The sequence below is a fragment of the Helianthus annuus genome, chromosome 17 (genome assembly GCF_002127325.2).
Source record: "Helianthus annuus cultivar XRQ/B chromosome 17, HanXRQr2.0-SUNRISE, whole genome shotgun sequence".
Classification (NCBI taxonomy): Eukaryota; Viridiplantae; Streptophyta; class Magnoliopsida; order Asterales; family Asteraceae; genus Helianthus; species Helianthus annuus.
Genome location: NC_035449.2, coordinates 37,835,882 through 37,907,970, shown reverse-complemented (window position 1 = coordinate 37,907,970; position 72,089 = coordinate 37,835,882). Strand labels below are relative to the sequence as shown.

Here is a 72,089-nt window from a genome sequence, read left to right as displayed (position 1 = left end):
GTCACCCGAATTGGTTGAGGGGGTGGTTGAGGATATCAAGGGAATTGAAAGTGATGATGAACTTTCACCGGTTAAACCAAAAGAAACAATTGTTAAAAAACCGGGTTTGGGTGAAAGTGAAAAGAATGAAAAAGTTGAGGGTGAACCGAGTCAAGTTCCATTTCCATCGGCCCTACTTGACCCGGGAAAGAAAAATTTTATTGTGTCGAGAGGTCCTCAAAAAGAGGAGATGTGGGATATGTTCAAACAAGTAAAAATAAATCTCCCACTCCTCGATGCGATAAAACAAGTCCCCGCTTATGCAAAATTCTTAAAAGAATTATGTACACAAAACAGGCAAAACAAGAAGAAAGTGCCTAAGCGGGTGGATTTAACCGGGCAAGTGAGTGCGGTGTTGAATGGGGAGCTTCCTCCTAAGCTCCAAGATCCGGGCACGCCATTGATTAATGTACAAGTGGGTAATTTTCAAATGGCTAAGGAGTTGCTAGATCTCGGAGCCGGAGTTAGCATTTTACCGGGGGGCTTATATGACCAATATGACTTTGGTCCATTAGCAAGGGTGGAGACGACGGCTGTTTTGGCTGACTTGTCTCATAAGTTGCCCCGGGGTATGGTTCAAAATGTAATTGTAAAAATTGATGAGTTTTATTACCCGGTGGACTTCTTAGTTTTGGATTACTCATCGGCGGACCCTAAGCAACAACAAAATATAATTTTGGGTCGGCCATTTTTAAGCACCGCACATGCTATTATTGATTGTAGATTTGGTACAGTTGATATGGCGTTTGGAAATCGAAAAATGCGTTTGAATGTTTTTACTAACAATTCTAATGCTAACGGTGTTGATGAGTGTTTCATGGCAGACATAGTAGATGGATGCAACCCGCATGAGTATGAGGAGGATGGTTTGGATATTTGCCTGTGTGACTTTTCTGAACAGGTACATGCTTATGCACTACGGGTTGAAGAGGAAGCACAAGATGCTATGGCAATGAAAGAAGGTAGACCACCATGGACCCATCAATTCGAGGGTTTACCGGTGGAGATCGATTCGGGTACAAAACCATCATTGGAGGAAGCACCAAAGTTGGAGCTCAAGGACTTGCCTAACCATTTGAAGTATGTATTCCTAGGGGATAATGACACTTTACCGGTCATTATTGCCTCTAATTTGGAGTTGGTACAAGAGCAAGCATTGATGGAGGTTTTAAAAGCGAACAAGGGTGCTATTGGATGGACGATTGCCGACCTCAAAGGAATTAGTCCATCCATTGTCATGCATAAAATCATCACGACCGAAGATGCCAAACCGACACGAGAAGCTCAAAGGCGGTTGAACCCGAACCTAAGGGAGGTAGTTAAAAAGGAGGTAATTAAATGGTTGGATGCGGGAATCATCTATCCGATTTCGGATAGCGCTTGGGTGAGTCCCACCCAAGTTGTGCCTAAGAAGGCCGACATTCAAGTAGTCAAGGATGAAAGTGGTGAACAAATTGCCACCCGACCAGTTACCGGGTGGCGGGTGTGTATTGACTACCGAAAATTGAATGCCGCCACTTCTAAGGACCATTTCCCGCTACCTTTCATTGACCAAATTATTGAAAAATTGTCGGGTCAAAAATATTATTGCTTCTTAGATGGGTATTCGGGTTATAATCAAATCGCCATACACCCGGATGACCAACACAAGACCACCTTCACATGTCCATATGGCACCTTTGCGTTTAGGCGAATGCCATTTGGCTTGTGTAATGCTCCGGCAACGTTCCAACGATGTATGATGAGTATTTTCTCGGACATGGTTGGAGAGTCGCTCGAAGTATTCATGGATGATTTCTCCATTTTTGGCACTACTTTTGATAATTGTCTCAACGAATTGCAAAAGGTTTTGAAAAGGTGCGTTGAGAAAAATTTAGTGCTAAGTTGGGAGAAAAGTCATTTCATGGTGCAAGAGGGCATTGTGTTGGGGCATGTGATTTCGGAAAGGGGGATGGAGGTGGATAAGGCAAAGATACGGGTAATATCATCTTTGCCACCTCCTAAAAATGTTAAGGGTGTAAGGTCATTCTTGGGACACGCGGGTTTTTATAGACGTTTCATTAAGGGTTTTAGTGTTATCACCAAACCCTTATGCAATTTGTTATTAAAAGATGTTCCGTTTGATTTTACTAACGAGTGTATGCAAGCTTTCACTGTTTTGAAGGAACACTTGGTCAAGGCGCCTATCTTGCAACCACCCGATTGGTCAAAGCTGTTCGAGATAATGTGTGATGCGAGCGACACCACTATTGGTGCAGTTTTAGGTCAACGGGTTGACAAGAAACCGGTGGTTATTTACTATGGAAGCAAAACTTTATCCGAAGCGCAACTTAACTACACCACAACCGAGAAAGAATTACTAGCGGTGGTGTATGCTTTGGATAAGTTTCGCTCGTATATTTGGGGAAGCAAGGTAGTGGTTTATTCGGATCATAGTGCGGTCCGGTACTTGATGGGAAAAAAGATGCGAAGCCGCGTTTGATTCGGTGGGTCCTATTATTACAAGAGTTTGATCTAGAGATTCGAGACAAGAAGGGAAGCGAGAATGTAGTAGCGGATCATTTGTCTCGGATTCCGGTGGAAGGGACCGATGATGTGAGTGAAATCAATGAAAGTTTCCCCGATGAACAACTTTTAGCCGTTTCCACTTTCGTAGCACCGTGGTACGCTCATTATGTCAACTATTTAGCCACGGGTGCCATTCCAACTCATTGGACCAAAAAGCGTCGACAACAATTCATGGTCCAAGTAAAGCAATACATTTGGGATGAGCCGGATCTCTTCAAGATCGGACCGGATCAAGTTATACGGAGGTGTGTGCCCGAGACGGAAGTGTTGGAAATCTTAACGCATGCCCATTCGTCCGCTTGCGGGGGTCATTTTAGTGGGCATAAAACAGGCTATCGGGTACTTTCTTGTGGGTTTTATTGGCCCACTATTTTCAAGGATGCAATTGAGTTCGCCCGAAATTGTATAAATTGCCAAAAGATGGGTAGCATATCGAAGAGGGATGAGATGCCACTACAACCAATCTTGGTTGTAGAGATATTTGATGTATGGGGTATAGATTTTATGGGTCCGTTCCCGAATTCGAATGGTTTTCTTTACATTCTTGTGGCGGTGGATTATGTCTCGAAGTGGATTGAGGCTATTGCTACACGAACGAACGACCACTCGGTTGTTTGTAAATTTGTCCAATCCAACATCTTCTCTCGCTTTGGAATCCCGCGGGTTATTATAAGTGATGGTGGTTCACATTTCAAGAACTTCAACTTCGGAAAATTATTGAAGAGGTATAGCGTGAACCACCGAGTCGCCACACCTTACCATCCGCAAACGAGTGGACAAGTCGAAGTGTCCAACCGTCAAATCAAGGAGATCCTCATGAAGACGGTAAGAACGGATAGAAAGGATTGGTCGAGCAAGTTGGATGATGCTTTGTGGGCGTACCATACGGCCTACAAGACTCCTATTGGCACAACACCTTACCGGATGGTGTATGGTAAGGGTTGTCACTTGCCAATGGAGTTGGCGCATCGGGCGCATTGGGCGATCAAGACAGTCAACGCGGATTACGATGAGGCGGGTAAGTTGAGGAAGTTGCAATTGAGCGAGATAGAAGAGATTCGAGATGAGGCGTACGAATGTGCATCGGCTTATAAGGATAAACTAAAGAAAGTACATGATGCGAAATTGCGCAAGAAAACGTTCGAAGTGGGGCAGAAAGTTTGGTTGTACAACTCACGATTGAAGATGTTCGCGGGCAAGCTTAAAAGCAAATGGATGGGTCCGTATGTTATTCGAAGAGTTGGGCGATTTGGTGATGTAGACATTCAAGACGAGCAAACATTGAAACAACAAACGGTGAACGGTCACCGCTTGAAGCCGTACTTGGAGGGAAATGACATCAACAACTTGGAGCTTGACAAAGCGGGCTATATCTTACGCCCGGTCGATGAGGAACAACCATGAGAGGCCCAGGTTTGGTGGTAGTGTACATAGTAGTATTTTGTTTTGTTTTGTTTTGTATAATTGCACAATTGCCATAGTTCCTCGAAGTCCGTGTTCGAAACAAGTGTGGGGATGTTCGGGTCACGAATTGCTCTTACATTGTGTTGAGGACAACACGGGATTTTTGAGGGGGTAGGGTAATTTTTACAAGTTTTTGAAAAAATTAAAAAACATAAAAAAATCGAAAAAATTAAAAAATCTAAAAATTTTTCACATAAAACCTCAATTTTTGGCAAAGAAGAGATGCCCAGTGAGCACCGTAATTTACGGTACAGCCGTAATTTACGGTGGTTGTTCAAAAGTGTTGGGCTTTACGGTGATATTCTACTGAGTTACGGCAGAGAATTGAAGGTCAGTGTTTACCGTAAATTACGGTAATACCGTAAGTTACGGTGGAAATTGGAATTGTTTGGGGCTTTACGGCGTAAGTCTACTGTGTTACGGTGGAGAATTGATGTTCAGGTCTCACCGTAATTTATGGTGAGACCGTAAATTACGGTACGCAGAATTTTTGTGTCGGTCGTTTGGGGTTCCGCTTTTATATAAAAAAAATAATAATAATAAAATCTAATAAGAACAAAACATGGTCACGTGAATACTTCCCCATCCACCCATTTTCTTTCACTTTACATCATCTCTTTCTTTCTCTCAAGACCCACCACTCTTCTTCTTCTTCTTCTTCTCAAACCTTCCACCCTCCATAACTTTCCAAATTCCTGTCCAAATCAAGTGAAATCTTGGTCTAACTTGACTAATTTTTCACAACCTTGTCGATTGTGAGGAGAGATTTCAGAGAAAACACACTTTTGGGGTCCGAATTTGAAACCCTAATTTGAGATAATTTGGGGGTTTTGGAGTTTTTGGTTTCACAAGCACTCTTCCATCTTTAAACAAGGTATGAGAGCTTATTTTGTTATATTTTGGTGCTACATTGTGAAAAGTAAGGTGATTTAGGTTATGTGCTCTTGCCCACTTGCTTGTTGTTAAGATATGATTATGAAATTGATTATTGAACATGGTTTGTGGTTGTAGATGTAGGATTTGTGGTTAAAGTAGTGAACTTTTGGGATGTTCTACATTATAGAGACACCATGCCCAATTTTTGAAAAATTCTTGATACACTTTTGGTTCACTAACATCTACAACCATGATAACAAGCAAGTGTGGGGAGGATTTTGAAGAGAGGGTTTAATTTGGTGTTTGCTTTTGTTGCTTGTCTCATGTGTGTAGGTAATGGCTAAGACAAAGGAACAAGCGGGATCAAGTTCATCATCATCAAAAGGCAAGGGCAAACAAAAGGAGCAACCACCAAGAAAGAGGCAATATATGGGTAGGGTTAGTGAAAGCGAAAGTGAAGGCGAAGAAGAGAGGGCGTTAGACCCGAGTGAAAAGCCGGTATGGAACTCGGGGTCTTTGGATGGTCAACCCGAGATTTGGCAGCCAACACTTTACAATGATTGCATGAATAAGTTGAAAAACAAGGCAGTCGCGTTTATTTGTGAGAAAGAAGTTGATGAGCCCCAATTTGGCCAGTTCGGGGTGTTTGCTAAGTTTCGCGCTTTAGGTTGGGAAGGGGCGCTTAAATGCTTCGACAAAGACAAGAGTAACATGTTTATGACAGAGATTCAAGAGTGGATGGCAACCTTACAATGTCACAATTTTAACAAGCCGTCACAGATGAAGTTGATTGGGAAGGTACATGGGGTACCGGTGGAGATGTCATTCGACACGTTGAAGAGGCTGGGGAAGTATGACAGTCTCCCGGCTAAGGAGTACATGATTCCCACACTTGATGACTTATTGCTTAAACCAGAAAAGCATGTGAGATGGAACGACATGTTGGCAGCATTGTTTTTGCCCGGTAGATACAGTGGTATTCTATACCGGAAGAACTTGAAGATTGAAGCTAAATTGCTGCATACAATCTGCCTTCTCAATGTCATTCCAAGAAGGGGAGACAAAGAACAGGTGAGGTACCCAGAGATACTCGTTCTTTATTCGTTGATGCATGGGTCCCCACGCTTCCCGATACGTTACCATATCATGCACCACTTATGGATCTGCCGGAACAAATATGGAAGAGACATCGTCCCGTATTGCCGCATAATTACGGGTTTGATGAAACAACAGAAAGCGCTAACATCCGAAGACCGAGGTTTGACAAAAAGGCACCAGCCTTTTACATTGGATAGGTTGGGGAATGTTTGGACGTATACTCAGTCGGAACGTTATCATAAGTTGAAATCGGAAGGTCAACGGTGGAGGGCATTAAAATTGGGTGCAAGAGAGTTGTTACCGGGAGAGCCGGATGAGCCGGAAAGTGATGTAGAAATGGTTCCGAGCGGGGACGAGGATTATGCGGACGAGCCGCATGGTGGTGCAAATGTTGGTCTAGGGGGTTTTGGTGGAGGTCATGGTGGTATGTTCTACGACTATGCGCAGCAACCTTATGAGCCGGGGTGGGCTTATAGTGGTTCAATGCAAGAAGTGATCCAAAGTCAACGTCCGCCGGCATCTATTTTTGATACATGGTCGGGGTCGGAGAGGACGTTGTATGATCAGAACACGAGGAATAGTGCAAGCATAGAGCGGTCGTTAAAACATAGCTTCGATCGCAATGAGGCATGGAACCGTACCTTCGCATACTCTCGAGAGGTGGATACTAATAATAGATATCATGATGATCAAATGAGGCGGATGCATGCGAATTGGCATGCCGGAAGGCCGGTGGTTGAGGATCCACAACATGTGGACTATGCCTCATTGCCGCCTTATGATGGTAGCATTTCATATCCGACTCCACCACTCCACCATTCTCAATGGCTTGACCCAAGGCAACAGGAGGGAGCACAACAACAAGCGGGGAGTAGCAGCGGCGCATTCGGATTTGGAGAGTGGAATGATATGATGTCATCCATCTTTGGACCTCTGGGACCGCGCTACTATTAATCAGGTGGTATTCTCTCTTGTGTATAGTTTGTACATATTTGTTGATTTTATGTTGGTTATGGTTGGGAGGATGGGTGGTGTTTGATTATGTGGTTGATTGTTGGGTTGGTGTTTGTTGGTGGTGTCGTGTTTTAAAAAAAAAAAAGAAAAACATAAAAAAAAATATAAAAAGAAAAATACAAAAAGAAATTTGGGGTTTGAGAAAACAAGCTTTTGTTGATGGTGATTGAGTTTAGTGATCAAAGCCTCCCAAAACCATACATTGGGGTCAATGTATCCCAAGTGTGGGGATGGGGGGAATTTTTTGGAGTTTTTGAAAAATTTTGAGCCAAGCGAAATGATGTGAAAATCTTGACGCCCTAATTTAACCCCAAGTTGATGCACCGACAACCCTTGATACCTTTTTCATTCTTGGTAAGAGTTGTAGCCACGCTTGTACATAAATAATGATTGTCTTTGATGAGAGTGGCTACGGGTGGGGGTGCATTAGAACTTGTGCTTGAATGCGGTTTGAGTCCTTAGTTGAGCATGAATGTAGAAAGGATAAGGGCATTAGGTAGCCTCGTCGTTGGTGTGAGCGAGTGTGGGACTTGGGGGGTTGGACCTCATAAGTATATATATGAGCATGGTAGAGTGAGGGGCGGGGGTTTGGACATTTAGTTGCCCATTTTGTGCCTGTGAAGCTTATCATTTGTTTCCCCTAGCTACTTCCTTAAAATTTACCCAAATTTCACCCGGTCGGATAGTGTTAGTGATAGTTTTAGTAGTTTTGCTAGTTTGAAGTAGATATGGTTAATGCGTTATCGTATGGTTGTTTGATTGAAAAAAAAAATCAAATCAGAAAAAAAAAAGAGAAAAGCAATGAAAAGAAAAAAAAAGGGGGCTTAATTGTCTTGTATATAGTAGTGCGTTTGTTTGTTAGTTTGTTTTTGTTTGTAATAAAAAGACCGGGTCGAATTTTCGCTACTTCATATATATTCCATTTCCTACCTATACACCTAGCCGCGTTACAACCTTGAAGTCCCTTTGATTTGCATTCATGTTTGACCCATTTTAGGAGAATGATCGATTCAGGTACAAGCTTATGATTGTGCAATCACCCGTTTGCCTAGTGTGTGTCTAGCTTATCTGTGCTAGTTTCACTTGTAGCCGAGAGGAGAGAATTTGAGAGGGGTGCATTGCTTGGGTGTTAAAAAGGGGTTGGTAAAGAGATTGCATGCTTTACTTGGTTTAATTTGATCACTTGTTTTGAAATCATTTTGATGAGTTGCTTGGGACAAGCAACGGTTAAGTGTGGGGATGTGACGGGTGGTCCTTTGGACAACCCTTAAGCATGTTAAAAGACGAAATAGTCCTCCACTTAATCGTGTAATTATCTTGAATTAGATAACTACGGTGCTATTGTTTCAGGTGCGGTTTAGGAGCTAAAAGATGGATTAAACGCAGCTTGGGAGGCTTTGGTGATGAACGGGTCAAGAGTGGAACAAAAGACGAAAGCAAGAAGAACATTCAGATCATCACCGTAAATTACGGTCCCACCGTAATTTACGGTGGACCTGAAAAACAAATGGTTCCCACCGTAGCACAGTTTATTCCCACCGTAAAAGAACAATGTCCACCGTAAATTACGGTGGAGCCGTAATTTACGGTGGAAGCTGCGATCCAAAGTGTAACTGCCATCATTTAAATCAGTTTTTGAGTGTCTTTTGACTATCTTTCATTTTGGACGGTTGTGGATGAACATTGGGGCGAATTTTGGCTACTTGCTTGGTTTGTGAACATTTCTTATCATTCGGTTTGTATTTTCGATTCGTATGAACACTAGTTTGATTATGATGATGATTCACCGAGCCATGTCCGGCTAAACTCTTCGGTGGTCATCTTAGGTGAATGTTTCTTGAACTTTTGTGTGTTTAATTTCTGAATTTCTAGAATGATAACTTGCGTTGCTTGAATGTCATAGTGTATGTTTGATTGTTTGTAGTTTGTTAATCAATATTGCAATTTCTAGTCTTAATCGTACGTTCTTGGTGCCGTTGGCAATCGAGATATCACGGGAAGGGTTAGGGTTGGTTATTGATTAATTGGTCATCGGGACACAACCTCGCGTTTATATAATCCGAGTACTTTGTTCCCTTTTATCACTTCAATCATCTATGCACGAGTTATGTCTATGTAACTCTTTCTAGTTGAATTACACACAATTGTTTAAAGAAACTGAAACCTAAGGTGATCACTATTCTCTCCTAATTTTGTTTTACAACCAACTTTCATTTGAATTAGTTTTTAATTTAGTTTTCTAAAACAACAATCCAAACTCTTGAATTTTAATTTTCTGCAATTTAGTCTAATAATTAGTTTAAGTACAAAGCTATACATTCAACACATCTTCCACATACTCCCTGAGTTCGATACCCTACTACCACTATCTATAGTTGTTTGGGGATTAAATTTGATTGTGACCACGACATCACATCAAGGATCCTTGAACCTGGGATGATCCTGGAACAAAGGAGGATCCTTAAACCTGGGATGATCCTGGAACAAAGGAGGATCCTTGAACCTGGGATGATCCTGGAACAAAGGAGGATCCTTGAACCTGGGATGATCCTGGAACAAAGGAAGATCCTTGAACCTGGGATGATCCTGGAACAAAGGAAAATCCTTGAATCTGCTGCGCTCCTGAGTAGGCTCCTGAATTCATGAAGGATCCCATATGCTGAGGATAGGATCCTGCTGGCTGGAAATATGAACCTGATGCCTGAGTCACTATTGCTGAACCGTAGTGCACTTCTTTTGGTCCACCCACATATTGAACATCTGGAACCTCTGTTGGCTGAGAAGTAATCACCGGAGTGTCAAAATTCAAAGATCTGGGCACCAGTGGGGAATGATCCTCTGCCGCTTTCTTTTGTTTCTTGAGATCTCCGATTTCTTTGAGGATCCTATCATTGGTCTTATCCTGTTGCTGTATATGTTCCTTCATCTGCAAAATCAAAGTAAACATGTCACTAGTAGTGGGAGTGTAAGGAGCAGAAGAAGTTGGAGGTTTAGAGAAAATGGGAGTTGGTTTCTTCTCAGCATTTTTCTGAGATCCAGCAGGTGGTGGAGGCAAGGGTGGAATGCCCTGAGACGAATTGACCGCAGACATTGCAGTAGAGGTATTCTTCGATGATGAAGCCATGTACTTGTATGCAATGAACCGGAATGATCACCAACAGAAAACTTTCTTAGAAATGAAGCACCAATTGCCCCACGGTGGGCGCCAAACTGTTTTGGTCAAAAATCTAATAAGGATAATGCAACCAAACTCTTAGTTACGGGGTATGATGCTTGAAATGAAGAACAATAGTAAGGATCACTTCAATGCAAATTGCACAAACAACACAAGGATTTATACGAGGAAAAAGCCCTTGATCTTTAGAAGATCTCCGGCATAAAAAACCTCAGGTGATGGAAACTACCGATCACCAAGCTCAAATAAATCAATAAAAGTTTACAACTTCGGATAGTGACGAGCTAAGTACAAGGATCACTATGGTTATTCGTGTGAAAGTGTGAGAATTGTTAAGTTTTTAATGAAAGCTTTGAGACTGCAATTGCACGAGAGTGTGTGTGTAACTGAAAATGGCTAAGTGTTCTAAATTTAGCTCGTCACCCCTTTAAAAATGAAAGCTAACTAAGCTAACTAATTGTCCGACTTTTGTGCCATGCTCCCACGTTCTCCACAACGTCCATTTCTATTCAAATGTATGCGAAATACCCGTGGAATATTCCATAGTAACGTTCCCAAGACCAAGTCAAGCTCAATACTCCTGCAAAATAATAGTAAACACAAACAGCTAATCGTTAGTATGAGGATCCTTAGGGTGATCCATGATCCTGATCCTGAAGCTCTTCTGAGGATCACTATCTGTCACAGAAGTAAGGATCATTATTAGGATAGCAAATAAGGATCACTAATTGTTAGAAAATCCTCCCCTAACAACTTCGAGGCTGGTTTGATCGATGAAGTGTAGCAGTTCTTAGCCTCCTGCTGATCACTGTCAATCTTGACTATTCCCCAAGGACTAGGGAGCTTCACACATTGATGGTAGGTAGATGGGACTGCCTTCATATCGTGTATCCAGGGCCTGCCAAGGATAACATTACAACAAGATAAACAGTCAATAACACAAAATTTTTGATAAGAATGTAGGCCTTCTATGTATACTGAGAGTTTAATGTCCCCCAGGGTATTCTTAGTTTCGCCACTAAATCCCACGAGCACGGAGGATCTTGGTATGATATCTGATTCAGGGATACCCATTTTCTTTAGAACATCAAGTTGGATAAAGTTCACTGAGCTTCCGCCGTCAATAAGGATCCTGCGGACAAAATGGTTAGAAATGAAAAGAGTAATAACTAAACCATCGTGATGAGGATCCTGGATATCAACACGATCATCCTCATCAAAGGTTATGACTTTTCCTTCAGAGACACTTGATGTTCGAACAGGTCTTTCTCCACTATCCATTTTGGTTTCCTTTGCATGCCTTTTAGCTGCAGAGAAGGATGTTCCACAAATGTCTGATCCTCTAGAAATAAAGTTTATAACTTGTGCATCCGCTGGAGGGGCTGGAGCTTTCTCTGGGATCCTTTCAGGATCCTGATTCCTTGACTTCTTTCTCCCCAATAACTCTTTTAGATGCCCCTTGCTCAACAAATATCCAATTTCCTTTCTCAATGCAATGCACTCTACTGTGAGATGCCCAAAATCTTCATGGTATGCACACCACTTTGATTTATCTTTGGTTGCAGCTGGTCTGTCGTTTTTCCTGGGCCATCTAACCTTATCACCTAAATTCTGCATCGCAAGGATTAGTTCATTGTTATCAACAGAAAAACAATATTCAGAAATTGGAGGATAATCCTCATCATCCTCTTCTTGTTCAACAACATGCACATTCTGGTTATCAGATTTATTGAAGGATCTGAACTTGTTGTTCTTGAACGAGGATCCTTGCTTCTCTTGCTTTGAGGATCCTGCTAGCCTCTCCTGGATCCTCTTGTCATCCTCTAGCCGGATGAACCTAAGTGCCCGGGTTCTTACCTCATCTAGGTTCCGGCATGGTGTCATAACAAGATCATCATAGAATAATGAATCACTAAGCAATCCCATTTTAAAGGCTTCAACAGCCGTAGCTATATCCAGGTTAGGAATATCCAAGGATTCTTACTAAATTTAGTGATATAATCCCTTAATGATTCATTATGACCCTGGGTTATCCTATACAGATCACTAGTTAAACGCTCAAATTTTCTACTACAAGAAAACTGATTATTGAATAAGTTAACTAGATTAGCAAATGAGCTAATAGAGTAAGGGGGAAGACTTAGCAGCCATTTGAGAGCTGATCCAGTAAGAGTGGATCCGAATCCTTTGTACAGGCATGCTTCCTTTAACCTTTCTGGGATTGGATTGATCTCTATCCTCTCCCTGTACTGTGCTATGTGCTCTTCAGGATCCGTCGAACCATCATACAGCTTCATGGTTGGCACATGGAACCTCTTGGGTATCTCAGCATCACAAATTGGTGGTGCAAAACGAGATATCTTATGACTTCCATCTGCAATCTCTGGGATAGGTTTGACCACTCCTGGAACACTTGATATCATATCCTTTAACTTTTGCAATTCTCTGGCCATGGCATGGTTGACACCTGTATCCTGCATGAATCCATGGTTAGTTGTAAGAGAATTATTAAGAGTGTTACCTCCCGCCGGGTTCAAATTAGGAACACCAAATGTGAACCTATATTGTTGAGACTCTGGAATGACCGAAGGGCCAGTAGAAGCAATGGTCTGCATCGGAATAAAATCTCCCTGATGGACATCTGAACTTCCCGTTTGCAAACTCCTCAAGGATCCTGGCATCTGGAAGGATCCCTGAAACTGGGATGATCCTGGAACAAAGGAGGATCCTTGAACCTGGGATGATCCTGGAACAAAGGAGGATCCTTGAACCTGGGATGATCCTGGAACAAAGGAGGATCCTTGAACCTAGGATGATCCTGGAACAAAGGAGGATCCTTGAACCTGGGATGATCCTGGAACAAAGGAGGATCCTTGAATCTGCTGCGCTCCTGAGTATCCTCCCGAATTCATGAAGGATCCCATACGCTGAGGTTAGGATCCTACTCGCTGGAAATATGAGCCTGGTGCCTGAGTCACCATTGTTGATCCGTAGTGCACTCCTTTTGGTCCACCCACATATTGAACATCTGGAACCACCGATGGCTGAGAAGTAATCACCGGAGTATCAAAATTCAAAGATCTGGGCACCAGTGGAGAATGATCCTCTGCCGCTTTCTTTTGTTTCTTGAGATCTCCGATTTCTTTGAGAATTCTCTCATTGGTCTTATCCTGTTGCTGTATATGATCCTTCATCTGCAAAATCAAAGTAAACATAGTAGTGGGAGTGTAAGAAGCAGAAGAAGTTGGAGGTTTGGAGAAAATGGGAGTTGGTTTCTTCTCAGCATTTTTCTGAGATCCAGCAGGTGGTGGAGGCAAAGGTGGAATGCCCTGAGACAAATTGACCGCAGACATTGCTGTAGAGGTATTCTTCAATGATGAAGCCATGTACTTGTATGCAATGAACCGGAATGATCACCAACAGAAAAACTTCTTAGGAATGAAGCACCAATTGCCCCACGGTGGGCGCCAAACTGTTTTGGTCAAAAATCTAATGAGGATAATGCAACCAAACTCTTAGTTACAGGGAATGATGCTTGAAATGAAGAACAATAATAAGGATCACTTTGATGTAAATTGCACAAACAACACAAGGATTTATACGAGGAAAAAGCCCTTGATCAATGAATGATCTCCGGCATAAAAAACCTCGGGTGATGGAAACTACTGATCACCAAGCTCAAATAAATTAATAAATGTTTACAACTTCGGATAGTGACGAGCTAGGTACAAGGATCACTATGGTTAATTGTGTAAAAGTGTGTGAAAACTGTTAAGTGTTTGCTGAAAGCTTCGAGAGTGCAGTTGTACGAGAGTGTATGTAGCTGAAAATGGCTAAGTGTTCTAAAAATAGCTCGTCACCCCTTAAAAAATAGAAGCTAACTAAGCTAACAAACTATCCGACTTTTGTGCCATGCTCCCACGTTCTCCATAACGTCCATTTCCAGTCAAACGTGTGCGAAATACCCGTGGAATATTCCATAGTAACGTTGCCAAGACCAAGTCAAGCTTATTACTCCTGCAAAACAATACGAAACATAAACAAACAATCGTTAGTATGAGGATCCTTAGGGTGATCCATGATCCTGATCCTGAAGGTCTTCTGAGGATCACTATCTGTCACAGAAGTAAGGATCACTATTAGGATGACAAGTAAGGATCACTAATTGTTAGAAAATCCTCCCCTAACACCTATTACGAGCTTCATCCAGATTCCTGCAGGGATTCATAACAAGATTCTGGTAAAACTGGGAATCTTTCTGCAATCCCATCTTGAAAGCCTGCACGGCCGTTGCAACGTCAAGATGTGGGATATCCAAGTATTCCCGGCTAAACTTATTCACATAATCCCTCAAGGATTCTTGAGGTCCCTGAGTTATCCTGTAAAGATCACTGGTTAATTTCTCCAAACTCCGGCTGCAAGAAAATTGACTATTAAATAAGTTAACCAAATGAGCAAAAGAAGAAATTGAGTGAGGAGGAACGTTTAACAGCCATTTTAAAGCTGATCCTGTTAGAGTAGAGCCAAAACCCTTGCATAAGCATGCTTCCTTAAGTTCTGGAGGGATAGGGTTGATTTCCATCCGTTCCCTATACTGGGCAATATGCTCCCCAGGATCCGTGGTTCCATCATAAAGCTTCATGTTGGGAGTTTGAAATCTTTTCGGGATTTCAGCATCACAAATGGGATGCACAAACCGAGATATCCTGTGGCTATCCTGGGATACTTCAGGAATCGGCTGAACCACCCTAGGTACACTGGATATCATATCCTTCAGCTTCTGGAGCTCCCCAGATAATGCCGATGTCACACCTGTATCCTGCAAAGATCCAACATTGTTAGTGGCAAGAGTATTATTATTATTAGACACGTTACCGATCTGAGGATTTTGGCCATATCCTGAAGCATATCCTGAGCTCCTCATAGTTGACACTCTAACTGAAGAGGGCATCTCAAGAGTAGGATTCTGGGGATGGCTAGGCACAATATTTCCTCGGTTATCCTCAGTGTAAACTGCAGAACTGAAGTTCAAAGCCGTAGGCTGTAGAGGAGTGACGATATCTTCAGTGGATCTGCTTGAACCAGATTTCAAGAGTTGTATTTCCCTTAACAGCATCTGGTTTGTTTCCTGTTGCTGCCTCATTTGTTCCTGCACACTTCCGAATAAGGTTAGAATTTCATCATTAGAAGCTAAAACGGGAGCAGATCCCTGAACACTCCGAGTAGGGATAACATCCTGAGGTCGTGAAGGAGTGGGCATCCTTGGAGGAGGTGGTGGAAGCACCGAACCAGTAGTAGCAGAAGCCATAGCAGACACAGTGGAGGAGCTCATGCTTGATCTTGTGGCCATTGCAAATAATGTGGCAAAAAGTTTTGAAAACAGAAAACCAATAAATGATTTTACAAAGATTTTGAGTAAAGATAGCACCACTTGCCCCACGGTGGGCGCCAAATTGTTTTGGTAAAAAATTACCGAAGTAATTAAGTGATCAAATTAGTTAAGTGAGGTAGTGTGCTAGAAGTATGTATGAAAAATATGTTAGCCAAATTGTTTTCAAAAACAGTTTAAGGATACGGCTCGGGATGTAGAGCTGTATCTATGATCAAGCAATGAACAAAAAATGTAAATGGTGACACAGGATATATGAGGAAAGCCCTTGATCAATCTAGATCGCCGGCACAAAACCTCGGGAGCTGACAATCGCAGCTGCCTTGTTCTTCTATTGCTTCAAATATCAGGATACAGTGCAGGATGTGGTGCGGATCAACTAAGTGTTTACAATGTAATTTGATTACAAGTGTTTGTGTGTAGTGACTGCTGAAAGCTAGAGAGCAAAAGTGTTCGAGAGTGTGTGTGTAAGATTGCGTGCCTTAATCTGATCCGCCCCCATCTATTTATAGTAAAACAAACGCAACAAACTATCCTAAATAACCGGGATCCGGTGAATATTCTCCACTCGAACGTTGTAGACCTGGTCTTTCGGATTCAACGTCTTTCACATAACAGATACGCCCGAGTCTTGAGGAGAAGAAGTCCACCTGACCGTTGATGACTTGTAGCCTCTAACCTGCACGTGAATTATTAAGTTAACACCAGGATATCGCCCGGGATGTTACCAGTATCCCGAATCAGTATCCTGATCACAAACAAACAGTCAAAAGCAAGATATTAGTCAGGATATTCAGGCTCAGAAAATGGCCCACAACATTAATCGCCTAAACAAGGGCCTAAATTCGAAAAAAAGAAACATAATAATTAATAATTAATAAGGGACTGAATGAATGACTTCGACCAAAAAAAAAAAACATAACAACTGAAGTACTGAACAAGGGCCGATTGACGATTGATGATTTGATGTTTACCTGAATACGTGATCCGTGATCCGTGATCGTGAGGCTGAGTTCATCGAACAGACTCTATGCATGGTGGCTCGTAGTTGCGTGTAAGACTGAAATCGAAGAACAAAAGAATGCAGACTCTGGAGCTTCTGTGCGTGCAGACTCTGTGAGTTCTTTGTCGAACCAGGTCTGTCTCCTACTCTCCTGCTATACGACGTTTCAATATCCACAGGGCACTAGTTACCGCACAACATGGACTAATTGCTTTTTATTAGTTTTTAAAATCATTTGGGTATTGGGCTCCCTAACCTAATTCCAATAGGCTAACTATTCTAAACCATATTATTTTTTTTTTGTAAGTGGACCTACGTTATGTTAGTATTTGTTTGGCTATACCTTATTCATTTTTTTACATATATAATATCAATTTTTTTAAAAAAAAAATTACGTGCCCTATGAAATCATGGACCCTGGCCGGTGGTCTTCCCCGCCCACTTTTAGGGCCGGCCCTGCTTGGTTTTACCTTTGTAATTCTAAATATCTGTGATCATAAAAGACAAAAGAGGAAAATGAGAATCACAACTTTTAAATTTAGAAAAAATAGAAACAAAATAATGGTCGACTAAGATTTTATCATAAAAATGGTAAAATTTAAATAACGAAAACGTGCAAGATTGATGAAAATGAAATAAGGAATCTATTAAATGTAATATTGAAAAGGAATGGTAAATTTGAAACGAGTAAGGATCCGCATGTAAATTAAATTAGTATACAGTTTAGGCGAAAAACAAAAATTAAGGTTGCATAAAATTGTGACATGTGTCTACTAAGATTTTTTATTTGTTAGATATAGAGATATGGATAGAGATCAAGATTATAAAGACTTAAGAGCATTCACATTCTACTCTCTTTCTCTATCTACGTAATTTAACTAAAAACACATATCTCTTTAAAATTTGTTTATTTTATATAATATGACACATGTTATTCTCTATTTCTATCTTTCTCTTACACACTTATTTTATTAATTTTTTTATTTCTTATACAATCATAAAAAGATGTAGAAATTTGAATTTGAACCTCTAAACATATGGAGAATTGCTCTTGTATTCTCTAAATTGCTCTTTATTATAAAGAGTGAGATGTAGTGATATTTTTAATCGTTTCTATATTATTATATAAAATTTTGGTGTAAAATATGTATGGAGGGTGAGACGTGAATGCTATATTCCTTTATTGTAGGAATTATAGTTAAGCAAAAATTAATTTTAAAGAGATAGTTTTGAGAAAAACTATATGGAACGCATAGACTGGTATAAGTCGATAATGAATTCGAAACCAGACCGGGCCGGTATAAGTCCATAATATGCCACATACAGACGATATACATCATAATACGACATGTAACGACAAAATATGTAAAGTAATGATACGGTACGACACGTATTGATACAATACGACACATAAGAGTACAAGTGAATTCAAAACAAAATGGCATGTAATCATAGAATACGATAGCACACATAACCGAACGTCACCGATACGTTACGTATAGAACATATACTTCATAAAACAACATGTAATGAAAAAATATGTCAAAGTATGGCCCGTATACGCCTCAAAAAAGCAAAACCTAAAATTATGAAAATTTGATTTTACCCATATACGCATCGTATAGGTCAAAATTAGGTCATATAATACTCTAATACAACTCGTGTTGACCTATACGATGTGTATAGGGGTGTCGTTTCATAAAAAAGGCGTATCAACATAATATAATATGAGATCCTTTATACGCATTGTATAGGCCGAGTCGTAGAATTTTACTATATGACCTAGTTTTGACCTATACGATGCGTATGAGGGTAAAATCAAAATTTCATAAATTTTTAAAAGTATATAATAAATGATATATATATATATAGGGCAATGCTACACAAGAAACCCTTTATTTTTAGAAAACTTTGAAAACTCATTACTTGGCCAAGATTCATCCACGTGTGCATCAAGAAGCTATTAACTCTTATAGCATATAAGGGTATATGTGTAATTTTATCCTAAAAGATCTTTTCTACTTTGAATTGACCAATATCATTTATTGCCTTTCACATCACTTGTACAAGCCCCATTCCTTTTACCTTTTTATAAACTAATAAAGAAAATTTTCACTTGTTCTTCATCTTCTTAATATCTTCATGTACGAGGTCCACCATTAAAGAACTATGGAGTTTCACTCACACTACTTATTCCACGAGAATCAACACAAGATGTCAGATCGATCAATCCCTGATGAAGAACGTGGTTTTGTGATGAAGATGTTAATATATGAAGTCAGTTCCACGTGAAAACCCCTTCCAGATCTTGTTCCATTCCCGTTTAGATCTCGTTTGTCCACATGTTTCATAATGTTGTTACAGATCTGGATATTTAAGAGTTTTTTTCACTTTTTTAGTTTATATAAAATATGATTTGTATATGTTGTTTCAGATCTTGATATTTGTGAGTTTTTACACTCTTTTAGTTTTATGCAACATATGTTTTCATATATGTTTGATTCTGGGTATTTCGTATGGATTTTTTTGATTTTGTGGAGTTTATGTTAGTTGATAACTTGAGCATATAGGTATGAACTTTTGAAAGATGATTATAATTTACAGTTCTATTATTCACACTTAAATATTGAACCAATAAAATATTGAATTTAAAAATGATATAGGTATGGACTTTATAAGATGATATTCAACGTATGGCTCCATTTTTTATACTTAAAATATCAAAAATTATTCATAAAACCTGGTTGTTAACAGGTTTTTGTGTAATGGCTGTTTTAGAGATGAAACATGATTTTTTTTTTGTTAAAATGGTTCTTAAAAGGGGTAAATGTTTATGTAATATGCAAGTTTTTATTTTTGTGTTAAAAAGTTATGCCTGGTTTGCATATGAACTGATTTTTGGTTGTGTTGTGATGTTATTTGAGAAAAAGATTGCAGTTTAGCTAAAAAGTTGTGATGTTGTTTGAGAAAAAGATTTTCTGGCTATGAATGTGTTAATAGTTATGTCTGGTTAACGACTTAACGGTTATCTTATCTTTTTGTTATTAGGATGGTGATGGATACAAGGGAAACAAGATCCAATTCTCGGGACCGTTGGTTTTGTCAAACGTGGATCAGATGCTTAAGGATCATGACCATGTTTATGTTACAGCACAACACAACTAACACGTGTTATAGTTTGAACTTCAGGACATGCATGTGTTACATGTGACATGAAACCAATGTACAACGTAACACGTGTTAGTACTATGTATTTTTGTTTACTAGTAATATGTAATGTGAGACTCTTCTTGTTTTCTCTAGTACACGATGTTAAAACGGTCTAGACTTAACACATTTTCTGTTGGAGGCGCCCGTATTTGTACCTCTACTGTTACAGTTACTATTGAAGTTTATGCATCCATTCTGGAAGTCTTAACACATGTTATAATATAGGCTTAACACACGTTATATCAGGTTTACTCTATTGTTATTAAGTTACTATTGGAGTTTATTCATCCATTATGGAAGTCTTTACACACGTTATAATAGATGCTTAACACACGTTGTACATTTCAGTCGCTTAACACATGTTACAGTATGTATATACACATCATGGTGTTTTGGAAACCAATAGCTTATACATGACACCATGTTAGGTTAAACCAAGATTATAACAGAGGGTTAACACATTTTATCCCAGGTATACGGTGTTACGATATTAACTTGTATGTTCCATATTAACTTGTACACGTGTTTACTATTAGTATATGCACATCATAGTGTTTTGCAAACCACTTTCATATACATGAATACAAGTCGGGTTACAACAAGATTATAATGGTGGAGGCGCCCGTATTTGTACCTCTACTGTTACAGTTACTATTGAAGTTTATGCACCCATTCTGGAAGTCTTAACACATGTTATAATAGAGGCTTAACACACGTTATATCAGGTTTACTCTGTTGTTGTTAAGTTACTATTGGAGTTTATTCATCCATTATGGAAGTCTTAACACACGTTATAATAGATGCTTAACACACGTTATACATTTTCAGTCACTTTAACACATGTTACAGTATGTATATACACATCATGGTGCTTTGGAAACCACTAGCTTATATATGACACCATGTTACATGTTATCATATGTATACAAGTGGGGTTACAACAAGATTACGATATTAACTAAGCTCCTCATTCATCGCCCCCGTCGACTGTTTTCACCCTTGTCACATGTTAAGCAATTACATGTTCCGAACAGACAAATTGTAACACATGTTAGATCAATATATACACATCATGGTGTTTTGTAAACCACTAGCTTATACATGAATACATGTCAGGTTACAAAAAGATTATAACAGAGGCTTAACACATGTTATACATTCCAAAATGTGCAAAACAAATGACCTGTTTCATATTATATATTCTAAAATTGCCGGTACATGTGTTACCATAAATGGCTCGTTTCATATTACACGTTACATCATGGTGTTCTGTTACAGCATGAACCACCAACACATGTTATAAATGAACGAAGACTTCTTTCCCAAAGGATGTGACTTATTCAATGTCCCCGCATTAACTTCGCCTACATCCATCCAGCTTGTCAATTCAATATCTTTTATGGATCTGTTTCTGTAAATTAACACACGTTATATATCATTCTAACATGTGCTTAACACATGTTATGGGTCTGTCTCTGTAAATCAAGTAACCCAACAAAAAAAAAACAATTATTGTTAAGATCAAAAGCCCCAAACAAGCAACCAAACCAACAAAAAAAACTCGTTCAAAATCTCATCCTAAAGTTTTGGATTTATTTAAAATACATGAACATTAACCATTACTAGAACACGAATTAACTTTGCCTACATCCACCAAGCTTGTCAATTGAATATCTTTATGGGTTTGTTTCTGTAAATCAACACACGTTATATAACATTCTAACAGGGGGCTTAACACATGTTATGGGCCCGAGTCTGTGAATCAAGCAACCAAGCAAAAAAAAAAAAAAACACTTACTGTTCAGATCATAAACCCAAACAAGCAACCCAAACCAACAAAAGAACAACTACTGTTAAGATCAAAAGCCCCTAACAAGCAACCAAACTAACAAAAAAACTCGTTCAAAATCTCATCCTAAAGTTTTTGATTTATTTAAAATACATGAACATTAACCATGGATACCCCATTAACCATTACTAAACACTTTCAGCACACAAAAACATATTAACAACCATTTCAACAAAAATCAAGTGTGAAATGATATTTCAAGAACACTTACCGGATCTATAACCGTTCGATGAACACGAAGAAGATCTTCAAACCTTCTTCTCACACACTCGTGTGTGTGTCTTTGTGATAAAGATTGTTGTTTCTCTATCTAAAACATCACCTTTCTCTCTCTAAAAACACTCATCTTGTCATCGTTCTTCTCACACACACACTCGTGCGTGTGTCTTTGTGATTTTTCAAACCAGATGATGCTGGAATTATCTTCAAATGAAGATCACCATTGAAGGATCACCATTGAAGACCATGAAGCTTTTCTCTTTCACATGATGAAGAAATAGGAGAGAGACAATAGTGTTTTGAAAGATTTGACTAGAAGAAAGAGGAGAGAGATGATGATACTAGTACTACACAAGTGGGTTTTGTCATTTCCAATGCCAAAAAGTCTTCCAAAGTTCAATTTGCACTACCCAAAATGCCCTTCCAGTTGTACTTATGGGTATTATAAGATTTATTTTAAATATAATTCTTACCAAAACTATGAGAGCCATTGATCAAGTTAGATGAAAGGTAATCAATGGTTGACAATGAGTTTGCATAGCTTTCTTAAAAAGATAGAGTTTCCTATATAGCCAAGCCCTATATATATGATACTATAGTTTATATACGACCCGTATCGAGGCTGCCGATTTAAGGATCCAGTGCGTGCCAATAATACGACCTATTATAATATACCATACCTGGGTAACTTGGATTATGACATTATTTTTTTAATTTTTAACGGCTTTGATAAAATATTTTTTTGAACGACCAAGTAAATTACTGGATAAGCATCCTTGGATGTCCTCAATCGAGCAAATAAATCTGCTCCTCCATAACGGTCAGAATTGGATGCATACTCGAGCCACCAAGCCACCAGTTCCGGGGAAAATCCGCCCACCTGAAGGCCCAATGCGGTAAAACCCGGTTCGGCTCGGCTTGGAACTGACGACCTCCAGAGAGACCTAGTTCTAAACTTCATTGTGTGATACCCGGCTATTCTGAGTCAGTACCGTACTAGTGTGACACTTGTTATGAATAAATAAAGGCAATATTTATTAAATTTGGTGCTAATATATAGTATTTGATGTGTTGGTAAATTCAAACTTTGTTAAATATTATGTTGGCAATAATAAGTTAAAGGCATATCCCGTAACGAACAAAATGCAAAACAAACGTCGGTGACTGCCCGGTTAATGTTAATATCCTAAAAATATTCCATTATGATTAAAATTCTATTTTTAATCATATTCGGGAAGAAAAATTAATTAAAACGTTTAAAAACGCTATTTTGCGAGTTTAAGCGCATACTGCGCAATACCGTGCATATACTGAAAAATACAGACAACGCAACCAATCTAGACAAATAAAATACAATTCAGCAATATTTTGGCGAGTTAATTTTTATAGAATGATAAAAATAATTTTAAACGCCTTAAAACGCGATTTAAACGTAAGATAAAATACCCATCAGTCAGTTAAATACCTGTTTTTGGCCTAATATATTATAGAGTAAATTACAAGTTTTGTCCTTTATGTTTACATCAAATTGCAGGCGCTATCCTTTTGGCCAAAAGTTTACAGGCGGTGTCCTTAACCTTCCAAAATCTTGCACGTTTTGTCCTTTAGGCCAAACCTGGTTAGAAATCTCAGTAAATTCTTGTCATGTGCATTGCACATGAGGGTACAATAGTCATTTTCCCTCTCAACCCTTTCTATTTCCTCCATTTATAATCCTCACCAACCCTCAATTCATCTCTATCAAAAATCTAGCAGACCAGGTTCTTGACAACGCCATTGTTCCTCTTGTCCTTAACCCATCTTGATATGTTGGTTTCTCCATTCTACCCTCCCTCAGCTGATTTTCCCTCTTTTTCAGTTGAATCCTGATGTCGAATCCCCCATATAAGGAAGAGATTCCGATCAATACTGATTATATTTTCCCTCCTCAACAACAGAACATCGACTCCTTTGGAACCCTATTTGCCATTCGCTCGCTGGGATTTTCGTCATCAAATACACAATTAGGTAAGCAATTGATTCATAATCTAACTAAGGTAAATTTCATTTTTGTTTATTGTTTATTTAAATACGGCTTTGTAATTTTTTACTATACCTGGATTATGATATTTGATTTCCCCTAAATCCTTTAACTTTTGTGGAAATTCAATTGACTGATGAAGTCAATCAGGTGTTTTTTTATTTTCCTTATAGCGCTCAGATAGTGAGAGAAAGTTAAGGAAAATAAATTTTTGGATGGTAGTAAAGGAGTTAAGGAAATGAAGGTTCATGAAGAAAATGAACATTGTAAAATTATTTTATTGATGATTTTAATAAGCTTAAACATGGACTATTTATACACAGACCGACTTCCCACGAGTATAGGTAGTGCTAACAAATGCTTACATAACCTCAGATAGTATACAAGATATTTTGTTGTCGCCGGAAAACATACACCAGAGAGGGAGGAGTGAGGGTGGAAGAGTTGAGGAAGGTGTCAGGAGTGGTGGTTACGGTGGTTGAGGGAGTGGATAGAGATGAATTTAGGGGTTGGTGAGGGTTATAAATGGGGGAAAAAGAAAGGGTTGAGAGGAAAATGACCATTCTACCCTCATGTGCATTGCACATTACAAGAATTAACTGAGATTTCTAACCAGGTTTGGACTAAAGGACAGAACGTGCAAGATTTTGGAAGGTTAAGGACACCGCCTGTAAACTTTTGGCCAAAAGGACAACGCCTGCAATTTGATGTAAACATAAAGGACAAAATTTGTAATTTACTCTATATTATATATATGTATATATATGAGAGATGCATGTGAGTGTGGGTATAGGTGGCGGCCAAGGGTGCCACCATTTTGCCACTTTTCTTACACCTTGCCAAGTGTTTAAGCCTACATATTGTACAACCAATAAAATTTCATGTAATCTACATATTCCCCAATTTTCAATGACCAAATTCATAATTCTTCTTCTACATCTTTCACTAGAACCATATACTCCCAAACACACCTTCATTTTTCATTTTCAAACATAATCTTGAAGATTCAAGTTCGTTTCAAGCTAGTTCCAAGTTAATTTGAAGGAGTTTTCAAGTGATTTTAAAGAAGAACAAGCTCCCTATCATCAAAAATATCATCAAAAACCCATTTATATTATTTTAAGGTATAAATTTATTTTAAAATTTATATTTATATTTCTTGATGATGACGAGGGAAAGTTTTTCAAAAGCTTGGATTTTTCACATACTTGAAATCTAAAACAAGAAAATGGTTTTAATAAAAATGAAAATGGAAACATGTATATATATATATATATATATATATATATATATATATATATATATATATATATATATATATATATATATATATATATATATATATATATATTTTAGAGATTGTGCTTTGTTTAAAAGTTGATATTTGATATTGATGATTCTTGAAAGATTGATACATGTTTAATCAAGAAGGTTTTTATGAAAGTTCTTGTGGTTTGAAATGATTATGTGAAAATGTATAAAGATTAAAGTGTATATATATAGGTGATGTCGCAACCCCCGACCCCATCCTAGGAGCGGGAGCCGCGAACCAGTCAAGTGGTATCAGTGTTTATAAATTTGGCAGCGGAAATGAGACATCAGGATCGTAGTTAAGAAATAATTTCAGAGTTGCAAAACACCTAATTTATATAACAAATAAATGGGATAAAACCCATATTTCATTTATCATATTTTTAGGGATAAACCCTAGTTTGCTGAAAATATAACTTCTTCTTTTATTCAGGTAAATTAAAGCCACTTTCTATAAGCCTTCAGTGCTCCATAGCTGGCTTCTTAATGCTTCTCATTAAGTTACCTAAAATGCGTTTTGAAAACATTTTATCACCAAGAAATACTTGGGAGTACATTCCATTTTGTAAAAATACATTGTTATAACTTCACAGTATTAAGAGCGATTACAATGTTTATAGCTAACCAAAAACTCCAAGTACTTGTCACTCGATGGATCTGTGACTATGGCCATATCACACATTGGCTACCCGTGTCCAATTGTGAAGATTATCAAGTAGTGTATACAAAACCCCATAATACCGGCAGTATTTTGTAGAATACAAAGACTTAATCACTGTAAGTATAACTGAAAACATTTAGGGTTTTGTAAAACAATTTGATAGAAAAAGAGAATGACTCACATTGTAACTTAGACAATGCTATTAAAAATTAGACAATGCACAGGCGTTAGTATAATAACCCAAATCACTTTAGCCATACATCATGAGACAGAACCCCAACGTACTTAGTCAGGCAGATCCTTGACATGCGTTGCTGCGTTCTAGATCAATCGGGTAGGGTAACGAATTAGTGATCGGAGGTTAAAATACTTACAACGGGGCAGAGCTTCGTGATTTAGGGGGTACTTTAACTGATAATTTCATGTGAAAGCATAAAGAGAAAGAAAGATTTGAGTGAGGGTGAGAGGCTGAAAGTCTGCTCAATTTATACAAGTTTCGGGGGTCTCTCGCGCCCCACGACCCCCTCCCCTTGTTCCTGTCACACCCCGCGAGGGCACCCTAGCTACGGCTAGGGTTGCCTGATCACTAACCTAGTCCAGCCACGTGTCTGACACGTGGCGCAAAGGGTGCCCGACAAACAATAGGCCGTCACGCCCCGCGACCGACCTCCAATAAACCCGTTGCGGCCCGCGACAGGTGTATATTTCTTGATTTTTCATTTTTTGTTAAAAGTTAACGTTATACGGGTCTGATTTTATGATCATGGAGTGGTTTAGGATGATTTCGAGGGTTGTTATATCCTCCCCACCTTGTTTTAAATCTCGTCCTCGAGATTCACTGGAATAAGTGTGGATATTTCCTTTGTATTTCAGATTCCAACTCCCATGTGTATTCTGATCCTCTCTTTGAATCCCACTTTACTTTGACCAGAACTAATCTCCTGTGCTTGAGATTCTTGATCTTTCTATCTTCAATCTGAATGGGCTTCTCTACGAATTTAAGTTTCTAATTTACCTCTATATCTTGAAGAGGCATTACCAATGATTCATCTGTTAAGCATTTCTTGAGGTTACATACATGAAATACACCATGTATCCCTGCCATCTTTTCTGGTAGCTGTAGCTAATAAGCTACTGGTCCTATTCTTTTGATAATTTCAAAAGGTCCAACATACATTGGGCTTAGCTTTCCTCTTTTACTGAATCTGACAACTCCTTGATGGAGAAACTTTTAACAATACCTTGTCTCCAACTTGAAATTCTAGTGGTTTGCGTCTGTTATCTGCATAACTCTTTTTACGATCTCGTGCTGCTTTCAGTCTTTCCTTGATTTGAATAATTTTGTTAGTTGTTTCTTGTACAATCTCAGGACCTGACAGTTGCTTTTCTCCAATTTCTGCCCAACATACTGGTGTATGGAATTTCCTTCCATAGAGTGCTTCAAATGGTGCCGCATTGATACTGGTATAATAACTGTTGATGTAAGAAAACTCTATTAAAGGTAAATGGCCATCCCAATTTCCTCCAAAATCAATCACACGAGCTCTAAGCATATCTTCCATTGTTTGAATTATCCTTTCACTTTGTCTGTCCGTTTGAGGATGATAGGCTGTACTAAAATTTAATCTAGTTCCCATTGCTTTTTGGAAACTTGTCCAAAAATGAGAAGTGAAACGACTATCTCTGTCACACACAATAGATAAAGGAATCCCATGTAATTAAACTACACCATTCACATACAACTTAGCTAACTGTTCCATACTGAAAGTTTCTTTCACTGGTAAGAAATGGGCAGATTTGGTTAATCTGTCTACAATCACCCAGATTGTATCATTACCTTTTCGTGTCTTGGGTAATTTGGTTACAAAGTCCATCGTTATCAATTCCCATTTCCAAATTGGCATTTCTAATTGCTGTAGTAATCCTGAAGGTTTCTGATGTTCAGCTTTCACTTGTGAGCAAGGTAAACATTTAGCAACATAATTTGCTATATCCTTCTTCATTCCTATCCACCAGAAGTTTTTCCTTAAGTCTTGATACATCTTGTCACTTCCAGGATGCATCGTATACTTGGATTTATGAGCTTCTTCCAGAATTCGGCTTCGTAGGCTTCCTTGGATAGGTATCCAGATCCTTTTTCTTATGGAATCTCCAAATTCCATCTGTTTCTCTAGTTCCTTAATCATTCCTTTCAAACCTTTAGCATCATTCTTGATTGTTGTTTCTTGTATCTTTTCCACTTGTTCATTTAAATCTACCTGTAGGTTCAATTTGAGAGCACGTACCCTTTTTGGCTTCTCATGGTACTTTCGACTTAAAGCATCAGCTACTACGTTAGCTTTTCCTGCATGATACTGGATATCACAATCATAGTCACTAAGAATTTCCATCCAACGTCTCTGCCTCATGTTTAATTCCTTTTGTCCAAAAACATATCTTAAACTTTTATGATCCGTGAAGATAATGAACTTACTACCGTAAAGATAGTGTCTCCAAATCTTAAGGGCAAAAATTATTGCTCCTAACTCTTGATCATGGGTTGTATAATTCTTTTCATGTTTCTTAAGCTGTCTAGAGGCATAAGCAATTACCTTTTTACGTTGCATCAACACACATCCAAATCCTAACTTGGAGGCGTCGCAATAGACTATAAAGTCTTCAGTTCCTTCTGGCAAAGTGAGTATTGGTGCGTTGGTTAATCTTTGCTTCAAAATCTTGAATGCTTCCTCTTGTTTTGCTCCCCATTCAAACTTAACTGACTTGCAAGTTAGTTTGGTTAATGGAATGGCTATTCTAGAAAAATCTTGAATAAAACGTCTATAATAACCTGCCAATCCAAGAAAACTTCTTACTTCCGTAGGTGACTCAGGGACTTTTCATTTGGTAATCGCTTTGATCTTTGTGGGATCCACATTAATTTCTTCATGATTAACCAAGTGTCCAAGGAATTGTACTTCTTGCAACCAAAATTCACATTTTGAGAATTTAGCATAAAACCTTTCTTTTCTCAACAATGTTAGGAGTATATGCAAATGTTCCGCATGCTCTTCCTTATTCTTAGAGTAAATTAGAATATCATCTATAAAGACAATTATAAATTTATCCAGGCATGGTTTACATATCCTGTTCATCATGTCCATAAATGCGGCTGGGGCATTGGTTAAACCAAATGGCATGACTGTAAATTCATAATTGATTGTATCTTGTTCTGAAAGCATTTTTAGGAATGTGCTCTTCCTGTACTCTCAATTGATGATATCCTGAGCGTAAATCGATCTTAGAAAAGAATCGGGCTCCTTGAAGTTGATCGAATAGATCATTGATTCTCGGTAGTGGGTACCGATTTTTAATCGTAACCTTATTCAATTCTCGGTAACCAATGCACATATGCATCGATCCATCTGTCTTCTTGATAAATAACACCGGTGCTCCCCATGGCAATGAGCTAGGTTGTATAAAACCTTTATCTAGCAATTCGTCTAACTGTTTCTTTAATTCCTGCATCTCCGTTGGCGCTAGGCGATAGGGTGCTTTGGCAATCAGTGCCATTACGGGTATCAGGTGAATTCTAAATTCAACCTCATAATCTGGCGGTAATCCAGGTAATTATTCGGGAAAAACATCTGAGAATTTAGATACTATGGGAATATCTTTTAATCATTTTCCTTTAGTGTTAATGATTACTGAAATCATATACACCATTCCTCCTTTCCGTGCATAACTTGCAGCTTGCAACACAAAGATGAATTTTGTTGTTCTCGTTGGCTTGTTACCTTTAATTGTGATTCTTTTGCCAGTTGGCGTACTTACTTGTACAAATTTTTTATCACATAAAATTTGCACCTGATTGGCTACCAACCAATTCATTCGTAATACGACATCGAATCCGACTAGATCCATTGGTAGTAGATTAACATTAAATCTATGATTTAAAATTTCTATCTTTCCTTCTTGAAGGATTTCGCTTATGCTGGTAGAATTTCCATTTGCCGTATCCACCGGACAGTCTTGATGAAGTTTAGTTAATGATTGATTGAGAAGTCTGCAGAAAGAAGTATTTATGAAACTTTGGTTTGCACTAGAGTCAAATAATACTTTAGCATAAACATCATTAACTAAAAACGTACCGGCAATCACATCTGGGATCATCTTAGCTTCTTCGGCGGTCAGAACGAATGCTCTGGCGTTCTTCTTGGGTCATTCTGTAGCCTTTGCTTTGTTGTTTGCCGCTAGAGCTAGTTTCGAACAGTTCGGTTTGGTATGACCAGCTTCTCCAAAATTGTAGCATATTCTTGGACTAGTTTTCTTCCTACAGTCTTCTTCCTTATGTCCTGGTAATTTGCAAAAGTTGTAGGACACAACACACTTTCCTGAGTGCTTCCTTTTACAGAACTTGCAGTAGGATGAAGAGGAAGAACCTGTTCCTTTCCCGCGATAGTAATTACCATAACGTAGTTCTTGGGTAATCTTTTAAGCTAGATTCTTTTTCTGGTTTTCCTCTTGTGTACATACTAATTCATCGGTCAAGGTGTTGGTAAGTTCCACTGCTTCTTCTATTGTTTGTGGTCTGGCTGCCTTGACTATATTTCGGATTTCACTGATTAATCCCCAGATGTAACGGGAGATTAATACTGGTTCTGGTGAGGCTAGTGTTGGGACTATCCTTGCATATTCAAAGAATGTGGTAGTATATTCCCTGCAATCTACCCCAATCATTTTATGATTTAGGAATTTATTGGCAATCTGTTACTTTTCATGAGGAGGACATAATTTCCTTTTAGCTATTTCCTTAAAGTTGTTCCATTCCATGTTATAAACCCTGTCACTTCCGCTGGACTGAAGAATGGTATTCTACCACTCTAAGGCTGCATTCTTAAAGAGATTAGAAGCATACATGATCTTATCCTCATCTGCACACTTACTTATTTTTAAAACTGCTTCTGTCTTTTCTATCCAACGCAATGCTGAAGCGGCTCCTTCATTGCCTGAGAATTCTATCAGTTTGTGTCACGACCCCCGACCCACCCTGGACGGAATCGGGAGTCGTGAACAGCCCAGTGGTACCGGTGATTATTTTGAAAAATATTGCAGCGGAAATTTAATAAGGACCGTGAGTTAGGAAAAATATCAGAGTTTAGAAACACCGGATTTTTATTTATTAAATAGATGGAATAAATCCATGTTTTACAAAGGTAGTTTTAATAAAGATAAATTTTATTACATAAAACAATATTTCTTCATTTGATTTTAATTAATAAAATAAGCTACTTCTTGATGCCTTTCAGTGCCGTATCCATCTTTTACTCCAATCTACTGTAATTACCTGAAACGCGTTTTAAAAAGGTTTTGTCAGCAGAAAATACTGAGTGAATCATTCAGTTTACTGAAAACGACACATTTGTTATAATTTACAGTATTAAGAGCGATTACAATGTTTCTGATATCAAACCAACTACCCACGGTACTTTGTCACTCGACCCATTGGCCCTCTAATTGTCCAATGGTGTCTGTGATTATGGTCATATCACCCATTGGCTGCCCCAATGGTGAAGATTATCAAGTAATGTATACAAAACCCCACATACCGGCTGTAATTAGGTGATTACATAGACTTAATCCCTGTAATTATAACTTTGAAAATAACTTGGAGTTTTGTAAAACAGTTAATAAAAAGAGAATGACTCACATTATAAGCATGCAGATTCATATGGCCAAAGTTTAGTCTACAGATAATCCTTGATATATTGCAGATTTATACAGGCAGAGCTTAGCCTATTGATTTAACCTTGTAACCTAGTGCATACGAACTAGGTAGGTAACTTAATACAACAATTACGATAACTCACGAGATTAAAACCCTCACAACGAATGACAAAGTATTTCCCCGAATTCGGGTGGTACTCAAACATCCTGTCGGAATCACAACAAATGACAAAGGATAGTACTAAAACATCCATTGGATAGTTTCAATCGATCGGACATTGAATCGTAGCAGCGATCGAGTTAATACCCTGTATCGTAGCAGCACCCCGCTTTACTAATTAGTGATTTTGATAGTAAACAGAACGTAACTCAGTGTGTATTATGAGTTTTTACGTCGTTCAATCGCCCAAATTCCAGTCCCAAAGTCTGCTATTTATATACGAATTTTGAAATGCTTACGAACCGTAAGCATTTTTTTCCTTACGGTCCGTAAGGGTTGCATTTTCACTATAGGGTGGCCACGTGTGGGTGTAGGCTTGCTGAGTCGACATTTTCGTAAATTTCAATTTTGACAACGTTTTATAAGGATAATCGTTGAGTAGGGAATACCCCCCCTGAGTTTTAGGGGCCCTGATCCTGATTCTGATTGTTCTGAAATTTGTAGGGTTTGTGCAGAATCACTTGGGTGTCTCAATTAGGGTTTCCTATTGGATGAAATAATACAATAAATAATAGTTTTGATGAGGGTTGTTACATTCTCCCCACCTTAATAAAAATCCCGTCCTCGAGATTTGGTTTATGATATTTCTTTTAGACTTATGTCAATAAAACAATATTAAGATAGATGTCACAGAATCAAAATATCTAATTTTGTGAATACAAGTTGTACCATAAGTAGGATTCAAAGATTCAACTGAATTAGTTCAAGAAATTGATGACAAACGAATGAGATGAAATGATATAATTTCTAAGGTGACTAGGTTCAATCCAAAAGATATATGATTAATAGATATTTAGAATGAATGTGAAGGACTATTAGAATCAATAAAAATTCTTTGTCAAAAGAAAGCTTACTTTGATTGGCAACTGAGTAAGACTTTTAGAATTGACAGGTTCCATTTGAAATAAAGGCATGAAAAATGATTTGTCAAATATTAAATTATGATATGAGAAAATCAATGTGCTAACATGAGTGAATTGTAAGGATATACGGAAAGAAAATAGAGTTAGTGTATCATTTTAAAGTTCCAAGTTGTTTTAATTATGAAACAATGTGATAGTACACTATTAGTGACCATATTTTTTTCATACTATGTCTTATAGATCGAAATATAATGAGAACAAGTTGTTTTGGCATGACCAATTTATATTATATTTGTAAAGCAAATGTAATATATATTATTTATTACACATTTTTACTATATGTAAATGGTTACTACTTTTAAATAAATATTATAGTATTTTACTATACTGTGTAATACACATTACAAAACACTGCAATGAAGTTATTACATTACAAAATATTTTAGTATTATTATTTTGTAAAAGAATTCACTTTTATTTATAACGTTAAATGAAAGTGGTAAATAAAGGTGTAAAAATATTTATTGTACAAAAGTATTTGTGAAATATTTTGTAAATATATATAATACTTAATGGGTTGATTCAATGTGATTACTTATTTTCATTTTGAAATCATATAACGTTGTGAATGTATTTACAAAGGTTGTAAATAAGTGAAAACGGGGACTATTCTTATATATTACCATGTTCCCCTAACCCAACATAGTTGATAACTACCATATTATTCTTATATAGTCATTTTCTTGTCAGAGCGTTACTGTACATAGTTACCACAAAACATGTGATAGACTATTATTTATATAGTTTTATTTGTCCCTCTAATTCTTATATTATTTTATGAAAATATGTCTTCTCTTTACAGTACAAAGTAAAATATTTTTTATATATAATTAAGATTTACTAAATAAGTATGATGACTTAATTAACTAGTCATTATCATGGCGGATATTGGTTAGTGCTGCCTTGTTTAAGCATAGGTGGCCAGTCCATGCCTAACTAAGGCTAGGCTATTTAATACCTGCCCCTGACAATAACCCTAGTATTTTAAAATAATACTAACACTATTACTATTAATATTTTATTACTAATAATAAAACTGATATTAGTAATAATTATCTAAAAAGGCTAGATTGATGTTGTAAGAATCATTAAGAGATACACTGAAATATGACAAAAATTTAGGTATCATTATCTTAGCATATAATTTGTGTTAAGATGACTTATATAAATAATTAAATCCGTATATGATATATATAAACGAGATTAGTGCAAGTTTTAAATTTTTGTGAAAACGTCAGTACAAGGTGATCGTGATCAAAGAAATGATTTAATGAAGTCGAAGACTAAACAAGCCTATTATGGTTCAAAATAAACGAAGTGCTTGTTGGGACTATTTTGAATATGATAGCTTCCATTTATCATATGGAATCTTGAAATGAATATGCTTGTTGGGACTATTTTGAACTTGATTTAAACAAAACAAGTTTTAATAAGAAAGTTCGGACATGGTCACAATAGAAACTATGTATGTCAAAGAAAATTAAATTTTTCAAGAAATTCATTGACTCGATATCAAGGAGTTATTGTTTTGCAATAATGCGGTTCACAGTACAAAAAGCGGAATGATATTTGAGTTTGGATAAAATAACAAATCGGAATGAAGTCCTCCAGTGGTCTTCATAAATCAAATGAATCACATGCATAATGAATAGTGCATGTGTGGATTTACCAAGAAATGAAATAGATCAATATTTGCTACTATGAAAGAAATCCTCATGGTATGATGACTATTAGAGGAAATAGAAACACGAAAGTCAACTCTTTATATGCAGAAGTCAAAATTTTAATGAAAGAAATATAAGAACTTCTATCTGAACTTTTGTGTGATAACCGTTGTTAAGTGAAATTACCAGGGAATGTCGAATAAAAATAAAATAGGGAATTTGCAAAGGGAATGTCGAATAAAAATAAAGTAGGGATTTTGCAAAGGTATGTGACTCCTTTTGCAGTGATAATAATTATGACTCTAATTAGGCTGTGCACCGATGGTTTGTGAAATTTTGTTCCAACGTACCTCAGCGATATTCATGTTTTTTTTTTGTACGTGTCAGAGTGCTGCTTTTTTATCAGTAGTTCTCCCACTGCTGGGAAGAGCATTGTTGTTGTCATACCCAATTATAATTTCCAGAGGTCTTGCGTTAAAATCGTGTGTGATATATTTCAACGTCTGTGTATAATTTAAGTTTTATGTGTTTTCTTGTGTACTAGCACAACTTTACATATTTCTTATTTGCATTAACAGTTTATGGTAACGCGTTAGAAATTCTTTTGATGGCGTTTTAAAGGGTTTCCATTGTTTATTTTATCATACGAGCTACGAGACAGATGATCAAATGAAATAATGTTTGATATCGGAAAAGAGATTCCTAATAAAGAAATCTAGACACTTATGCTTATGCTTTATTCCATATTGACTTGTGGAATTTCTTATAGATATATATATATATATATATATATATATATATATATATATATATATATATATAGGGGGCTGCTAGAATGAGAACCACCCCGAGTTGTAAGAACCGCGAGAACTACACCCCACGGAGCGCCGTTCGCCATGATTTTTTTTTTACAAGTTGATGTGTGTATTATAAACACAGCCGTAAAAAATCATAGCGAACGGCGCTCCGTGGGGTGTAGTTTTTTACACCACAAGTTTGGTGTTTTTTAATTTTTTTTTCTTTTTTCTTTTTTTTCACCAAACTTGTGGGGTAAAAAACTACACCCCACGGAGCGCCGTTCGCCATGATTTTTTACGGCTGTGTTTATAATATACACATCTACTTGTAAAAAAAAATCATGGCGAACGGCGCTCCGTGGGGTGTAGTTCTCGCGGTTCTTACAACTCGAGGTGGTTCTCATTCTAGCGGCTCCCTATATATATATATATATATATATATATATATATATATATATATATATATATATATATATATATATATATATATATATATAGGGGATGGATCATGAGAAAACTAGTTTAAATGAGAAAACCAAAAAACTAACTAAAAAAACCTAAAAAAAACCTAAAAAAATACCAATTTTTTTTTTTACAATTTTTTAATAAAAAATCGCTACTTTATATGTATGGAAAAAAATTTTCAAAAAAAAAAAAAAAATTTGTTGTACTGCACATGTGCACTAATACGGAAAGCCTAAACCACTTAACCCACCCCCCACCAACACCCCCCAAAAACCTAACCCCCCCCCACCCCCCCCCCCCAAAAAAAAAAAAAACCTAAACCCCCCTCCCACACCCCCCAAAAACCTAAACCCCCCACCCCCCACCCCCAAAAACCTAAACCCCCCACCCCCCAAAAACCTAAAACTAAACCCTAAACATAAACCCGAAAAAAACCTAAACCCCCCACCCCCCCCCCCAAAAAAAAAACCTAAACCCCCCCCCCCACCCAAAAACCTAATCCTAATCCTAAACCTCCAAAAAAACTAACCCTAAAAGCTAAACTAGACTCAAAAAGCTAATTTTAAGCATGTAATGCAATTGTAGTACATGTTACATTGCACATGTGCACTACTATAATAATAGTGTAGAAAACAAGACGACACCATAAATCTTTTTTTATGTCATAAAAAATATGCTCGAATATACTTGAATGAAAGATAAGAAAATTTGTGATCTTATGGTGCCATTTTTGTTTTAAAATGATAACGTATGGAGAAATGGGAAATGTTTGAAAATTTATATATTTTTTGTTCCAATTTTACCCCTCCTTCATTAAAAGTCCTCCCTCATTCATTAAAAGTCTCCCTCCCCCTCCTTTTTAGTGGATTTTAGTTAGTTTTCTAGTTTTCTCATTTATATCTAGTTTTCTCATGATCCTCTCCCTATATATATATATATATATATATATATATATATATATATATATATATATATATATATATATATATATATATGAACACACATATATATAAATACGCCAATATAATCAAAATAAAGACGTTTCGAGAAAATCTCAAAGTTATGTGAAAATTCCAAGTAATGGAGAAACTTAGGCATTAATAGAATAATTGGTTATTAAATCATTCCTACTTAATTTAGGACGTGTAGACCAATTTGAGGGATTGCGAATATATAAAACGCACCCAAATGTGAGTATCACTAAGCCCCACTTTTACTGTTTTATACACTGTTTTGGGGGAAGAACACACCTTTAAAAATGGTAATTAAATATTTTAGTGAGTGTCACGGAAACCCCTATTTTTACTGTTTTATATACTGTTTTGGGGGAAGAACCCGTCGTTATGAAAGATAAGTATACATATTTGTATAAATTATGCTTTTGAATTATATAAAATGTATCTTCATGGAAAATACGGTTTTTGGATATTATAATGTGTTTTATGGCAAACATGGATTTGGAAAGGTGTATGATTTAAACTGTTTTCGAGGAAAATGGGTTTTGATTGATAAAAATATGTTTCGGGGAGAAACGGGATTTGATTGATATAAACCAGCAGAAGTCCCTGCGCCCCGCTGCGAGTTTTCAATCGGTATCGGTTCGGTTCGTTATACTATCAGTACGATTTCGGTACTTGATATAGCTCTGGCTATAGCTTACTTTACGAAAAAATACTCTATTGTGATACGTCGAGAAAACCATGAAAACAAATATTCTCGATTGAGGCATGCTTGTGTTGATGATTAAACCGTTCTTATGGACCAGTAATTTTACTAATATATATGACTAACAAATTTTGTATCAACTGAGAAAAGGTGTAAATCATTCATGAGAAAATAAATACTATTATTTACCATGTATGTAATAAAAAATATATATGTTTAGTTTTAAAAGTTTCATAAAAAACTTAATGGACCATGTGTAGACATCACCTAAAGTTTACCATTACTCATTACACTAAGCTCCAATTGTTTGACAAACTTGAGGGTAAAAAATCCTCATTACACTCAAGCTCCCATTGTTGACAATAGGGTTAAAAAAAGCAAGATAAGAAATCTAATAGACCTTATGTGTATAAGCCATCTATATGTTTACTGTTTCTTCATATGTTATGGATTAATACTATATATAGAATATGTTTTGGGGAGAAACGGGAAAAGATTATGGTGTTTTGGGTAAAACGATCGTGGAATAATTTGAATTTTGGTTAGGACAAATTTATCGGGTCTCAAGAGTGTAAGTAACAGAATAGGCTTACTTAATGTAAGGACAGCAGAAATTTGTACAGCATAAGATATTAAATTGTTATTTAGTTGGTTATATATATCAACAAATTGGGGAGGCACATGGAAATATACCTGCCACAATGTTTAATCACTTAAATATAGCACGCATGGAATTGTTGATAGATCTATCGGGTTGACTACCCCGTTGTGACGGTAGCTCCGGTCCACATAGTGGCAAATTGGTATTCTTTAATAGTCTAGTATTGATTAGAACATCAATCGTAATGACGAAAATTTAATATTGAAACTGAGCTAACTTTCTTACGTCTAGCTAACTTACGAAACTGAAGAAATGACGAAAATTTAATATTGAAACCATGGGTAGAAAATCTCATCTGAGGCTTTTTAAATAAACAACTCACGATGATATACCCTCGGATTTTTCTAAAGGAAATATAAAGCTTAGTTTCTTAATTTTATAGTAAGAAAAGATTTTCCTTCCACAAATTGTTACGAATTTGATATGTGAACTCACCCGCCATTGTGTTGACACTTGATTTTTACGTGTTCTTCAGGTACATGAGTTCGGCTTCGGGATTTTGGCATATCTTGTGGTAGTAATGCTTGTCGTGTTTAAAAATGGTTTGGACAACTTTTAAAACTAAATTGGGACCGTGTGTATTTGGATCCATAAGGGTCAAGACAACTATGTTGTAGTTCGGACTGTATTCGAACTTTAAACTCTAAAGTCATGTTTTAAATAAGTGTATGTCCAAAATAAACAATGCATCGTATATTTATGGGTACCAACCTCCGTCACCGACACGTTTGTATTTCTACTGCGACGTTTTTAGGGTGTGACACATTGCCACCACCAGTATTCTTTAAAGCGATGCTAGTAAGAATTTAACTTAGAATTAAAAAAATATTCAAGTGACTAACGAGTATACTAACTTGTGACTATGACAAGTTTGATAATATGATTAACCTTTTGAAACACATCCTTAAAAAATCAACGGCCTCAAGGCGAGAACCTAAATACATGCGCCCCAAAGGCAGACAATAATGGCAAGAAAGTAAAGGATCAATCACAACTCGACAACACATCCTCCGAAAACCACTCTGGTTTTTAAGATAATCAAATCTCTTTTTTAAGATTGCATACCAACCACACACACTCCTATCTCTCTCTCTGAATTATGCTTTCTTCATCCTACCAAAACCACTCTGGTTTTAAGATCATCAAACCTTTTTGAACATAGTATACCAACCACTCAGTCTACTTTATCTCTCTCTCTCTCTCACCCAAATTATGCAATTTTCCTCCAAACACAAATAACAGATTTCTTCATCAAATTATGGATATACACCAAAATAGAAACTAAAACATTCTTCTGCTGCTTCTTCAATTATTGTAAACATACAAACATACCACAGTCTTGTTGATTCTCTTTAGGGTTTCTTGTAGAAACCCAAGAATAAAAACAAGTACTTACCAGATCAAGATCAAGAGACCTCAAAACAAGAAATTAAGGTAAGTTAACATGAAAATATTGTGTATGCTTTTAGGGTTAGATCAAGTTGGTATCTTTTTTATTTTTGTCTTTTTAGGGTTTTCAACAAGAAAATGGGGAGAGGGAGGGTGCAGTTGAAGAGGATTGAGAACAAGATTAGCAGACAGGTGACATTTTCTAAGAGAAGAACAGGCTTGTTGAAGAAAGCTCATGAGATCTCTGTGCTATGTGATGCTGATGTTGCTCTTATTGTTTTCTCTACTAAAGGCAAACTGTTTGAGTACTCCACTCACTCCAGGTCATCTTCTGTTTTATAAAACTTTTCAATCTTGTTTATTTACTATTTAAAAACAATCTTGACTGAAAGTCTGAAACCCCACCTCAAAATCACTACTTTAAGGTATTTTCCATATTTTTCATAAGATTGTGTGTGTCTTAAAGTACCAACAAAGCTTCATTGATCTGATTTAAAAAAAAATCTTTCTTTTGCATGCTTCAATTTGTCAATTATAGTTCAAATCTTATGTGACTCCTCCATATCTATTTTCAGTCCAACTTTCTGTTCCATCAGTCTTGTTTTTTGGGGGTGTTTTCTAACCATATGTACCTGATTTCATATGAAGGTACCATCAGTATTGACATGAAAAGCATCACTAACAAGATCCAATACTACAACTAGTATAATTGTACTAGAAAAGCCTTTTATCTTTGGTTGTGTTTTCATCTTTACAATACTCTTATTAGAGGTTTGGATGATTTTAGGAAATTTTTTAGACATGAACCTATAACAAAATCACCAAATATTACCAAAATCCAACCACATGTCATTTCAACAAGTCTTTTTTTGTTGTCTATACCGTTGCAACAAGATTTTATCTAATCTGATCTTGAATAATTTTCAACCCTAATTATAAACAAACCAGAAAATAATATTTCTTTTTACGAAAGTGAACAGTATTTTACTTTTTGTAAACTCATGACATTAAAAAGTATAATGTTTTTTATTGAGTTTGGTAAACTCATGAAATTAAAAAGTATAATGTTTTTATTGAGGCTGGTAATTAATTCGGCGTTAGCTGTAAAACTTGCATTATGTTATTGTTCAACCAGAAAAGACAGATTTTCATGTGCTTTCTGATGTTTCCTAGTTATTTTTTGTTATTATTTTCTGATTTTGTAGAATATGTGACTAACCCAATATAATGTCTGTACAAAGCTGAACGTGTCCGTACGCATGCATCAAAGAACCTAGTACTCACAAACTAGTTACAGGCTGGTCAAATACTGCTTTCCCACTAAAGTTAATGAAGATAAAAATAGTGTAATTAACACATCAAATTCTTGTTAGATTGAGCTTTCCTTTATTATTATTATTATTTTTTTAATTTCTTTTAAAACAACTTAAGATTTTTTTAACGGATTTTTTTTAATTTCTTGTTGTCTATTGGAGTTGAACTTAAGATCTCTCCCTTTTAAGGTGTTTAAAGACTTTACCATTATCAATGGACTACCATCCCATTGGTTAAAACAACCTATGATTTAAAAGCTCGTTTTTGTTGATGGTTGCATACATATAATTTCACATTTTATGGGTTTTTTTTCAAAAATATATAAAAGACAATACATATATTAATTAAGTTGAAATATATAGGAGAAATAGCACTATATACTTTTACACGGAGTACAAAGATAAGTAATTATTTTCCAATCTTAAATCCTTTAAAAAATGCAAAGGTTCTTATTTTTCTCTCTTTCATAACCTAAAATTAATACAAATTAACAAATTACTTTGATTGTGTAATTACATATCTAACCTACGCGTTGTGTGTATGTAAATTAAGTGACTCAAATCTGTTATGTGTGTTCTTGTCATTAGCGGATCTTGAACTTAGTTTGTAGTAAAATTAAGGCAGGGTACTCAAAATCCAACATTTTACACTACATAAAAACTATTCGAAATTTTTAACACTACATAAAAAATATTCGAAAATTTTCAGTAAAAATACAACACAAAAAAAACGGGTGGGGAGGGGGGTCGTCTGACCCTATGAAAACCTCCGACCATAGAAATTTATGTTTTGAAATATTTTGTCCCTCCACTCATTCACAACCCTTCTCCCCACACGCGCACACCCCTTCCACATACATATATAGCAAAAGAGAGTGTGTTGGTGTATACGTGGATACGGTTTGTTTACAAAATCACAAATATGACAAGGATCATTAACACATTCGTATATTTATGTATCTATTTATGATATAAAATGATTTTTAAATAAATCATGGATATGTGAAAATATACTTAAACCAATACATATGTGCGTAACTTTATGTGTATTTAGATACATAAACGTCTATAAGGGAGGGTTTAAATGAGAACGCTAAATATTGTGAGAACCGTGAGAACAAATGAAAAAATCGTGAGAACTTGGTCAAAAACAATTCAAATTCAATTTTTTTTCTACACTTATCATTATTATTCGAATACAATGTTACAAGTTTAATTTACACGTTTAAATTTATGTGAATTCATAAATAAAGAAAATTTACACTTGTGTAAGTTTGCAATTTACACATGTGTAAATCTCTTATATTTACACATGTGTAAAAAATCTAAAAATAGTGATTTTGAAAGAAGAAATAAATTATTTAATGTTGTAAATTCTTTTTTTGATGTTGTATCTTAATTACAATGAGGTTTGTATTAAAAATTTGGTTTTGATTGGTTTTTTTGTTCGTTCTCACGGTTCTCGTAATATTTAGCGTTCTCAAGATAATTCTCCCCAACGTCTATATATGTGTAAAAAATCTAAAAATAGTGATTTGAAAGGAGAAATAAATTATTTGATGTTGTAAATTCTTTTTTTGATGTTGTATCTTAATTACAATGAGGTTTGTATTAAAAAATTGGTTTTGATTGGTTTTTTTTGTTCGTTCTCACAGTTCTCGCAATATTTAGCGTTCTCAAGATAATTCTCCCCAACGTCTATATATGTGTAAATTTACTAAGTTCTCTAATTTATACATGTTCGGAAGAGAGAGAAAAGAAAGAAATCAATTTATTTTTTAAAAACAAATATATTTTAATCTTTTACAGTTATACTTTTTATTTAGTTCTTAATAATACTAAATGATTTTGATTGCTTTTCGTGAGTCCTTGTAATATTTGTGGTTTTATAACCATTTTACACACGTGTGCGTATATACAAGCTCATACAACAATTTATATAGTTGCTTCTAGAATTTATTTATTTTTTTCTTAAATCGAATATAAATGATCATAAAAAACCACTAATCTTGATGTTACAATTTTCCTTCTAATATGATTTAAATGATTTAAATGACATATTCTTTCATAGTTAAACATTCTCCAAATATAATTCGATACAGATATTTTTGATAACTTCATAAGCAAACATTATTTCTATCAACAAAGAAAGTATTAGAATACAGAGAATTAATATCAATGCAGACTTTCTTAAATAACTGAGTAGAAATTTTTTTGTTCTTTTTAAATAAATACCTTAATATGTTATCCTCTGGACAATAACTGTGACCGTCCTTTTTTTGGCAACAGTATGGAGGCAATTCTTGAAAGGTATGAACGATACTCGTATGCAGAAAAGCTGCTTACTGGACCTGAAGCAGAAACACAGGTAGACGACGTACTTAGATATTTATCTTTTTCTCCTTTTACTATTCAACGAACTATCTTTTCAAGTTCATATGTCAAAAAGTGCCTATAATCCAAATGAATGTGCATTATTAATTATTATGGGCTTATGGCTCTACTTGGCATCTTCTGTTCAAATCTGTTATTTTTGTGGAGCATAGTTTTGGGCGTACATACTTTTGCACAAATTGGGTTGCTTACAAGTTACAATTCTAATTAAAATTTGAATATGATGGTTTATAAAGTGAACTAATATTTAGTTTAGTTTTACAACACGAAATGAAAATACTAGAATGTGTGGCTACCGAAAAGATTTTGATATGGAGAACAAAACGATATTGATGAACAATATTTTCTAATGTATTGAATAAATGAAGATAATAATAAAGCTAATAAACTAATGATAGTGATGAAACGTCAATAACTATAACTATCCTAATATATATCAAAAGTAAAGTAGACATAGATTTATGACTAGTAAATGAAATATCAAATAATAATAACTCGGTTAACAATTAGTCTTTTTGCACTTGACTTGATTTGATTGGTCTTCAATTTTGGGTTTTGTGAGCAGGGAAGTTGGACTCTTGAGTCATCCAAGCTCAGGACTAAGATTGAAGTACTAGAAAAGAACATAAGGTACGCGTAGTTTTACTCATTTCATTCTTGATTCAAATACATTGGCGGGTTATGATTATTGATATTGCATTTGTAATCCTCATGAACTACTAGAATTGAAAAAAAAAAGAAATTTAAACATTTTTTACATCTAAATATCATCTATAATATTACACTTGCAAGGATTATAACCCACATTATCTTTATGATGGTAACACCATACCACTAGCTTATTAGATAATGTTAGAGTTAAAGAAATAAGTATAGTGGGAATTGTTAAATTGTTGATGATTTATATTTTTAGGTACAATTCTTTTAGTATATATTAAACATTATATATATTTCTCGTAAATATAAAAATTATATGTGATCCCTCCGCGGCTTTCAACAAGTTTAGTGGAGATTGAAATTTGTAAATATACCTTGATTCCTTTCTTTATTTCCTTCCTATCAATCAATCACACATCAACAAAAACATCTAATTTTTTGTTTGAGTTAATTACTGTTTTCGTCCCTGTGGTTTGTCAAAAATCACTATTTCAGTCTATTAGTTTAAAAATTGTGATTTCAGTCCCTGTGGTTTCACTTTCGTAGCCATTTCAGTCCAACTCGTAACCATTTCAGTCCCTGTACTAACATAATAAATGGATTGAAATGGTTACGAAAGTGAAACCACAGGGACTGAAATGGTTATAAAAGTGAAACCACAGGGACTAAAATCGCAATTTTTAAACTAATGGACTGAAATATTGATTTTTGACAAACCACAGGGACGAAAACAGTAATTAACTCTTTTTGTTTTAAATATGCCCTTTGGTATCTTGTTTTTACTCTTTTTAACTTTTACTTAGTTTTGTATTTTATATGAAAAATAAGCTTGTTTTATAATTTTAACCATTTTTGTGTTTTTCTTTCTATATTTTGTTATCTTTTATATTTTCATTGCTTTCTTATTATTATTCATTTTTTTGTTTAACCTTATTGTAAATATTCATCACTAGATTGTACTACATGCTATTTTATTTGTATCCAGGTTTTAATTTATAGACATAATTACTCCTTTCATGTAATTTATATTTAGTGTGTTTATACTTTATATTTTTTATCTACACATACTATGCTTTACATAATACATGTTGCCAATTAAATTTAAGACAAAATCTAAAACACATTTTTTTTCTTTGTTATTTATTTAAAGTTGACTTCATATTTTAATCGTTCTACATTTAATGTTTTGATTTGTCATGTATAAATAAATTTTATAAAACTAGTATTCAAGATCTCTCATGTATACATGATGCATAATATTTAATATCCAAACGTAAAACCTAGAATTTATCTACTCGTGTTTACTGTTGATGGCTTGTTAAATAGAATAATAATAAATTGCTAATGAGAACCTATCCATGAATATAACCAAAAGAACAAATAGGTGAAATGATGATCATAAAGAAAACCATTATCATCCTATTTTAATTCTTAATAGAAAAGATTTAATAAATAAGTTTTCATTTTTCATTTTTTATCTTAATCTTTTAAAACTATTTAAAAAAATGTTTATTTTTTTAAATACTACAATATAAAAAATTGTGTTAAAAATACGTTTAATAAAATCTTTGGTATATATATTTTATCCTTTTTAATTGTTTTGATTGATTGAAAACTAGGAGAGATAGAGAAAGAAAATGAGAAGGTTGTATCAACATATTCAAGAAAACCGAAGTTTTAAAGGGACATTAAAGAAACATTTTAATACCATTGGAATATAAGCCTTTTATTAACATTATAAGACTATGTAGTGGGTTAACTAAATAGTGTAAAAGTGACTGACGCGTTACTATCATGTAAGCAACAAGACTCTCACTAACTTAACCGTAAAAAATGTGTAATGATTTAACTAAACACTTTATCAAGATAATTTTTAAATATTTAAATTAAGACAAAGGTTATGATGTGTAATTTTTTTATTAGATAAAGAAATTAAATGTGAAAAAAGTGGGCATAGGCGTCATTGCACTCACACCCTTCAATTTACATATGAAATATGGTGTGGAGGGCACCATAATATAATATGAGTTGCACTCATGACATGTTCGATTCCATGAATCGATTTTTGACATTCCAGTGAGTATTACTACTCCCGTATCTTTTTCAGAGTCTATACATTTCTTGATTCGTCCTCCTTCGCTTTCGACTTCTGTTTCTTCTCCTTCATTTTCATCTCCTCCTATTATTCCTTCCTTATCTTCTCCTGTTACTTCATATCCCGATATTCCTTCACCTCCTTTTCCTCCTCCTCCTCCTGTTCCGACTCACCCAATGGTTACACGATCTCGTGATTATACACGATAGCCACGTCAGTTCCTGATCATGTTATTTTCATGTCTCTACTACTTCTACCACTGAGCCTTCCACATTTCGACATGCTCAGCAGTACTCTGTTTGGTAGGATGCGACGCGTGCTGAGTTTGATGTTCTTAATGCCAACCATACTTCATGTCTTGTTCAAGCTCCTACTACATTTCAGATTGCAGATACTTTGACCAAAGAATTGTATGGTGTTCGTTTTGATAGTCTAAGATCCAAGCTTCACGTGGATGCTTTACGGGTTTACCTTGAGGGGGCATATTAGATTATATAGAGACAGTGAGTTAGCTAGAGTTGTGAGTTAGTTAGAGTTGGTACTATGGTAGTTAGTTTGTTCATCAGAGTTAGTTGGAATGGTGTGTGTGTATATATATATATCATGTATATTTTATAAAATTTTAGTGATTATTTGAGTTTAATATCTCTTTCCCACATTGTCTAAGAGTAGTAGTTAGAAGTCATGATATAACGACGTAAGAATAGCAATTAGAAGAGAGAACATAGGAAAGTGAGTTGATAAATCCTGAGATGTTGGTCCAGTGGTCAAAAGGTCTGTCCTCCCTAGGGACGAATCGGGGCTTTAATCTCGGGTTTGAACCGGACGGGGGGTGAGGGTTTACGGATTCCATCTGATTTTCGCGCATAAGGGGCACGGTCTCATGACGGTCGAGGAATCGACCTTGGACATAGAGTCGAGCAGAGTGAGTTTACACGTGAGATGTTTTGCCGTTCAAAAAATAAGGAAAGTGAATTGACAAGGAATAAAGCTATACTTGATAGGATCATATATCACATAAGATGACGTTTGATGCAACCAAGTAAAAGTACCACTATGAAGCGAGATCACCTATATCGGTCATTGGTGAAGCTAGTGGTGTAAAAGGAGTGTATGGTGAAGCGTTCACTTGCTTCATAAAAGACATGTATCATTTATGTAGAAAGTTAGAAGCCGCCAAATTAGTTTTTTTTTTTTTGTTTTATAAAACTTGTTACTAATTTCCTTTTTTTTTTAAAAGTAAACTTCATTCACAAAGAGCCAGCCCAAATCGAGCCGACCAACAAACACAACAAGAGAATTACATATTTACAAAGGACACCCACTCCTCCCAAGAGATCCCTTTATGCCTAGATCTATTCGAAAACCATAAAAAGCCTATCGACTTTATTTCACTGATAATCTTATCGATCCTAACCGGACTATTAGAGAAAACCAGCTTATTCCTTGCCCGCCAAAGACTCCAACAAGTAATAATAATTAAACCTTGAACCACAACCTTCTTCTTATCCGAGGCCGAAAGATCTTTATGAAGACTTAGAAGATCCTTAGTAGAGAACGCAAAGATTCCTGGAATTCTACACCACTGACTAACCGCATTCCACACAACCGAAGAAACATAACATGCCGTAAGCAAGTGTTCGGCAGACTCGTCTGCGGAAGAACAAAGAGGGCAGTTCGGATCACCTTGAAGGATGTTTCTTTTCCTTAACGCCACCTTAGTCGGGATTTTTTCCATTTCCGCTCTCCACATATGGATATTACATTTATCGGGAATCCAATCACACCAATCCATAACAAAGTTATGACTAACTACCCTATCCGAATAGCACAGACGCTTCACAGATTTGACAGAAAAAATACCTTCACTGTTAGGAGACCAGCGCCACTTATCTTGTCTGTTAAAGAACTGGACTGATTTGAGGATGTTGCGAAGTTGCAGCAGGTCCGATAACAAAGCTGAATCGTACAGATTCGATTTCCAATGCCATAAAAACTCCAGCCCCGATCCGTTGCTTTTGACCCTGTCCACTACATAACATTTTTTCTCTGCCTCCATACGGAAAAGGCTAGGGAACTTCAGCTTGAGCGGTTCATCGATGATCCAAGGATCAAGCCAAAACTGAATACTAACCCCGTTACCGAAAACTCCCTGAATGAAATTCCTGAGAAAAGAACCTCCCACCTTACTGTGAATGAGCACTTTGACTATGTTGTTCCATACTCCTTTAAGAGTTTTCTTAATCGGAAAACCTTCCCATCCCACCCGACTAAAATGAAAAGCATCAATAATTTTCCTCCAATAACAGTTAACTTCGGTTTTGTAACGCCAGCCCCATTTGGATAAAAGCGAAATATTAACTTCCGAAAATTTGTTGATACCCAATCCCCCATCTTTTTTATGATTCGCCACCCGATCCCAAGCTACCCAATGCGTTTTCCTATCTTCAATGGAACCACCCCATAAGAATTTATTGACATAAAAACTCCAGCCCCGATCCGTTGCTTTTGACCCTGTCCACTACATAACATTTTTTCTCTGCCTCCATACGGAAAAGGCTAGGGAACTTCAGCTTGAGCGGTTCATCGATGATCCAAGGATCAAGCCAAAACTGAATACTAACCCCGTTACCGAAAACTCCCTGAATGAAATTCCTGAGAAAAGAACCTCCCACCTTACTGTGAATGAGCACTTTGACTATGTTGTTCCATACTCCTTTAAGAGTTTTCTTAATCGGAAAACCTTCCCATCCCACCCGACTAAAATGAAAAGCATCAATAATTTTCCTCCAATAACAGTTAACTTCGGTTTTGTAACGCCAGCCCCATTTGGATAAAAGCGAAATATTAACTTCTGAAAATTTGTTGATACCCAATCCCCCATCTTTTTTATGATTCGCCACCCGATCCCAAGCTACCCAATGCGTTTTCCTATCTTCAATGGAACCACCATGGACACCAAGTCAGAAATCACCTTCTTGGTGGCTTTGTATAAAGAAAAATAGTAACAAGGAAGGCTTTCCAAAACGGATTTTATGAGAACAACCCTTCCACCGATAGATAACATATTCGATTTCCATTTCGCCAAGCGGTTTCGAAAGATATAATACACCGGCTGCCAGTTGCTAATTCGATTCATATTCGCACCCACCTTAAGGCCAAGATAAGTGAACGGAAGAACATCCGGATTACAACCCACCTCGCTAGCCATATCCTTAGTTTCCCCCACCCCCACCCCCACCCCCACCCCAATTCCGAATAAATTGGACTTATCGATATTAATTTTGAGACCCGAGCAGATGAAAAAACACCGAAGCACTCTCACAATATTGACCACTTCCTGCTTGGACCATTCGCCCACCACAATAGAATCATCCCCGTACAAGAGATGCGTAATAACCGGCCCATTATTAGGGGTTGCAATACCTTTAATCAAATCAGCACTTCTCGCACCATTAATCATGCACGACAGGGCCTCCATAACCACTAAGAACAAAAACGGGGAGAGCGGATCACCCTGTCTCATACCTTTCTCACATCTGAACAAGAACGTAGGAGCTCCGTTGACAAGCACAGACGAAGAGGCTGACTTCAGAATACCAAACATCCATTTACACCACAAATCAGGAAAGCCCATTTGAGAGAGAGTGGAGATGACGAAGTTCCAATTAACGTTGTCATAGGCTTTCTCAAAGTCGATCTTCAGAAAAAAAAAGCTTTCAATTTACTCTTTTTGATCCATGAGATGAGCTCGTTGATAATAAGGGGGCCATCCAGAATGAATCAACCTTTTAAAAAAGCAGACTGAGAATCCGAAATAACACCATCCAGGACCATCCTCATCTTGTTAGCCATAACTTTAGAGATGACCTTACTAATAACCCCAACCAGATTAATAGGTCTATAGTTGTTCAGCGAAACCGGGTTGGGAATTTTAGCAATAAGGGCAATAAACGACGCCCCACAGCCATCATTTATCACACCGTGAGCATGGAACCAGTCAAAGATTCTAACAAAATCCTCTTTGAATATATCCCAAAAAAGCTTAATGAATCTGAAATTGAACCTGTCTGGACCAGGGGACCGATCATCCCCACATTCAAAGACCGCGTTTTTTATTTCAATCTCGGAAAAAGGCTCAACTAGCAATAAACTATCGACTTTGGAGATTTTTTTGATATTATGACACATCAAGTTCGGCCTGCTCTTAATGTTTTCTTTGAATTTTTCTCGAAAGAACGAAAAAACCATCTTTTTGATCTTTGACGGATTGGTACACCACTCTCCATCAATATTGAAATCGTGAATGTTATTGACCGCCTTCCTTTTATTAACTAAAGCATGGAAAAATTTAGTGTTCTCATCTCCATCAATAGCCCACTTCAACCGCCCTCTTTGTTTGATATCCACTTTTTTTTTCTAAAATCGATATCCTGATAAATCTTCTTATTCTCCGACATTATCCATTGTTCTTCTTCTGAGAGATCCCTCAATTCCATAATTTCTTCCAATTCCTCCAGTTCCGAGAGGGCAACGTTTTCACTTTCCTTTTCTTTAGACAAAAACTCATCCCTCCAAGATTTAAGAGCTGACCTGATACGCGCCATTTTAGACATCAGGAACGAGTCCGGAGGGTCAGAAACCTGCAACCCTTCAACAGCCGATAACACCGTTTCCTCGAAACCCTGTTTCCTGATCCAAGAGTTGAATATTCTGAAAGGACGCGGACCAAAATTCAGATTAACCAACTCCATGATGATAGGGCAGTGATCGGAATACCGGTTTGATAAATCTCTAACACAAGCCGAAGGCCATTTAGAGAAAAATTCTGAGCACACCAAGAAGCGGTCGAGTTTACTGAGCTTTTTACCGTTGTCCCTTATACACGTGAACATCCTACCCTGCATCGGGTATTCAAGCAAGCCATTGTTGTCGATAAAATTATTGAAATTATCAGCACAGACCTGTTTGAACTTCGAGTGTTTCCTTTTGTGATCAAACCGCGTTAAAATCCCCAGCAACTATCCACTGACCCAAAGACGAATCAATGACGTTAGAGAGCTCTCCCCAAAGGAGTAATTTCGCCGACGTGTTTTGGGGAGCATACACGTTAATTAAATTAATCGGCTCTCCGCTTCCCCTAACCGAACCTTTGATCACAAGAAAAAACCTCTCCTGAATCCACGAGTCAACCTTAATGACATTAGGGTCCCAAATCCAGAGCAGCCCCCCAGACAATCCCTCTGAAGCCGAAAATTTAAAATCAAAGTTACTGTTTCCCCACAATCTCGAAACCACAGAACTAGAAACAGAAGCAACCATCGTTTCTTGAATGGCGATCACACTAATCTTATTGGCAGTACGAATATCTTTCACCAAATTGATTGACATAAAATTCATGGGTCCATTTCATTAATTCCTTCACTTCTAATGGACTCACGGACCAAATCACTGTGGATCTCTAGATTGACCCCCACAATTTTACCCAAGCTGATAGTCTCCCTAACTTCTTTCTCAAACGGGGAGATAACAGTATCACTAACCTCAATACTAGTAGAGACGTCACCTGCCTCTCTCCCTGACTGCAATCCGGCTCCGATCTGGGGGGAAAATGTCACCGCTGGACTCTCAGGATGGACATCAGAAGTCACCAAGTTAGCTCTGTTGCCATATTGCGGATCCGCAGCAAGAGAAGCTAGATAATTATCACCAGCCTCCTTATTTAGATCAAAAGAGAATTCCGTATCATCCTTAGACCGTTTCCTGGGCCTATAATCCGAAGAAGGGCTTGAAGTAACACATCTAGAAGTTTTACACTTCCTGGGCTTGAGTCTTCTAGCACCGAAGGTGGGCCGGCCCAAATTAAAATCTGACTTAAAAGAAGAAAGAGAACAAATCCTGCCAGAACCTTCCAATGGAATATTCCCTGTGTCCCCACCTGTATTAACGGTGCAACATCCCATATTGGGAACCTGAACCGACTCCCCGTCGTTTGATTTACCTAGGAAAGATTCTTGTTGAACGCCGCAAAAATTAAAGGAAGTCGACTGTTCATTGCCACTAACCAGAGTAGGGATCTCCGGCGGCATATCTCCCTGGTCTCCGTTCTTGTCTAACAAATCACCGTCCGACTCGTCGGAAAATCCCTCGTCTTCATCGCTCGAATCCTCACTTCCTTCTTTGTCCTTTTCATCTTCCTGTTCCTTCTCGAGATTATTCATATCCTTAACCTCTTCATTAGAGTCCGGCATGTTGACTTCTGTACCCCCTTCATCGTTAACCTTATACGACGGCATACTCTCGTCATCAAACATACAGTCCGGCATCCAATCGTCTAATTCCTCCAACACCCAGACTTTAAATTTCTTGTTCCTCCATGAAATCATAGATGAGCCACAGATTCTCGCTCCAGAATCCACCAAAATTCCAACACACGAAGAAGACAAATCCTAATCAGAGGAAGATAAATCAGAGCCTTTGATCACTTTCCCGAACATCGCAGCAATATCGTTAAAAACTTTATTTTCAGCCAAATGGAGAGGCACACCATGAAATTTCAACCATGCAATCCTCTCATATGCCATGGTCTGACCAGACCACACGTCAAGAGAGTCGAACCATTCCTTCCAGAGTTGGACATTAAGAATGAACTCAGTCGTGTCTAAGTCATCTTCGAATTCAACCATAATGTTAAGACCTCCCAAGTAATAAAATTTAAACTTTAAAACAACCGACGACTTAAATAATGCCTTTAAGTTAACCAGAGTCTCAACGTCTTTCACTCTACCCACCACCGCTCTTCCATGCATGTCAAAGAATGCACTCGTCTCACTGTGCACTTCCACCACCGAAACTTCCCCGGACTCTTGACTCACCCCACCTACAGGTGGCCCATTGTTATTCAGAAGCACTGATGAATAAGAATAACCTTTTCGAATAAAAGCATCCTTCCGAGAGTTACTTGTCTCCTCCGATACCTTCCGAGGCTGCTGGGTCTTAACTGGCGGAGGCCGTCTATCTTCTTCCACATCGTTTTCCTTAGCGAATTTAGCCCGGTTTATCTTGAGCTTGAAACCCCCCAGATTGAGTCCCTGCATGTTCCTTTCCAATTCCTTCCAGTCCTTAACCCCTTTGAAACTTACAAAACTGGACTTCAGGCCTTCTTTACATCTTTTTCTCGCAATGAAGGATCCAGCAATCTCCCCATATTTACCAAGAAAAGTAGCCAAATCCCAAGGTCTACATCCCTCCGGGATGTTGGCCACATAAAACTTAGTTATATTCCCTGCCATGGACCAAGAAAAAAGAGAGAGGAAACAAAGAGACCGTAGCCCGTCGAACAAACCGCGAATGGATGGATCCGGAATCCCACTAGGAAGCATGGTAATATCTAGAGACACTGCCAAGAGTGAGACGATAAAACCTCACTTGCTAATCAGATTGCATCATCATCGTCGAGCAAGAAAGTTCCAGCCGGTCAGAAGAGAGAATATTTCTTAACGGTTAAAAGTTACTAAGTGTTGTTACTAATTTCTTGACAACTCAAGAGAATGTGTATTAACAAAGTAAATAAGTAAAGACTAAAAGATGTCACCACAAAACACAAACACAATGCTGTATAACAATGTAAGTGGATGTTAGTAAATTGTTTTTTAGTCTACTTGATCTTTAATCAAGATTAGTTCTTCACTATGCTTTTCTGAATATAATCTTCTCATCAAATTACAAAATTACTCAAACATTTATCTCTCGAAAGGTGATCACCTTAACTTCTCCCATTTTGTTTTGTATACAAAATGGAAGGAATCACAATTAACTTCTCGTGTTCAAGAAAAAGAATCACCTATTACTAGTGTTTATATGTCAAGGATCTAGTCTAGCTTGCTAGCTCTTCTCTTGCTTTTCATTTTGAGGCTTCAATTCAGTTGTAAGATGTATGATAAGTGTTAGGTATTTTGTGTTTTTAGAGTTGCATATTGGTTAATGCACTTAAAGGATTTTTGCTTAAATAAAGGTAGGAAAGAGAACCAAATATTGTTACTCGATGACACAATTTGCCTGTGCATTGACATTATGAGCCTGAAGAAATTCTCTCTCACTAATAGCGTATATAATTTTCATTATTGTATAGCTTTAATGTAGGAATAGAATTATCCGCTTTCCATATATTTCTTGTATCTTGTATTATAAATGGAGGAGAAATATACAATACAATTCATTCAGAAAATTATCATCTTATATGGTATCAAGTTTTTTGATCCAGCCGGCCCTAGTTCTCCTCTCTCTGCCTTCTGCCTACTTTCTTTCCTCTGCCCTCTGATCTTTCTGTTTTGTCATGGACACCAAGATTCATCCCGCTATGACAGTTAGCAACATAAAAAATATGGTCCCGATTACCCTTGAAGCCGAGACCACTCACTACACCACATGGACTGCTCTCCTTTGAAGTCCATTGCATGGCTTATCAGGTGTACGACCACCTAAAACCCAGCATTGCTGCTGCTGCTGACGTCGAGGCGGCTGCTCTATGGTCCCGAATTGATGCCATAGTCCTTCAATGGATCTATGGCACCATCTCCAATAACCTCCTTCTCATCATTCTTAAACCCAAACAGACCGCACATCAGGCGTGGAAAGCCATAGCCAATCACTTCAACGATAACAAGAGTGCTCGCCAAGTTCAACTCCAACAACAATTCTCCAATATCCGACTTGAAAATTTTCCGTCCATGGCTGCCTATTGTCAGCAGGTAAAACATCTCGCTGACCAACTCGATAATGTCGGTGCCCGCGTCAATAACCAACGCCTTGTGACCCAGCTGCTAAGCGGGTTAACCGAATAGTACGAGAGCATCTCTGCTGTCCTCCAACACCGGGAACCCCTACCTGAATTCTGCGAGTGTCGGTCTCGTCTAACCATGGAAGAAAACAAGAAGAAGTCGCAGACCACCCGGGCCACCGCCTCTGCCTCCACGGCTCTGGCAGCCACCACGGCTTCTCCCGCCCAGGTCGATTAGTCGGCTGTTCCTTCCAACCGTGGATGCGGCAGGGGAAATCGCTCTCGAGGTCGAACCAACAACACCCGTAACAATCGTCCTACAGGAAACCCACCTGCACATCCCTATATCGTTTTCCCACCATCTTGGACAGCCAACCAATGGGCTGCCTTCTCACCTCAACCCTCACCTTGGCCCGTAACCAACAGCAACCATCCCCCTTGCCCATACCCTTCAAACCCGACACCATCTAACAACCTGGGCATCCTTGGACCTCGACCCGATCAGGCCTATGTAGCAGGTTTCACACCAACAGACATACAACAAGCACTCTACACCATGTCCCTTCAACAACCAGATCCAACCGGCTATATGGACACAGGTGCTACCGGTCATTACACTACTCCGCAAGGTAACATCTCCCCGTCTTCTTTAATTCTTGCACTAATAAATTTATTATTGTTGTAAATGGCATGAAAATCCCCGTTATTGGACAAGGTAACCATTCTCTACCACCACCATACCCACCCCTCAAGTTGAACAACGTCCTTATTGCCCCACAATTAATTAAAAACTTAATTTCTGTCCGTAAACTTACAACCGACAATTTGCTATCTATTGAATTTGACCCTTTCGGTTTTACTGTGAAGGACCTCAAGACCAAGGATCCCATCCTTAGATGCAATAGCTCGGGCGATCTTTATCCTTTGACTGCTCCTCTTCCCAAAACCAACACTCAACCTACTGCTCTTGCTGTCACTTCTCAAGACCGTTGGCATCAACGCCTTGGGCACCCGGGCGACAACTTATTGCATTCTTTAAGATTGTCTTCTTCTATTTCTTTTAATAAAAATAAGACCTTGCTTTGTCAACCATGTGTTTTTGGCAAAAGTATTAAATTTCCTTTTAATTCTTCTGGCAATGCAACACATTTACCCTTTGACATTGTTCATAGTGATTTGTGGACCTCCCCGATTTTAAGCACCAACGGTCATCGTTATTATATATTATTTCTAGATGATTTCATGATTTTTTTATGGACATATCCCCTTGCAAACAAATCTCATGTCTTCTCTACCTTCACTCAATTTAACAACCATATAAACACCCAATTTGAACGTAAAATTAAACAATTTCAATGCGACAACGGTAAGGAATACGCAAACGCTTCTTTCCAGTCGTTTTGTCACCAACAAGGCATGCACTTTCGTTTCTCTTTTCCATACACCTCACCCCAAAATGGCAAAGTCGAACGAAAAATACGGACAATCAATAACATGGTTCGCACCTTACTTGCACAGTCTTCGTTACCTCCCACCTTTTGGCATCATGCCCTGGAAACCGCAACCTACCTTCTCAACATCTTACCCAACAAACACCACAACTTTCAATCCCCCACTATCCGGCTATATAACTGCGACCCCACATATGATCACCTTCGGGTGTTCGGCTGCTTGTGTTACCCACTTCTTCCCTCCACTTCTATTCATAAACTTGCTGACCGCTACAAACCCATGGTGTTTCTTGGCTATCCACCAAACCATCGGGGCTACAAATGCTTCGATCTCACCTCCAATTCCATCTTTATTTCCAGGCACATCCAGTTTGAGGAAACCATATTTCCTTACGCCACAACTTCACCACCTCAGCCACAAGCTTATGACTTTCTCACACCACAGTTTAACCCTCTACCTTGGCCAAGTACATCCCAGCCGGACCAACCTTCTATTTCGACCCAATCCACCCAACCGGCCCACTCTCATTCTTCTACTGACCATTCCACTAGCCCCAACTCCACACCTGCCCAACCCATCACCTACTCCCGCCGTCCACGTCCTCAACCTGCCCACACCTCCCAACCGACCCTGGCCTACACCACTACTCCGTCGACATCCGTACCTGTTGAAGGACACCACCCGACTCCCTCGGTTTCACCTCCACCACCTCCACCACCACCACCAGCCGTCTGTACCATGCGCACACGTGCCATGGACGGCATCTCCAAACCAAAACAACCTCTCAACCTCCACACTACCACCATCACCCCCATACCTAAATCCCCTCAAGTCGCCTTGTCCTCCCCGGATTGGTTTAATGCCATGTCTAACGAATTTAGTGCTCTAATTAAAAATGAGACTTGGGATTTGGTTCCTCGTCGGCCTGATATGAATATTATTCATTGTATGTGGTTGTTTAAACATAAGTTTCAGTCTGACGGCTCTCTGGAACGGTACAAGGCACATTTGGTCTGTGATGGCCGAAGTCAGCAGGTTGGCATAGATTGTGGTGACAACTTTAGTCCGGTTGTTAAACCGGCTACCATACGCTTGGTTCTCACCTTGGCTCTCTCTCAGTCATGGTCAATTCACCAGTTGGATGTCACTAACGCATTTCTTCATGGGCACTTGGCTGAGACCGTTTGCATGTACTAGCCCATGGGGTTTCGCAACCCAAAGTTCCCTGATCACGTGTGTCGTCTGAAAAAGTCTCTCTATGGATTTAAACAGGCACCACGCGCGTGGTACCAGCGTTTTACTGACTTTGTCTTGTTGCAGGGGTTCTTCCAAAGTAAGTCCGACACATCTTTGTTTATTTATCGGCAAGGAGAGGATACAGCTTATCTTCTCATTTATGTTGATGATATCATCCTGGCCACCTCATCTGATTCCCTGCGCCAACGTCTCATTACTACTCTTGCTGGAGAATTTGCTATGAAAGACTTGGGACCTCTCTCTTATTTTCTGGGAATTTCTGTCACTCGCACAGGTAACTGCATGTTCCTGTCTCAGCAAGCATATGCCAAAGACATCATACACCGAGCAGCTATGGATTCATGCAAACCTGTGGCTACCCCTGTTGACACAAATTCCAAATTAGGCGCTACTTCTGCGCCTCCCTTTAGTGACCCCACTACATGTCGCAGTTTGGCGGGTGCCCTTTAGTACCTCACTTTCACCCGTCCTGATATCTCCTATGCAGTTCAGCAAATTTGTATGCAGATGCACTCTCCTACAGAGGCTCACTGGAATGCCCTCAAACGCATCATTCGGTATCTTCAGGGTACACTAGACTACGGCCTGCATCTAAGTCCGGCTCAGAGCCTGTCTCTTATTGCCTACACTGATGCTGATTGGGCTGGTTGCCCAGACACCAGATGCTCCACCTCTGGTTACTGTGTTTATCTTGGGGACACTCTTCTCTCTTGGTCGTCGAAACGCCAGCCCACTGTCTCTCGATCAAGTGCTGAAGCTGAATATCGAGGCGTTGCTAATGTAGTTGCTGAGATTTGTTGGCTTCGCAACCTTCTATTGGAGCTCAACCGTCCCCTGTCTCGTGCCACCTTGGTCTACTGTGACAATGCCAGCACCATATATTTGTCCGGTAACCCTGTTCAGCATCAACGAACTAAACACATTGAGCTAGACATCCATTTTGTTCATGAGCAGGCAGAACGGGGGTGCGTTCGAATCTTACACGTACCCTCTCGGTTCCAGATTGCAGATATCTTCACTAAAGGTCTCCCTCGCGTTCTCTTTGATAACTTTCGAAACAGTCTCAATATTCGTCCACCAAACGTCAAGACTGCGGGGGTGTAATAGCGTATATAATTTTCATTATTGAATAGCTTTAATTTAGGAATAGAATTATCCGTTTTCCATATATTTGTTGTATCTTGTATTATAAATGGAGGAGAAATATACAATACAATTCATTCAGAAAATTATCATCTTATACTCACAAACATGTATTTGTTACGATCAGTTGATAAGTTTACATATGATTTTCTACATTATCCAGGACCTGAACTATTTAGAAAATCATATGCGAAGCGGCGGGTTTTAACTTACAAAAGTGAAGAACAACCACAACTAAGTTTATTAAGCATTAGTCTCTTAACAAGGAAAAAAAGTCCTTTCTTCCTCAAAATAGTTGGCTACACTCCTTTTCAAACACACACCTATTCTTTTAACTTAGTTTATCATTTAAAAAGAAACCCTTTCGAGAAAGACCCTTTCTAAAATTTGTTTTAACTCCCTTTTTATAAAAAGCTTTGATTATCAAACTTTAGTTCTTTATAACTCTCCTTAGATTTCATAAAAAGGTTTCAAGAGTTATCATATTATTCTTTTTTTGTTTTCACTTCCACATTTCGACTCTTTGCATATATCTCTGTCATTGTTGAAGGAAGTTTAATACATAACATGACCGTGGGGTCGATAAAGAATCTTATTATCAAAAACCTTCAAGGCTTAGAGGCAATGGTTGACGGACGCCCATTGTTGGTCACTTGCATCAACCATAATGTTGTACTTTCTTTTTGCAAGTATAATTTTGATCCAATTTGTCAAAGTGAGTGTTTGGGATGTATCAATCGACATGTGAGTAATTTAAGACGGTATTTTAACTCATATGCTATCATTTTATCATTACCAACGATTAAATAAATAAAGACCGATTTAAAATCCTTTGCCTTATAATGGAAGATATGGTCACTTAATGGAGAGCGTACTGGGTCTGCTATTGCAATTTATGTGACCAACTAAGACTTGAGAATACATTTTTGGTTGTTGAGAAACTAGTTCATATATATTATTAACAATTGACTTGCGGTTGCAGCTAGCCTACTTGGTAGAGACATTTGTCTTTTAGATGAGAGGTCCGAGAGTCAAATCCGGGTAAGGAGAATACTTTAGGATTATTGATGTGATAGAGTAGGAACAAACTTTGCTATTAGAAAAATCAACAATCGACTTGCATGATCCCAAGAATTTTGGTAAGATATCCATGTCGGTAAGCCACACACACATGAGTTCAAATTTCTTCCAAGCCTTTAAGAGGCTATTCACACTCGCTCATTACCATCATTAGCGCGTAGCTTTGGGAGTTAAAACCAAGGAAGGTGTTTTGATTGTTTGCCAAGCACCATCACTTCTTTCTTATTATTTAGAGTAAACAACAATTTGTGTCCATGAAGAAAAGGCCCCATGTCAAATTGAGTCCCTATTTTGAAAATTTTGCTTGTCGAGTCCCTGTTGTTTGAAACTCGTCCTTCTATTAGTTTGACCGTTTAACTATTTGTGAAAAAGTCTATTTTACCTTTTATCATTAATGTGAAATGTCTATTATACCCTTATCCTTATCAAAAGACTTTTTACCCTTATTATTATTAACTAAAATTGTGCTATCTCAAACACTCATTGTAGATTATGAAATCTTGACTTCAAAATTCAAACTTTATCACAAAATTACAAATCCATATCTAACCTTCACAAATCCAGATCCAACATTTTTCATCATCTTCATAAACATCACCAACCCAAACCCTAAATCTTAAACATATTAACACATACACCCTACCTACATTCTAAACACAAACAAATATTATTATCTCACACAAAAGTTAAAAACAAAAATGTCCTATACCTGAAGCTTCAGGATACGACAACCCCACTCCATCAACGCATCACATTCAATCTAAGACTACATCATTGTGGATCATGAATAAGAAGCAAATGGTCATCATCCGAGCCGGAATCAACGGTCGGCCTCCTCGCCTACAAGCGATGAAGATTTTTCATGTGTTGGTACTCATCTGTTTTGATGAAGATTTTTCAGATATGGAGGTTAGTGTTGAAGATTTTTCATGGATTTTTCAGATCTGGAATATACTATTAATGAACATGAAGATGAACTGAAGATGATGAACATGAACTAATGGAGATGTTTGCAAAAACCAACCAAAAACCTTCAAATTTTCGGACCAAAGATGTTCATTAATATCCCAAACCGTGATGAGTTTCGAAATTCCGTTCAATGGGTTTTGTTCGTCTCAAATAGTTATACAATTGCACCCAAGAACTGCTTGATTTCGTTAAGAACTGAAGGAGATATGGTGTCTTGAAGTTCTAGGGTTGATAAGACTTTTATGAAGAAGATGATGAGATAGGTATTGTTCATGAAGATCTTGAAGTTTTGTGTTCTTGATGATGATAGAAATTAGATTTAGGGTTAGATTTAGTTTTTTTTTAATGGTGAGATTACTAAAATACCCCTTGACTTAACAGTCAAACTAACGGATTCTTAACGGAAGGACTCAAATCGTAGCACTTTTTATAAGTCAGGAACTCAACAAGCAAAATTTTCAAAATGAGGACTCAACTTGAAACCGGGCCCTTTCTTCAGGGACGCAAATTGCAGTTTTCTCTTTTATTTATTAACCCCCTCTCAAGTTAGTCTCTGCATACGTAAGGCAACCTTTTCCATTTACATCTTTACATGTTCTCTTTTATGTCATGGTGATGTGTCGAGGGAATGGGTCCGCGGCTCTCCGTGCTTCGCGTGTCGAACTCTGGGACGCACGACGGAGTAATGTCGTGACATCGGACTTGAGCCTGACCTAACCGTGTCGAAACCAAGTCGTACCGAGCCGAGTCGAACCGAGCCGAGTCGCGTCCACACAAAGTGTATCAACAAACTCCCCCTTGGACGCTACTCGTGATGGTTCATCTTCTGTGATGGTTCGTCTTCTGTGTCTTTCATGTCGGAGGATCTTCAAAGTCTTCACGCGTCGTAAGAAGAAAGTGTACCAACAAACTCCCCATTTTATTTAGGAAGTGTGTTAACAAACTCCCCCTTAGAATGAACTCTCCATTGAGTTATGCTCGTGAATCTTTTGATTTGACAATTCTTCAGATCCTTGTGGTGTTGATGAAGGGTCAACGGCAACTCGATCATCTTTATCTTTTGAGTGCCTTCACGTCGTGTCTTCATTCCGAAGCTTGTCATCGAACATGTTCTCCTCGCCTTTAGCATCTGCACATGCAAGAAATCTAAACGCATAATGAGAACACCCACTTGGAATATAGTTTCCATAAACAAACGACACATGTGTGACCATTTTACAATCAACTACCTACCGACAACAATTTGAAAGTTTAGAAAATGATCAATTTTAATCCTTTAACTTTCAAAATCTGTTAACTTCGACAGTTTATGAAGATGCAATTGTTTTCCGGCTTAAAATCAGGATTTTGGGTAGGATAGACTCGAGTTCCAACATCGGTCAATCAAAAATAAACTAGAAATAAAATCTTTTTGGCTTTTATAAAGTTTATATTAAAACACACCTAAAATCTTTTTGGAATTTTTCAATTTTTTTTAAAGAAAAGACGGAAAACAATAAATAAATATATACAAAGATTTTTTTTTGCGAGTTTCGAGGGTAAGAGAATCATATCAGTGTATTGTCACGCCAAAACGCTCTTTTTGTTCAACTAGTTAACATTTAGATAAGCATCCTATAACAATTACCGGTATTGTTGTCCACTTAAGCTCAACTTATCAGATGTAATCATGGCGAGGGGATACGTTAAGGTATGATTTATACATACCGACCGGTGTTCATCCACATCACGACACATTCCCGTATCAAGGTATGCACGAGGGTTCATCTTACCGGTGAGTATACCGATTATCATCTGTTTGACCGTATAAAGATGTGAGAAACTCACTTATTTTGATTGAAAACAAGCCCTATGTGATAAAATCACTTATTGATGAGGAACTTGATTTTCATATGCATGAGGGCACAGGAGCAATTCCGTGAACAGGTCAGTACTTTCGTACAGCAGAGAGACGAGCTTGACTCCCGGATAAATGTGATATATTATCACTTATTTGTTTGGACATGTGATTGTTGATCACTTATTGAGGTCGAATGCAATATGTACACGTATGTATAGTATCATGCAAGATCTAGACTTGCGTCCCCGTTATTTTTCGGTAAAAGAAACAACCATGATACCCAGATGATAAGCAGCATAAAGACCGAATATCTCAGAACCTCGGCAATCTCTCAAACGAAATTTCGGTACTAAGACCATATGCCAATGAATGGTTCCCACCTGGTCTTCAGTCGATTTAAGGATTTATATCACCCTGCACACTTTAAAATGATTGTGAGCCTACCGATACATCTTATACAGAGCTGCTTATCGCCTTTCATTTAAGGTTCAGCTTGAAGAGGTTTCAACAGACCACTGATGTACTATCATATTCTCTTTTTCTCGCCAGGAAACTCATTTTTGTTTTTCTATTGTTTTTGTGTTTTTAAATTTTTCGATGTTTTTGGATTTTTAAAATTTGGATTTACTCCCCCTAAAATCAACAAACTAAGATAAATTTTAAAAAACATAAAGGTATTTACAAAAACGATTTTCCGATGATGGTTAACTCATGTTTTTCTATTTACCAAAATTAATTTTAATCGGAATTGATTTGATCGAATTTTGGGAAAATGAGTTGGCACATCGGTAAGCGGTGTGGACCATGACAACAATGACGAGTTTCATAGTGAAACAATCACGTGTGAGGTAATATTTAAGATCAACGTGTCTGGCCAAAGAGTGTTGTACGAGATAATAATTCAAAAAGCAGCTTAAATATCGACAAGTATAGGAGAGATTAGAAATTTAAAACCGTATCCTGCAACTGCTTCGTGCATTGCAATGAATCTGAGTGCTCTCCCAAACTGGATATCCACCCGGTGTGGATTTCAAGGTCGATTCTTTGTAGCTACTTCAGAAATCTCTTGACAACAACAAGATCATAAACCTCCGGGTCCGGCTGGTCATCCATATTGCACCAGCGAAGGTCTTTGTCTTTCTCTTTGAGAAGTAGTGAGCGGTTGTTCAATCCACGCCAAGGCATCCGCACACCCGGTTGGTTTGTTCAGCAAACACATTTTCTTCAATTACACCGCGAAGAAATGTACACTGCACGTTCATATTGTTGATTGTGAACTTCAGACGTGCTGCAGGTGCGTACATTTTGATTTGAATCTACCCTGGGGACCCGATCAAAGCCTTTAACAATCACATTTAATGAATGATTTTCATTTTGTCGAAGTTATCAATTTCTTTCATCAGACATTTCTTCTTTTCTTTTTCTCTCCATCAAAGGCAACAATTTCTTCTGTCGCCTATCTTGTGCAAGGACGCTCCACTATCAATTATCCTATGACTATCGATAGTTCCTCCTGGAATTTCCTGCACACTCACTCGGAGATTAGTTGAAGAGGGGGACCCAAGCCTTCATAGACTTGGGTTGCCCCTGAGCATCAAGAAATGTAATTTCAATCTCTTGAAGATTTTCAAACACAACACCTCCCCCTGAACTTTCACCCAATTTAGGTCTCCAAGCTTGTTTCCGTTTACCAGATTGTGTATTATGTACAATTTCTGGTTTTAATGGTTGTGACAAACTAGGTTTCCTTTTAACCGTTTTGACTTCAGATTTTAAAGCCTTTTCAACAGCTTTGATGTTATGACGTCGTTGTTTCGTTTCTTGTTCCTTAACAGTTCTTTTATCATGTTTTGGTGAAACGGGACGACGTTGAGGGTGAACCTTTTCAGGTGGGGTTCTTTCAACAAAATTTGGTTTGGGCAAGTTTGTGCAGTCTTTAATGATGTGCCCAAACTTCCCACATTTAAAACACGTTCTCCTTTCAACAAACTTAGGAGAATCTGATCGACGACCTGACGTAGAAGTTGTAGACCCAGAGGTACTAGCTTCACACCCGTTTGTGTGTTGGGTGTAATTGTTATCACTGTTGCGTTTCAAAATGTTGACTTTTTGTACAAAATCGGTATTTGATTTATTTTCAAAAGTCTCCACTTTATCAGTAACTTTGGAGGCCACAAACTTAACGTCTTTTGCTTTCTTCTTGTAACGAGCTCCTCTTGAATCAACCTTAGCCTTTGGCTTTGGAGCTCGTTGTTGTTGTTTACCCTTAAAAGCAATTGGTTGTTGCTTTGTCGGTGATTTCTGTTTTCCAAATTGTTTTCTGATTTCAGCTTTTGGAATTGGGTCACATTCAGTTACAGTGACTCCTGGAATTGTCTTTCCCAAAAACTGGTTTGTAGTATCTTCAAACACTTTGTCAATCAAAGATTGATTGACGTTTTTGATTGGAAAATCTTTGTTTGAGTAAATTTTACTATCACCGACTAAAGTATACAACAGGTTATTGCTCTTAACAGCAGACACACATTCCTTGTCATATTTGACATCCTTGACAGGATCTATCACTTGCTTGGCAACAGGTTGCACTGCAGGAGTAGGAGGATCACAAAGAATATGATTCTCAATTGGAGTTTCTACTCCCTTCGTCTCATCAAGTGATTCATCCTTGTCACTTACATCTGATTCATCATCTGAAGAATCATAGTCCTCAATGGTTGGAGGACTTTGATTTGAAGCACATGATGACTTTTCTTTGTTATCAGATGAGCCCTCCGATGAATTGTCCGGTTTGAACCCTAGGCCAGTAGTAACTTCCTCATAATCAAGAGGCACACTGGGTTCATACCGAGGCATATCCTCTTCATCGGGCATTTTGGTATAGTTGTGTCTCAAAGGGGGCGGACACGACTTATACCCAACGCCTTTCACATTACCTTTCAGTTTTTGAACGTCTATGATGTGATCGAGCACAAATCGGGAGTTAGAATAACTCTCCAACTTTTGCTTGATAGCATCATGCTCGCATTTGGCAATGGCTAACTCCTTTTTGGTTTCCTCAACAATGTTAATATAATCGTTAATACTAACTTGTTTATGATAAACAACTTTGTTCAATTCGGAAACACTTTTCTTTAGGGTTTCAATTACAGATTTAAAATCCTTTTCGTTTCGAGTTAACGCCATGTTTGCCTCTTTGCACTTAGACAATTCAATAACCAAACTTTGATTGTGACTATGAACCGTTTCAGATTCACGTTTCAATTTAGCACATTCAAGTTTCATATCAGCACAATCACTACAGATGCTAGGAGTTTCAGATTTTACCTGACTCGTACAGGCTGAGACATTTGCCATAAAGGCAGTTTGACAAGAAAAAGATCCATCTTCAGTGAGAATCTTCTCCGTTTCTTCTGATGTAACATCAGCTTTCTTGTTCAAGTCAGATTTCTCGTTAGCATCATTCGACAAATTATCAGCTTCAGAATCCATTCCCTCCTTCACGTCCGATTCTGAACTGTAATCACTCACACCTGAGCCATCTTCATCAGTACTGCCACTATATCCTGAACTGTCATCATTTCCCGAAGATTCACCATCATTGACATTCTTGACAATTTCAGCGCAAAACGCAGTTCTTGTTTGATCACCGTTTCCCAACTGTATGGCCGGACCACAATCGACACTTGGATTGAATTGAGGTTGTGTTGTGGAAACTTGAGGTTGAGGTTGGGCTTGAGGAATGGAATTCATTAAATATGCGGCCATCGAAGTCTGATGTTGAGGGGGTCGAGGTATGGAATTCGCTAAATATTCGGCCATCGAAGTCTGATTTTGAGCTGGTCGTGGGTTCGTACTCCAATCCCACGGACTTGTGCAACTCATGATTGGTGTATAGAAGTGAAAAAAAAATTTTTTTTTTTTTGATGAAACCGTGATATTTAGAAGCGCGATTCAACTCAATTTTGCGAATACCCGACCCACTTTTTGCAGCTCACGAACACTTTGCAATTCACAAAAAAAATGTTCACGAACAACTTGTCCCATGAGAAATAGCGTTTCGTGAAATAGAGGCCCAAACAACAACGAAACATCTATTTGATAACTAACCTGTTGGTTAATTAATTACCAGCCCAAGATATCAAGTGACCCAAGACACTTGACGAAACAAATTTTTAATGTGGGCTTGTTTGCGAAACAAAGGGGCAATTATGGGCTCAACAGAATTTTCGGCCCAAGACTCAAAAGCAAAGTCCAACGCCTGTTTTGACGAAACGGTTTTTATTATTAAATTTTTTTTTTTTTTGTTCTTATATATAGTTGACGAAACTGATTGGTCAAACCTCAGTTGACGAAATTTGTTTGAATAAATGGCCCTTGACTGGCAAATGAAATAGGCCTTCTTAAACTCACGTGGGCTTCCACTTCAATGAAATGGCCCAAAAACTAAAATACAAGTTCTATTTTCAACTTTAACGAAACAGAATGTTGTGGTTTCTTTAGTTTGACGAAATAGACTTGTAAAGTTGTATGGGCTTTGGCGAAATAGGACAAGAAAAAGGCAGTTGACGAGATGTATTAAAAGCCCAAGAATCAAGCCCAATCCACAATTCAGTTTGACGAAACAAGAGACTTCTGTTTCGTCAAACACACTTTGGCGAATCAATTAGTGTTACGTTGACCGCTTGTTTCGTCGAAGATCTCCTTTTTGGCGAATCAGACTACTTTCGTCAAATGTCTGATTCGTCAAAAAGATGTCAGGGGTTAGTGAACTGTTTGAAAATTGACCTTATCCTACTGACACAACAGACAACTTTCGGCTAAGACATGATGCTTTCACCAACTGAGTATGGATCTAATATTTTAATCAGTGTACAACTTCCAACACACAAACAAATTCCAAACAATTTTTGAAGGATCAAAAAGTGTTACTTTTGAAGAACACTATGAAGATTTCAAGAACACCACCCAGAAAAATAAGTTTTCCGGTGAACCGAAACTCTCCGAACACAATATTTTGCTAAAATGTTTAACAAAAACCCATAACTAACATGTAAACATGAAAAATAACAAGGTTTTTAGCCAAACACAAAGCAAAATAACAAGATTTAACCAGATTTTAAGATGTTTTTCCAGAAAAATATGAACTTTTAAAACCCGAAAAACAAACCAAGAACAAACTTGGTAAAAACCGAAACTTGTTTGGTTTTAAACAAGGATTAGAGCCAAAGCTCTGATACCAATTGAAGGTCCCGTTTTTCCGGTGGATCGATAACGAAAACCTTATCCTTGTTTATCACGAACACGGTAACGGGTGCGGAATCCCCGTGACGGTGCAAACCAAACAAAGTGTAAAACAAGAACACGCGTAACCAAAAGATTCAATATCTATTGATTAGGGATGAGTACAACCCGAAACATATACAAACAATGTTTACAGACTCTCTCTCAAAGTCTCACAGGTCTCTCATGTCTTGTCCAAGTTTCACACAGAAACTAAGAGAGCTATTTATACTAAAACAGAGACACAGACTTGACGAAACACAAAAGTAACTCGACGAAACAAACAAAGTCGACGAAACATATTCTGTTTCGTCGACATACAATTTAAATCTTTTCTTGTTTCGTCAATATTAGTTTGGCCCAAGTGCAAGTCAAAGGCCCAATGAGGAGTCAAAGCCCAGATGTAGATTTCGGCCCAACATTCTTGTGTTTCGTCAAATGTTTTCAAGATTTCAACCACTATGACATCATCATGATGATGTCATGGTGATGTGTCGAGGGAATGGGTCCGCGGCTCTCCGTGCTTCGCGTGTCGAACTCTGGGACGCACGACGGAGGAATGTCGTGACATCGGACTTGAGCCGTACCTAACCGTGTCGAAACCAAGTCGTACCGAGCCGAGTCAAACCGAGCCGAGTCACGTCCACACAAAGTGTATCAACAATACTGAAGATCATTTCCCAAACCTTAAGTTTCGAGAACGTGAGAAACGAAACCTATTTTTCTTATAAGTCACATTAGTTTTGTTTGTCTAAATAAATTGTAGTTTTGTTTCAATAAATATATAGTTGAACTCGATCTGTTTACCATAAATTTTCTACAAAGTTTATAAAAACACTTATTCGGTTGTCTTAGATTTTATTGATATGTTCATTTTAGGCACTATGGTGGGGAAGACCTTGAGCCTTTGAACCTTAGAGAGCTTCAAAGCGTTGAACAACAACTTGATACCGCTCTCAAACGAATTCGAACAAGAAAGGTATTTTCTTCATCATAACTTATGTTTTGTTTCTTGCTTACTGGTCTTGTGGTAGTCCATAAACCCTAATTTTGTATGCAGAACCAAGTTATGCATGAGTCCATCTCAGAACTCCATAAAAAGGTAATCCACAAACCTGTATTTTAAGTGAAGAGCTAACAAGTCGAGTAACCAAAGTTGCTTATTTATATATAAAAAAGATAATGACCATGTAAAAGAATTTTACTCACCTCTTTGAAAATCAAGAAATCTTGAAAATTTGTGATTTCACTTTGAAAGTCATCTGTTTTTGATCAAGAAAAAACACCATAAACTTGAAGAATAAAAAATTATGATGACCATGGATTGATTTTCTTTTTTTGGAACGTCGAAACTTCTATGGATTGATTTTCTGAAGAAAAACTTTAATGTTGCCAAATATATAATGTCTAGAAAGCAAGTCTCCAGTAAATGAATCTACTTTTTTTTTTGTTCTTTTTTCTTGTTTTGGCAGGAGAGAGCACTCCAAGAGCAAAACAATGCACTCTCCAAGAAGGTATCTCTACTGCAAATCTTGTAAATATATAAAGATATTAACGCAATCATACGGTGGACCCATGATTTATTTTCTGGGCAAACGAGGGGTTTAGCCAAACTTTTAAAGGGCTGATCGTGAATTTTGACTAAAAAATACACTAATTTATTTTTATGTGGGGTGGCTGCACCCAACTCTTACGAGTAGGTCCGCCTCTGAATATATCTCTACAATAATGAGCATTCACATCCTAACCATCAAATTATGTGAGGAGGGGTTTTTATATTATAAAGGGTATAAAAAGTGGTTGTGAGTAGAGGAGAGAGAAAGTGTTACTGTTCATCTGTATATTTGGGAGGACACTGTTCACCCGTTATAATTTTTTAATATACTTTGAAAGTGGTTGTGAGTGGAAGTGAGAGTAAAAGGTAATGATAATATTATTTAATTGAAAGGAGAGAGAAAAAGTATTTGTTTTTAGTGAAAATATATTGATATAAGAGTTGTTTTTTAGTAGAATGTATGTATAATTTGATGGATTGGATGTGAATGCTGCTCTATATGTGGAAACAGTTGAAGGAGAATGAGAAGAACACCGAGCAACAGCATGTAGGGCTTCTGTTATCTCAGCCTCAGCCGCCACCACCACCACCACCGCCCCCGCCATCTCAACCACCACACTTAGTTCCTCTTGCAATTGGGAGGTAAATAGACTATCTTTCTCTCTCTCTCTCTCTCTCTCATGCCAATTTAGCACATGATAAATAAGGACTTAACTGGGTTTGAATGGTTGTAGTACTGGACCATTCCAAGGAACAGCGGCTACAAGGGCGGATGATTCGGCTCAAATCCATGCCTTATCTGCAGGGATGATGCCCCCATGGCTGTATCGCCACGTCAACCAATAAGACAATGGCATTCTAGTATATTTATGAAGTGGCATAAATGAGTAATCACTTATGTACTTCTTCATGTCTGGATCCCTATCATAATGTATGTGCAATGATCACTGCTACATAGACGGTTATCGTTCAGTTTCTACCCACTACATTAATAGATGTTCCTGCATGATATTTTAAAGATACAACCAATTAACATGTGATGGTTTTCGTCATTATTTTTTGTGCTTTGCTTCACACATCCAATGAACCGGAGTACAGGACCTTGCATAAATGAACTTGTCATTAGCCGTGTGGGCATAGCTAGGATTCTTGCATCTGCCAAAGAAAGGAGTGTGAGAATGTCTTTCACAATCTGAGCTAATATGGGTTGGTAGTTGCTAGGGCCACTACAATCTAGTTTGTGGGTTAAGTCCTAATTAACTGACTTGACCTACACCACATGCGCAAGGAGCTTATTTCGTGTCACATAACTCATGATCTAATGGTCTAGTGGTATGGTGATCCCCCCCCCCCCCCTCACACACACACACATACAAAAGTTATGTGAGTTCAAATCTTTACAAGCGCAAAGTTAGATGGTATTTATGTGTAAATAATTGTTCAAAAGAAAGAAGAAAAAATGGTTGAGGTATGTAGAAATTTATCGAACAAATCGTACACCTTTGCCTGAAATTTCATTCGTAATTCCATGCGATCTTGCAGCAAGAAATTTAAGTTTCTTTTTCTTTGAGTTCTTTCATTCCAGAACCGAAGTAAACATGACTTTACTGTTATATCAAAGGAAAAACTAACAGATCATTTAGACAACATTAATAAGAACTTTTAAATATATTTAAAAGTTCTTATTAATGTTGTCTAAATGATCTGTTAGTTTTTCCTTTGATATAACGGTAGTTGCCATGAGCGATGAGAATCCATTTGAAACCTTGTGAGGTCTTGCGCGAGTCAGAGGAATTTAGCGAGACAAATATGTTGTGGCAATGCGTGAGTTATATTTATCCAAGCCATTTGAAAGAAATTTGCGTCCCAGTCTAATGATAAAAAGTAAAAAAATTTGGGTTCAAATCCCGCTTTTATTCGGTAAAAGAAAAAAAGAAATTTGCATCCCCACACTTGTAAGTTTCGAAGTAAAAAAGGTGTTAGTCTAGTATTTTGATTTGTAATAAACCCTAAGTTAGTTCAACCACATATGTGGACAACTTTTCACACATTTCTAAATTCACTTTCTATTTCACACACTATTTTTTAACAGCGATGTCACATCTATCTCAACTACAAAAGTTGGATAGATATTATCTTGTTGTGAAGCTCTCGTGAAGGAGAAATGTAAAGACAAAACTTGTTAAATATATTTGACTTAGTTATAACTAGTAAATTTTCTCGTGGGTTGTCGCGGCGTTTCGTAAAAATTTTATGTTAAAACATGGATCAACAAAAAACATACATAAAAATAAACACGAAAACGTATTATATTTGACCCGACTAATTTTCGAAAAAATTTACGTCAAAACGTAAATCAACTTGAACTTTTATACCCACACATACATAAAAATAAACACGTAAAAACTCGACTACAAAGTTTTTAAAAAATTAAAGGATTATACATGTCAATGCTAAAATTTGAAAGATAAAAATATACAAACATACAAAAAAAAAAAAGACAAATACCAAAAAAAAAAAAAATCAAACCAACCACTCTTCACAATGGTTCGTATTTGTCTTCAAACTAGTAGATGCCCCGCCCGCGTTGCGGGGCGATTGGGCGGGGCGATGGCCGAATAATTCTCAATCAATTACAAAAAGACTACTATAATTTTGCTATGGGGAAAAAACGATGATATGACCGTAATTTTGGGCCTCTCTCTGTATGGCTGTACGGGAGGGCAAAATCATAAATATATTTTGAACCAGAGGCGAAATCATAATTTTAAACTGAGAGCAAAATCATAATTTTTAGCTAGGGGTAAAAACATATTTTTATTTTGGACGGTGGGCAAAAGCGTAATTTTGAGCTAGAGGGGAAAACAACATTTTATTTTTAGCCGGGGAAAA

The 72,089-nt window shown here is 37.5% G+C and overlaps 1 protein-coding gene across 1 annotated transcript; it reads left to right on the top strand.

Moving 5' to 3' along the window:
* Nucleotides 1-39,059: 39,059 nt before the first annotated feature.
* On the top strand, nucleotides 39,060-70,254 carry LOC110918519 (truncated transcription factor CAULIFLOWER A). The gene is made up of 9 exons (XM_022162817.2): nucleotides 39,060-39,428; nucleotides 39,506-39,706; nucleotides 42,986-43,064; nucleotides 43,656-43,720; nucleotides 68,522-68,621; nucleotides 68,703-68,744; nucleotides 69,115-69,156; nucleotides 69,709-69,839; nucleotides 69,932-70,254. Exons 2-9 carry the CDS (start codon nucleotides 39,522-39,524, stop codon nucleotides 70,041-70,043), a joined length of 756 nt encoding a protein of 251 aa, XP_022018509.1. The 5' UTR covers nucleotides 39,060-39,428; nucleotides 39,506-39,521; the 3' UTR covers nucleotides 70,044-70,254.
* Nucleotides 70,255-72,089: the final 1,835 nt, after the last annotated feature.

Coding starts and splice junctions, on each gene's coding strand:
- LOC110918519 (XM_022162817.2), top strand. CDS start 39,522: ATGGGGAGAGGGAGGGTGCAGTTGAAGAGGATTGAGAACAAGATTAGC. Junction 43,721..68,521: donor GTACTAGAAAAGAACATAAG/GTACGCGTAGTT, acceptor TGTTCATTTTAG/GCACTATGGTGGGGAAGACC. Junction 68,622..68,702: donor AACGAATTCGAACAAGAAAG/GTATTTTCTTCA, acceptor TTTTGTATGCAG/AACCAAGTTATGCATGAGTC.